Source organism: Solea solea, chromosome 13 (assembly GCF_958295425.1).
Source record: "Solea solea chromosome 13, fSolSol10.1, whole genome shotgun sequence".
Lineage (NCBI taxonomy): Eukaryota > Metazoa > Chordata > Actinopteri > Pleuronectiformes > Soleidae > Solea > Solea solea.
Genome location: NC_081146.1, coordinates 902,768 through 961,913, shown reverse-complemented (window position 1 = coordinate 961,913; position 59,146 = coordinate 902,768). Strand labels below are relative to the sequence as shown.

General features: G+C 38.4%; 3 protein-coding genes across 5 annotated transcripts; 1 reads left to right on the top strand and 2 right to left on the bottom strand.

Moving 5' to 3' along the window:
- Window positions 1–1,913: 1,913 nt before the first annotated feature.
- Window positions 1,914–20,148, bottom strand: nagpa (N-acetylglucosamine-1-phosphodiester alpha-N-acetylglucosaminidase). 3 transcript variants are annotated; one of them, XM_058648018.1, is made up of 13 exons: window positions 19,975–20,148; window positions 18,769–18,816; window positions 16,597–16,793; window positions 15,175–15,442; window positions 11,118–11,257; window positions 10,786–10,894; window positions 10,375–10,503; window positions 8,545–8,750; window positions 8,382–8,429; window positions 8,133–8,261; window positions 7,922–8,050; window positions 7,244–7,310; window positions 1,914–4,387 (listed from the first exon to the last, which is right to left on the bottom strand). In XM_058648018.1, exons 1-13 carry the CDS (start codon window positions 20,085–20,087, stop codon window positions 4,126–4,128), a joined length of 1,845 nt encoding a protein of 614 aa, XP_058504001.1. In that variant the 5' UTR covers window positions 20,088–20,148; the 3' UTR covers window positions 1,914–4,125. The 3 variants fall into 3 exon arrangements, with proteins under 3 accessions (XP_058504001.1, XP_058504002.1, XP_058504003.1); XM_058648019.1 differs by lacking the exon at window positions 18,769–18,816; XM_058648020.1 differs by lacking the exons at window positions 18,769–18,816; window positions 19,975–20,148 and having other exon boundaries at window positions 16,608–16,753.
- Window positions 20,149–24,799: 4,651 nt separating this feature from the next.
- plekhf2 (pleckstrin homology domain containing, family F (with FYVE domain) member 2) lies at window positions 24,800–41,875 on the bottom strand. Its single transcript, XM_058647835.1, has 2 exons — window positions 41,711–41,875; window positions 24,800–30,052 (listed from the first exon to the last, which is right to left on the bottom strand). Exon 2 carries the CDS (start codon window positions 30,039–30,041, stop codon window positions 29,310–29,312), a length of 732 nt encoding a protein of 243 aa, XP_058503818.1. The 5' UTR covers window positions 30,042–30,052; window positions 41,711–41,875; the 3' UTR covers window positions 24,800–29,309.
- LOC131471267 (beta-3 adrenergic receptor) lies at window positions 41,842–45,665 on the top strand. Its single transcript, XM_058647740.1, is given in 4 exon segments — window positions 41,842–41,884; window positions 42,927–43,005; window positions 43,007–43,380; window positions 43,383–45,665. Coding segments are annotated over 4 exon segments (1,002 nt in total). The 3' UTR covers window positions 43,889–45,665.
- Window positions 45,666–59,146: the final 13,481 nt, after the last annotated feature.

The window sequence follows — 59,146 nt, the reverse complement described above, 5'->3', positions numbered from 1 at the left end:
TTCAGCTTCTTAAATGTGAATATTTTCTACTTTCTGTCATTTTCAGCTTCTTAAATGTGAATATTTTCTACTTTCAGTCATTTTTCAGCTTCTTAAATGTGAATTTTCTACTTTCTGACATTTTTCAGCTTCTTAAATGTGAATATTTTCTACTTTGTAATTTTTCAGCTTCTTAAATGTGAGTATTTTCTACTTTGTGTCATTTTTCAGCTTCTTAAATGTGAATATTTTCTACTTTCTGTCATTTTTTAGCTTAAGTGTGAATATTTTATACTTTCTGTGATTTTCAGCTTCTTAAATGTGAATATTTTCTACTTTCTGTCATTTTTCAGCTTCTTAAATGTGAATATTTTCTACTTTCTGACATTTTTTAGCTTCTTAAATGTGAATATTTTCTACTTTCTGACATTTTTTTGCTTCTTAAATGTGAATATTTTCTACTTTCTGACATTTTTTTGCTTCTTAAATGTGAATATTTTCTACTTTGTCATTTTTCAGCTTCTTAAATGTGAGTATTTTCTACTTTGTGTCATTTTACAGCGTCTTAAATGTGAATATTTTCTACTTTCTGTGATTTTCAGCTTCTTAAATGTGAATATTTTCTACTTTGTGTCATTTTTCAGCTTCTTAAATGTGAAAATGTTCTACTTTCTGTCATTTTTCAGCTTCTTAAATGTAAATATTTTCTTCTTTCTGTCATTTTTTAGCTTCTTAAATGTGAATATTTTCTACTTTCTCTAATTTTTCAGCTTCTTTAATGTGAATATTTTCTACTTTCTGACATTTTTTAGCTTCTTAAATGTGAATATTTTCTACTTTCTGACATTTTCTTGCTTCTTAAATGTGAATATTTTCTACTTTCTGACATTTTTTTGCTTCTTAAATGTGAATATTTTCTACTTTGTCATTTTTCAGCTTCTTAAATGTGAGTATTTTCTACTTTGTGTCATTTTACAGTGTCTTAAATGTGAGTATTTTCTACTTTCTGTGATTTTCAGCTTCTTAAATGTGAATATTTTCTACTTTGTGTCATTTTTCAGCTTCTTAAATGTGAAAATGTTCTACTTTCTGTCATTTTTCAGATTCTTAAATGTAAATATTTTCTTCTTTCTGTCATTTTTTAGCTTCTTAAATGTGAATATTTTCTACTTTCTCTAATTTTTCAGCTTCTTTAATGTGAATATTTTCTGCATCGACTTGGACTCATTTAAACACACTAAACTTACCTTAACCATAACCAGTTAATGACTAACCTAGACATAACCTAACCACAACTCAAATCTTATTATTAAACTTAACCAGTTCCAGTAACTGCCTCATTAGGACCAGGTTTTTGATCTCCATGAGGACTACTGGTCCTGATAAGGTCAGTGTTTATGACAAAGAGCACGCACACACACGCACACACAGAGCAGAAGTGGGACAGGAGGACGACACGTTACCCTACATTTTTCCACTGTGGAATAACAAGGTCATACCTGTGCTTGACTCACATCACAACACTGATAAGACGTCCACAGTTACATCACAGCATGGACAACATGGCCGCCAGCAGAGACACAAGGAAAAACACAGACTGAGTTTAGCTGCTTAACAAAAGTCTGTGATATCTTTAAGAAGTTTGTAAAGCACTCACTCTCCCACACCAAAGTCCACAGAGAAAACCAGTGAGAGACACACACACACACACACAGGAGTTGTTGATGTACACTTACGTCAGTGACACAAAGTGACCACACGAGGCAGCAGAGGACCAGCAGCCTCGTTACACACCATCGTACCATGTTTGTTTGTTTGTGAACACAGTGTGACTGTGACATTCATCCAGTCACTCTTACATAACATCACTAATGTTTATGATCTGTGTGTGTCACACACACACACACACACACACACACACGTAAAGGAACAAGTAAAAGAAACCTGATGTTTTTCTTTATTTGTTGAAAGTGACAAAAACCTGCTTGATGATTTTTACAAAAGAAATGATGAGGAAAACATTTTTCCTGAAGTTTTCACCACGCTGCAGTTGTAGTTGTAAATGTATGTCATGGAATGTTTCCCTCACTCAAACATCTCAGCAACACGTCGACGGTTCAGACTTAAACGTACGATGTGTGCACAGAATTTCAATTTACAGTAAAAGTTCCAGAGTTTGTGTGGACGCAGGCGTACAAATGTTCTGACTACAAATGGAACGCGACATCAGTCGTGGTTCACGTGGCGCCACCTGTGGTTCATGGTGGTAACGGTTGTAGAATTGAATATCTTTTTCCAAGATAATGTTCACTTTCCATGTTTGACAGTTATTTAACAGACGCTGACGTCTGTGATTGGACGCTTGTTCCTCTGAAGTCCTGAGGTTCTACCGTAATGACAAGTATACGAGTGCACAGCTCTATTTCTCTGCTCTTAGGTAAACATCCATCTTATACCTCTTTATCCTCCACATGACGGTCACAGGGGGCGCTGTGCCACTCTCAGCTGACACATGGCGAGAGGCGGAGTCACACGACCACAGGACAGTCACACGACGACAGGACGGTCACACGACGACAGGACGGTCACACGACGACAGGACGGTCACACGATGGCGATAACGGTCACACGACGGCGATAACGGTCACACAACGACAGGACGGTCACAGACGGTCAAACGACGGCGGTACGGTCACACGACGATGGTACGGTCACAGACGGTCACACGTCGACAGTACGGTCACACGACGGCGATAACGGTCACACGACGACAGGGCGGTCACAGACGGTCACACGACGGCGGTACGGTCACACGACGATGGTACGGTCACAGACGGTCACACGACGGCGGTACGGTCACAGACGGTCACACGACGATGGTACGGTCACAAACGGTCACACGACGGCGGTACGGTCACACGACGATGGTACGGTCACAGACGGTCACACGACGGCGGTACGGTCACACGACGATGGTACGGTCACAGACGGTCACACGACGATGGTACGGTCACGCGACGGCGATGACAGTCACACGACGACAGGACGGTCACAGACGGTCACACGACGACAGGACGGTCACAGACGGTCACACGACGACAGGACGGTCACACGTCGACAGTACGGTCACACGACGGCGATAACGGTCACACGACGACAGGGCGGTCACAGACGGTCACACGACGACGAGGGCGGTCACACGACGGTCACACTTCAACAGGACGGGAACACGTGACCCTTGGAGTCCGGAACGACGACGTCAGAAAAACTAACCCTGAGACAAATGAAATCATTTGCGAATCTTATTAAGCTTTCTTATGCTTTCAAAAACTTTCCACTCGCAATGTTGTGAAGACGACAGAAGGGGGCGCTCAAAGTGAAGGCACCAAAAAATCCTCACGTACTAACGGTAGTGTTTTAATCCCTGTGATTTCAATCCCGCCAGATTACTAATCTGTTAAAAGAAGAAATTAATTATCAAACATAAACTTTGATTAAATAAAAGAAACATTTGTCGCAGCTGTGAATCTGAAACACCAACGGTTACTTTAAGATTAGCATGAGATGCTAGCTGCTACTAGCTGCCGAGTATGGCTTGTGCCTGTGACAGTGAATGTACTCTGGTTAGCATGGCTAGCATAGCTAGCATAGCTGTGTGATATTGTTAGCAGGCCACAGAACGACTGTAAAAGATAAGGAACAGCCATTGTTAGCAGCTAGTTAGAATTGCTAGCACAGTCACATGCTAGCAGCCCACACATTGACTGTGTAGCTACTGTAGCTTTAATGATTATTATGTTATGTTTTAAATCTGTCTGTAACAAATATCAACAACATTTCTGTTAAACCAAAGTTAGCTTCAGGTTAGCAAGAAATGCTAGCTGACAGTGTGTGTGTTCTTACTCTGCTACTCGCTCAAAGGTCAAAAGTCTCAGTCTCTGGTTAGCGTGGTTAGCCTAGCCGCAGTGTTTTGATCAGGATTATTTTCATATTACGCACGAGCGACGGATAAACATCGCGTTTGAGTTTGACTCTGAACGCGATGCAAGGTCCACACCCGGAGACGTTACCATGGTGATCCACTCTGGTCGAGCTCAGAAGACCCCGGACGACGGCGCCCTCTGCTGGACGTCTGAAAGTCTTCAGTCAGCTGATCACGGTGCCGGACGGAGACCAGACATCATCCTGCGAGTCTGAGTCGTCCAACGCAAAATCTCCTTTCCCAGAATCCCTGGCGTCGGCACGTGCGGCGGCAGCGTCGCCAATGTCGCTCAGTGGGACGTAGGAGTAATCTCGACGCTCGGGGAGGCGAGCGGCCGTCAGACGACGGCAGGCGTGGACGAAGTGAATGAGCAGACTGACGGACAACAGAGATGCCAACGTCACAGTGATGATGACCCACGAGCGCCTGAGAGAGAGGGGCGGAGCATTAGAGAGGTGTGAGTGATGATGTCACACCTGCAGTCAGAGTTTAATAATCCTCAACATGTGTCGTAGTAGTAGTTCACTTGTAGTCCAGCAGAGGGCACTGTGAGCCCTCTGAAGACACTAAATAACTTTTATTTATTTATTTTAATTATCTATCTATTATTTATCTAAAGACACGTTTACAAGGAAACGTCTATCTATTATTTATTATTTATCTAAAGACACGTTTACAAGGAAACTAAATAACTTTTATTTAGTTATTTTATTTATCTATTATTTATTATTTATCTAAAGACACGTTTACAAGCAAAACTAAATAATTTGTATTTATTTATTATTTATCTGAAGACATGTTTACAAGGAAACTAAATAACTTTTATTTATTTATTATTTATCTAAAGACACATTTACAAGGAAACTAAATAACCTTTATTTATTTATTATTTATCTAAAGACACGTTTACAAGGAAACTAAATAACTTTATTTATCTATTATTTATCTAAAGACACGTTTACAAGGAAACTAAATAACTTTTATTTATTTATTTTATTTATTTATTATTTATCTAAAGACCCCTTTACAAGGAAACTTAATAACTTTTATTTATTTATTTTATTTATCTATTATTTATCTAAAGACACATTTACAAGGAAACTAAATAACTTTATTTATTTATTTTATTTATCTAAAGACACGTTTACAAGGAAACTAAATAACTTTTATTTATTTATTATCTATCTAAAGACCCCTTTACAAGGAAACTTAATAACTTTTATTTATTTATTTTATTTATCTATTATTTATCTAAAGACACGTTTACAAGGAAACTAAATAACATTTATTTATTTATCTATTATTTATCTAAAGACACGTTTACAAGGAAACTAAATAATTTGTATTTATTTATTTATTATTTATCTGAAGACATGTTTACAAGGACACTAAATAACTTTTATTTATTTATTTTATTTATCTAAAGACACGTTTACAAGGAAACTAAATAACTTTTATTTATTTATTTTATTTATTTATTATTTATCTAAAGACCCCTTTACAAGGAAACTTAATAACTTTTATTTATTTATTTATTTTATTTATCTAAAGACACGTTTACAAGGACACTAAATAACATTTATTTATTTATTATTTATCTAAAGACACATTTACAAGGAAACTAAATAACTTTTATTTATTTATTATTTATCTAAAGACACATTTACAAGGAAACTTAATAACTTTTATTTATTTATTATTTATCTAAAGACACATTTACAAGGAAACTTAATAACTTAGTTATTTATTTATTATTTATCTAAAGACACGTTTACAAGGAAACTAAATAATTTGTATTTATTTATTTATTATTTATCTGAAGACATGTTTACAAGGAAACTTAATAACTTAGTTATTTATTTATTATTTATCTAAAGACACGTTTACAAGGACACTAAATAACATTTATTTATTTATTATTTATCTAAAGACACATTTACAAGGAAACTTAATAACTTAGTTATTTATTTATTATTTATCTAAAGACACGTTTACAAGGACACTAAATAACATTTATTTATTTATCTATTATTTATCTAAAGACACGTTTACAAGGAAACTAAATAATTTGTATTTATTTATTTATTATTTATCTGAAGACATGTTTACAAGGAAACTAAATAACTTTTATTTATTTATTATTTATCTAAAGACACATTTACAAGGAAACTAAATAACTTTTATTTATTTATTTATTATTTATCTAAAGACACATTTACAAGGAAACTAAATAACTTTTATTTATTTATTTATTTATTATTTATCTAAAGACACATTTACAAGGAAACTAAATAACTTTTATTTATTTATTATTTATCTAAGGACACGTTTACAAGGAAACTAAATAACTTTTATTTATTTATTATTTATCTAAAGACATGCTTACAAGGAAACTTAATTTGTATTTATTTATTTATTATTTATCTGAAGACATGTTTACAAGGAAACTAAATAACTTTTATTTATTTATTATTTATCTAAAGACACATTTACAAGGAAACTAAATAACTTTTATTTATTTATTTTATTTATTTATTATTTATCTAAAGACACGTTTACAAGGAAACTAAATAACTTTTATTTATTTATTTTATTTATTTATTATTTATCTAAAGACACGTTTACAAGGAAACTAAAAACCTTTAATTTATTCATTTATTATTTATCTAAAGACACGATTACAAGGAAACTTAATTTGTATTTATTTATTATTTATCTGAAGACATGTTTACAAGGAAACTAAATAATTTGTATTTATTATTTATCTGAAGACATGTTTACAAGGAAACTAAATAACTTTTATTTATTTATTATTTATCTAAAGACACATTTACAAGGAAACTAAATAACTTTTATTTATTTATTATTTATCTAAAGACACGTTTACAAGGAAACTAAAAACCTTTTATTTATTTTATTTATTTATTATTTATCTAAAGACACGTTTACAAGGAAACTAAATAATTTGTATTTATTATTTATCTGAAGACATGTTTACAAGGAAACTAAATAACTTTTATTTATTTATTATTTATCTAAAGACACATTTACAAGGAAACTAAATAACTTTTATTTATTTATTTTATTTATTTATTATTTATCTAAAGACACGTTTACAAGGAAACTAAATAACTTTTATTTATTTATTTATGATTTATCTAAAGACACGTTTACAAGGAAACTAAAAACCTTTTATTTATTTATTATTTATCTAAAGACACGTTTAACAAAATAACAAAATCTTTTTCAAAACGATAACTCAGTGAAAGTCACATGACTCACTCAGTCAGATAACGCTGCTCCTCTCGTCTCCACGTCCTGATGATGTGTCTGACCACACACTGTTCAGCTGTGAGGAGCAGGAGCAGGAGGAGGAGAAGAAAGAGGAAGAGGAGAAGAAAGGAGGAGGACAAGAAAGAGGAAGAGGAGAAAGGAGAAATACAAAAACACAGTCACTGTTTATCTGACATAAAAATAAAAGTCCTAATTTCACAGTAAAGGTCTAAATAGTGTGCGAGTCATGACCTGTGTTTGAAGACATAGAGCACCCCCCCCCCCACACACACACACACACACACACACACACACACAGAACATGTCAGAACAAGCCTGAGACATAAAGCAAAAATAAAAGTGATGTTTAAGTCTATGATAGCCACTCACTCTCTCACACCAAAGTCCAGAGAGAAAACCAGTGATTTTAGCTGCTGGTCCTCTGCGGCCTCGTGTGGTCACTTTGTGTCACTGAAGTAAGTCTAAATTAAATATTTTAAAAACCAAATTTTACATAATAAGACATTAGAACTTAGTGATGGAGGCAGCAGTGGATCAACAACTCCTGTGTGTGTGTGTGTGTGTGTGTGTGTGTGTGTCACTGACAGAAATTGTAAATAAATCCTCATGAAGGTGATGAGAGGGTTAAAAGAAGTGTGTGTGTGAGTGTTGTGTACATGTGTTTACCTCTGTGTAAGGTGTTGTTGACCTGTGGCAGCGTGGCGTTGCAGCTTCCCGTCTGCGGCTCACACAGACACTGGTCGTCACAGCGACACCGCTGTGCGCAGGACGCTCCGAAGAAACCCAGAGGACACTCTGTTCAACAGTGGAGGACATGTTTGACATAATGGCAGAAATAGGACCACATTTTTGACTCTTCTCCCAAACATGGCCCTACCTTCTTCACAGGCGTCGCCATGGAAACCAGGACGGCAGGAGCAGCGTCCGTGTACGGGCTCGCATGAGCCGCCGTTAGCACAGACGCAGGTCTGGTTACAGCCGTCGCCGTAGAAACCGGGGAGACATTCTTCAAAATAATGACGAGGTTTGATTTTTATATTCATCAACAACAACTACCGACATCCCATAAACACACCAGGAAACAGATCAAAGTCTTCAGGATTCATTATGATTATTGTTGTTTTACCTTGGCTGCAGTTCCTCCCTCGCCATCCTGCGTCACACAAACATCCATCTACACACACACACACACACACACACACACACACGTCATTAGTGGAGTCTGCACACAGGTTGTTTCTCTGGACTCACCGGAACCAGAACCAGGAGCAGGTCTATCACACACGTACCTGCGGTGCAGACACCGCGGTCGCCGCAGTCGGACTTCTGACACAGCAGAGCGTCGCAGGCGTCTCCCTGCCAGCCGTGCCGGCACACGCACCGTCCGTCCTCGCAGTCCCCGTGTCCACCGCAGTCCGGAGGCTGGCAGCGCCGTGGGTGGACACATAGGACGGTGGACACGCGCCTGCCACAGCGCCACCTGCTGTCTGGTATACTGCGAGACAAGGAGAGGGGGCGAGGAGACCTGAGGCTGCGTCCACACACACCTCAACACAGAAATCCTGCTGTGGACGTCATTCACCGTCACATCTAAGGGGAGTGTCCTCAACCCAGACTCCACCCCCATTTACGGGTGAACATTAAGCTTAATGAAAATTTCTGGCCCTAAATGATGCCATGATCGGCTCCACTCTACACGGTTTGGTGTGGTTTTCTATTACTGTAGCTCCTCCTCAAAGTGGGCGGAGTCATTACAGCACATTTTAGTGTCGGCTCAGCTGAACCTCGTCAGAGCAGTAAGTCAAGTAAGGTAAAGTAAAGTAATGTAAAGTAATGTAAAGTAATGTAAAGTAAAGTAAAGTAAAGTCAGGTCAGGTTAAGTCAAGTCAAGTCAGGTAAGATAAGGTAAGGTAAAGTAAAGTAAGGTAAGGTAAAGTAAGGTAAGGTAAGGTAAAGTAAAGTAAAGTAAGGTAAGGTAAGGTAAAGTAAAGTAAGATAAATTATGGTAAAGTAAAATAAGGTAAGGTAAAGTACAGTCAAGTCAAGTAAGGTGAGGTAAGTTAAGTAAGGTAAGGTAAGGTAAGGTAAGGTAAGGTAAAGTAAAGTAAGATAAATTATGGTAAAGTAAAATAAGGTAAGGTAAAGTACAGTCAAGTCAAGTAAGGTGAGGTAAGGTAAAGTAAGGTAAGGTAAGGTAAGGTAAAGTAAAGTAAAGTAAGATAAATTATGGTAAAGTAAAATAAGGTATGGTAAAGTACAGTCAAGTCAAGTAAGGTGAGGTAAGGTAAGGTAAAGTAAAGTAAGATAAATTATGGTAAAGTAAAATAAGGTAAGGTAAAGTACAGTCAAGTCAAGTAAGGTGAGGTAAGGTAAAGTAAGGTAAGGTAAGGTAAAGTAAAGTAAGATAAATTATGGTAAAGTAAAATAAGGTAAGGTAAAGTCCAGTCAAGTCAAGTCAAGTAAGGTGAGGTAAGGTAAAGTAAGGTAAGGTAAGGTAAGGTAAGGTAAGGTAAGGTAAGGTAAAGTAAAGTAAAGTAAAGTAAGATAAATTATGGTAAAGTAAAATAAGGTATGGTAAAGTACAGTCAAGTAAGGTGAGGTAAAGTAAGGTAAAGTAAAGTAAAGTAAGATAAATTATGGTAAAGTAAAATAAGGTAAGGTAAAGTACAGTCAAGTCAAGTAAGGTGAGGTAAGGTAAAGTAAGGTAAGGTAAGGTAAGGTAAAGTAAAGTAAAGTAAGATAAATTATGGTAAAGTAAAATAAGGTAAGGTAAAGTCCAGTCAAGTCAAGTCAAGTAAGGTGAGGTAAGGTAAAGTAAGGTAAGGTAAGGTAAGGTAAGGTAAAGTAAAGTAAGATAAATTATGGTAAAGTAAAATAAGGTATGGTAAAGTAGTCAAGTCAAGTCAAGTAAGGTGAGGTAAGGTAAAGTAAGGTAAGGTAAGGTAAGGTAAGGTAAAGTAAAGTAAAGTAAGATAAATTATGGTAAAGTAAAATAAGGTATGGTAAAGTACAGTCAAGTCAAGTCAAGTCGACAAATCACTGATGGATGCTGAGTGGAGGCGAGGCAGCACAGCATGATGTTTGTGGACAGTCATGGATGATGGGATGGATGAGCTCACCAGTGGTCAGAGGGGTAACCTGCCACAGAGCCGTTCATCACAAAGGTGGAAGAACCGCCTCCATCCAGGTTAACAGCGTTGATGACACCGTTCTTCTTCATGAAGTCGGCCACTTCCCACAGATTCATCCTGCACACGCACACACACACACAGACAGACACACACACACACAGACAGACAGACAGACAGACAGACACACACACACACACACACACACACACACACACACAGACACACACACAGACACATGTTGGTCTTAGTGTAAACATGCAGGTATGTTAGTCTGACTAAGACAAACTGGAGTTTAGTCGGACTAATTATTGTCTTATTTGAACTTAAACGTAAACACATGATGGTATTTATGTTGTGAAGTGATTTCCTCTTATATTAAACGTCTGTCTCTTGTCTTACCCTCTCACTCCAGTTTGTCCCTCACAGAGAAACAGGACCAGTTTGCCGTTGGCGTCGTGACCCACGGCCGACCTCGCCGACGCTACGTCCACAAACGTGCGTAACTGACCTGCGAGAAAACAACAGCGAGGTGTTTTTCACGATTAAAACATGATTTCCGATTGTTTAAGCTAGAAGCAAGAAAAATAAGCTGAAAATAATGCGGTAGTTGCAGCTCCCCCTGCAGGCGACGGAGATATCGCACATAATCAGCTTCTTTGGCAAACATGAAGCTCAGTATGAAGCTGATCCAGTTTTCTGACTGGAGCAGCACGTGGACGTCGGGGACTCACCGGACTCCTGTGTCTTGTCACACTCGCTCTTCAGGCTCTGGTTAATGTAAACCTCGCCGTTCCTCAGTAGCCACACCACGCCACTGACCAGCTGGACGAACGGGTTGGACTGATCCATGACCTCGTCCTCTGACAGATATCTGCAGGGACAGACAGGAGACAAAGAGACCAGACTCATCCTGACATTTTCTGTCTTTATCTCTAGAGTTGCACGATACCCACGGTGCCAAATCGTAACGGTTCCCACAATACTAGAAATTCTACACGACGGTACTACCGTGGATTACTAGATTCCGCTACATAGCCTCCCGTCTGTTAGCTGATTGGCTGTTTGTGTGTTTCTCCATGAAGACAGCTCCGCTTCAAAACAAACAACAAGCTAAAGTTCTGTCTGGCCCAGACGTGAGCACAGCTTACAGTTACAAACACGAGACAACACACTCACCATGGCAGCGGCGGCGGCGGCGGCGGCGTCAGTGGCACCGCTAACTTTGCTCAAAAAACTGAACTCCAAAAGACACATTTGGAACTATTTTGGCTTTAAACGAGGCACAGACGGTAAAGCGATGGCCGTCCACTGTGCAGGCGCTGCCACCAAGCTATAGGAGCCAAAGGAGGGAACACATCCACCCTCACAACACACCTGCAGTGTCGTCACACACATTTATATGTCGAACACCAGGTTAGTATTGGCTAATATTAGGCTATATGCTCCGTGTACAGGCTGAGGAATGAAGAGTTAAAGGATGTTTAAATGCATCAAAATACACTATGGAGGCTGAATATAGGAATTTTGAATAATAAATCCACAGTGGAAGAAATTAAAAATGAAATTGGTGAATGTATAAATGATAATAAGGACGACCAAGTCGACCCAACTATTCTTTGGGACACAAACAAAGCAGTTATGAGAGGGAAGCTAATATCACGGACAGCTCACCTAAGGAAAATATGGAGATCAAAATATGATCAATTAGAGGAGGAATCGGAAACCTAGAGAAACAACAACCCACCATCTGACAGGCACTTTTAAACTGTACAGAGGGACACGACAAGGTTGTTGTGCTAGTCCTGCCCTCTTCACAATTTTCATAGAGCCACTTGCTCAACTAATCAGACAAGAAGATAAGTTGACAGGAATCACGATGGCAGGAGATGAACACAAAATAGGATTATTTGCTGACGATATAATTACCTTTCTTCAAGATCCAAACACTACGTTTTGTTTTTTTTTTGGATACTTTATTAATCACCTTAGGGAAATTATTCTCAGTCTCAGAGCGACTGATATTCTCTGCATTTGACCCATCCTAGAATTAGGAGCAGTGGGCTGCCACACTGAGTAGCGCCCGGGGAGCATTGGGAGTTGGGTACCTTGCTCAGGGTACCTTCCGGTTACAAGTCAAGTTCCCTTTCCACTTGGCCACGGGCTGTTTACCATATTATTAAAGATAATGGAAGAATATGGATTGATGTCGGGTTACAAATTGAATATGTCAAAAACTCAGGTTTTATCCTTTAATTACAAGCCAAATAAAGACATCAGGAAGAGATATCATTTAAATTGGAATTCTAAGTCAATAATATACCGAGGAGTGATAATAACTCAGGATTATGACAGAATTTACGAGACAAATTACAGGCTAATCAACGATAAAATTCAAAAAGATGTAGCAAAGTGGTCATTGTTAGTGATGGATTTCAGCTCAAGAATTGAGGTGATCAAGATGAATCTCTTACCCAGGTTGTTGTACCTTTTTTTTAAGTACCAGATTCACAATTCTCAGCATGGGACAAGCTAATATCCAGGTTTATCTGGGCGGGTGCCAGGCCTAGGATACGATTCAAGACCCTTCAACTTGATGTATCTGTTCAAGATTCTATACCTTGCGGCTAAGAAAGCCATTACAAGAAGTTGGCTGAAAACTGAACCACCTGGACTGAGCTACTGGCTAGATATTGTTGAAGAAACAGCCTACGGATAAAATCAGAGTTATGTACTGCGAGATGGACAAAATGGCATCTTTATGCAAGATAGTAGTGTCTTCCCCCTGTATTTGTGTTTTGTTCTTGTTTTATTTTAAAATCAGGGATTTTAGCTGCGGGGACACAGGAGCTGCTGGTCCTCTGCTTCCTCGTGTGGTCACTTTGTGTCACTGACATCAATCTGAACAAAGAACTCCAAATGCCAAATTTGACAAAATATAACATTAGAACTTAGTGATGGAGGCAGCAGTGGATCAAATACTCCTGTGTGTGTGACGTTAAAATCACTGATTTTCTCTATGGACTTTGGTGTGGGAGAGTGAGTGGTTTACAGACTTCAGTTTCCTCTTTTATCTGAAGAGTGAGATAGATATCGTAGACTTAAACTGATGTAGATTTTACTACATAAATGTAAATATTTTCTACTTTCTGACATTTTTAGATTCTTAAATGTGAATATTTTCTACTTTTTGACGTTTTTAGATTCTTAAATGTGAATATTTTCTACTTTCTGTCATTTTTCAGCTTCTTAAATGTGAATATTTTCTACTTTCTGTCATTTTTCAGCTTTTTAAATGTGAATATTTTCTACTTTCTGTCATTTTTCAGCTTTTTAAATGTGAATATTTTCTACTTTCTGACGTTTTTCAGCTTCTTAAATGTGAATATTTTCTACTTTCTGACGTTTTTCAGCTTCTTAAATGTGAATATTTTCTACTTTCTGTCATTTTTCAGCTTCTTAAATGTGAATATTTTCTACTTTGTCATTTTTCAGCTTTTTAAATGTGAATGTTTTCTACTTTCTGTCCATTTCAGCTTCTTAAATGTGAATATTTTCTACTTTCTGTCATTTTTCAGCTTCTTAAATGTGAATATTTTCTACTTTCTGTCATTTTTCAGCTTCTTAAATGTGAATATTTTCTACGTTCTGTCATTTTTAAGCTTCTTAAATGTGAATATTTTCTACTTTCTGTCATTTTTCAGCTTCTTAAATGTGAATATTTTCTACTTTCTGACGTTTTTCAGCTTCTTAAATGTGAATATTTTCTACTTTCTGACGTTTTTCAGCTTCTTAAATGTGAATATTTTCTACTTTCTGTCATTTTTCAGCTTCTTAAATGTGAATATTTTCTACTTTGTCATTTTTCAGCTTTTTAAATGTGAATGTTTTCTACTTTCTGTCCATTTCAGCTTCTTAAATGTGAATATTTTCTACTTTCTGTCATTTTTCAGCTTTTTAAATGTGAATGTTTTCTACTTTCTGTCCATTTCAGCTTCTTAAATGTGAATATTTTCTACTTTCTGTCATTTTTCAGCTTCTTAAATGTGAATATTTTCTACTTTCTGTCATTTTTAAGCTTCTTAAATGTGAATATTTTCTACTTTCTGTCATTTTTCAGCTTCTTAAATGTGAATATTTTCTACGTTCTGTCATTTTTAAGCTTCTTAAATGTGAATATTTTCTACTTTCTTTCATTTTTCAGCTTCTTAAATGTGAATATTTTCTACTTTCTGACGTTTTTCAGCTTCTTAAATGTGAATATTTTCTACTTTCTGACGTTTTTCAGCTTCTTAAATGTGAATATTTTCTACTTTCTGACGTTTTTCAGCTTCTTAAATGTGAATATTTTCTACTTTCTGTCATTTTTCAGCTTCTTAAATGTGAATATTTTCTACTTTGTCATTTTTCAGCTTTTTAAATGTGAATGTTTTCTACTTTCTGTCCATTTCAGCTTCTTAAATGTGAATATTTTCTACTTTGTCATTTTTCAGCTTCTTAAATGTGAATATTTTCTACTTTCTGTCATTTTTAAGCTTCTTAAATGTGAATATTTTCTACTTTCTGTCATTTTTCAGCTTCTTAAATGTGAATATTTTGTACTTTCTGTCATTTTTCAGCTTCTTAAATGTGAATATTTTCTACTTTCTGTCATTTTTCAGCTTCTTAAATGTGAATATTTTCTACTTTCTGTCATTTTTCAGCATCTTAAATGTGAATATTTTCTAGTCTCACTTTGTATAAATGAAGTCTTGAACAGAGTTGTGTCGGCTCCAAACTCAAATCTCTTACCCGAACACCAGCGTGCCGTCCCTCCTGATTCCAAACTGGACGTTCTGGACGCCACCGCTCTCCTTCACCATCCTGCCGTCACTCACCACGTTGCCCAGACACTCGCCCGTGTCCGTGTGGAAGAAGCCGGCGTTCTGCGCAAACAGACAGCCCGCCGCCTTGGCCATCTCCTCCACCGTTGCCCTCTGGTTCATCCCACAGCCGCCCGGCCCGCCCGGCTCCAGCACCGACACCGTCCTCAGCGGGTCGAGGACAACCGTCATGTGACCTGTGGACGGAGACACAGAGTCGCTGCTTCAGGGACAGAAGCAATGTCTGATAACGAGACTGACAAATGTTTTAAACAAATGCATTAACCACCTCATTATAACAGTGTTTACTGAAACTTTAACATCATATTTATAGTCATCAGTTAATTAATTTCTTCAGACAGTTTAACATATTAAAATGCAAAACAGACAGACATTTGAGAATTACACGGACTTTTCCTTGTGTAAACTGAAGTCTGTAAACCACTCACTCCGCCACACCAAAGTCCATAGAAAATAATCAGTGATTTTAACCACACCCACACACGCACGCACACACACACACACACACACACTATCACCAGTTACGCATTACAGAAATTCCACTATAATTCACTTCTTTTAGAGGAATTACGCCTGCGGTCCTTCATGTGCACAAACCAGTGCCGCCCTTGCTTCAAATCAGCCAATGAGAAGCGCTCTGGGTCCCTGAACATTCACATACAACTACACCATGAGTCTACAGAGGAAACTGCGTTCATCAAATGAAAACGTTGAATTTATTATTAACTTGTGCTGCAAGACATTTTTGACACAGGACAAAATAAAATCTTATAGTCCTCCCCTGCACAGCAGCGCCCTCTGGTGGGGCAGGGCCTCAAAGACACCGCTGTGTGGGAGAGTGAGTGGTTAACAAACTTCAGTTTCCTGTCTGACAGTGAGATAAAGACATGAACACGTTTTATTCTCTATTAAATCTCTCTTTTATTCGACCGTTTCCAGTTGCAGCCATGTTTTCACCGAGCTTGCCTCTGCCCAAGAAGTGAAATGAACACATGAAACACGATGACTGTGTTAAACCACCTCACATGACCTGACAAAGCAAAACCCCCTGAACTCCTGAACCTTTATTTTTATCTCGTCTTTTCAGTCTAATGCTGATGATAAAGGTTTCAGAGTTCAGTGACTTCAATGTCTGTCAACCAGGTTATAACTTTATATTAATTATTAACATCAACAGGTTCATCAAAGACTGAGGTGCAAACAGGATTATTAACCTCTTGAAGTTCTATATAAAAATAAAAAGTAAATAATTCAGGGATGCACTTTAGGATGAGACCAACAAACGGATCAACGACACAGGTCAAAGGTCATCAGGAGAGGTTTTACTGACCGCCGACGTACTTGGAGCTCGGAACATCGGTCACAAACATCATGGACTCGGCGACAGGAAGTCCACTGTGGCGACTGGACGGCCAGCTCTCGTGGCTGCCGTTGCCGTGAGCGACGGGCTGACAGTCCCTGACATGACGGTGAGAGTGGGAGGAGCTGTGGGCGTACGGCAGCAGAACGTCCTTGTACATGGAATCACTGAAGAGAGGGAAAATTGAAACAAGGTCAACGACCAAAAAAAACCTCTGTGTGTCTGTGTAAATATCTATGTGTATATGTATGTACATATATATATATATGTATATACACACACACATACATATTGTACATATATATGTATATATATATACATATACATATACAGGTATATACACATATAGGACGGGTCATCAAAAAGGCTTTGACATGAGCTAAAGTTAGCCAAACCACTACCTATGAGGTAACCTAGCACAAGCTGATGTTAGCCAAACTATCACCTGTAAGTTAACCTAGTATGAGCTAAAGTTAGCCAAACCATCACCTGTAAGTTCACCTAGTATGAGTTAAAGTTAGCCAAACCATCACCTGTAAGTTCACCTAGTATGAGCTAAAGTTAGCCAAACCATCACCTGGAAGTTCACCAAACTATCAGCAGTAAGGTAACCTAGCACAAGCTAAATTTAGCCAAACCATCACCTGTAAGGTAACCTAGCATGAGTTAAAGTTAGCCAAACTATCACCTGTAAGGTAACCTAGCATGAGTTAAAGTAAGCCAAACTACCACCTGTAAGGTAACCTAGCATGAGTTAAAGTTAGCCAAACTACCACCTGTAAGGTAACCTAGCAAAAGTTAAAGTTAGCCAAACTATCACCTGTAAGGTAACCTAGCATGAGTTAAAGTTAGCCAAACTATCACCTGTAAGGTAACCTAGCATTAGTTAAAGTAAGCCAAACTACCACCTGTAAGGTAACCTAGCATGAGTTAAAGTTAGCCAAACTACCACCTGTAAGGTAACCTAGCAAAAGTTAAAGTTAGCCAAACTATCACCTGTAAGGTAACCTAGCATGAGTTAAAGTTAGCCAAACTATCACCTGTAAGCTAACTAGGGCTGCCACGACTAGTCAACTAGTCACAATTACGTCGACTATCAAATTCGTCGGTGACAAATTCAATAATCAACTTAATTGTTTATTTTTTGAAGCTTTGTGTTTCTCTGTAAACTGCCGCTGCACCTTCCACTGTCTTGTCTGTCTTTCTGTCCTTGACACACTTGCACAGTAGTTGTAATCGGGGTCAGTATCATGGCTAGCCGGCAACGGAGCTCAAAAGTTTGGGAGCATTTTACCAAAATAAAAGAGAATAATGTTTTTAACTGTACAGCCACCTTGGGTTTCGTGAAAGGCGCTTTATAAATCTAAGTTGTTATTATCATCATCATCATCATCATCATTATTATTATATATATACTATATATGTGCAATGCAAAATCTGCAAGGCAGAACTTGCCTTCCATGGCAGTACGACAGCGAGGCACGAGCATCTGACGAAGAGTCTCTGTAAGCTAATTGGCTAGTTAGCTGGTAAAATGAACGTTAACAGTGAGCTACTTACTTATAGCTGTAAACATTAATATTAACAATGACGATTTCATTAGCCTTAGCACACATATGGTATGTGTTTGCTGTAACGTCACGTTTGAATAGGAAATGTGATAACGCTAATGTTTTATAATACTTATATTCGTAATGCATAGTTTTTGGTTCCATTTCACAATGCACTAAACATTTACAGCAAAAAAATGTTAAAGGCCAGAGTTGTGCCTTCTTTTTATTTTATTTATCACATTAAAAATGTCAGAAATGCTGCTACAAATGCAAAGTTCATTAAAAGCTGAATGAAATATCAGCTTAATTGTATTTATTTTAAGTTAGCACATACCTTAAACACTTCAAGCTGGAAGCTAATGATGGTTCAATAAGTGCAGCTGCATGCTGGTGCGATAAGCTGCAATTTAAGTATGATCCCATTAGTCGACTCATCGCAAAAATAATCAGTGACTAGTCGATTATTGAAATAATCGTTTGTGGCAGCCCTAAAGGTAACCTAGCGTGAGCTAAAGTTAGCCAAACTACCACCTGTGAGGTGAGCTCACATGAGCTCAAGTAAGCTAAGCTAACATGACAGTGAACTTACCCCCAACTGTGACTTCCTGTCCTGAACATGAACGTCTGACGTGGTTTTCTTATACAAACAAACAAACACTTTGTAAACAACCACATTTCCTGGTTTTAATGACGTCATAATTCATCTTTTACAAATGTCTTCATTTACATTCAAACTGATAGTTTGTATGTTCGATACAACACCGCCCTCTTGTGGACACACACACTTGTTATGAACCCAAATGTTTTTAATGACCGTTTTTCGGATGAAATCATTGACGTCAATTCAATCACTGCTCTGAAAATGACTGGCAGCCAGTGAGTTAGTGTGTGTGTGTGTGTGTGTGTGTACACACACACACACACACACACACACACACACGGTGCTGTGACACTGAACCGGCGATACAAGCACTGATGCTCACACAACGATGGGACTTACACGTTTTTATTCACCATACACACAGAGCCGTAATACTTTTCATTGGATAATGTGATTCCGATAGGTGCAGTTGATTTTAAAGTTGCCGTTTTATTTATTTACTTAGTTTTTTTTTTTTTTTTTTTTGACCAGAGCACCAGAGCACCCACGGGATCGGTGCCCAGTGGTGTAGTGGTCCCTGGAGAAGTGGGTATACTCTCAGTTTTCACTTCTTTTTTTTAAAGTAGTCCAGAAAAAAGCCCTGTTTTAGAAACAGTGACACGTAAGACTACTCTATAAAACACACAAATCATTCTCTTCCAAACATCAAAACCAATCAGGTAAACTTGTGTACAAGTTCTACAACTTTGAACATAAATACTGATGATTTCCACCTTGGAGGCTGATATTTCCTCTTCATAGATTGTATGCTGAACGCATCAGGAGTTGCTCGCGCTCAGTGACTAACATTCCTCGTGGCCACGCGTTATTAATTCGTGGCCACAGAATTGTTTTTTTCCACCATCTCTAACGTGTGTTTTCGGAGTGGGCGTGGTCAGGTGTCATTAAAACCGAACTATTTTAACTATTTCATTGTGGCTCGACCAGAACAACAGGAATATTAGCATGTTCGATAGAACTCACGTTCACTGTGACACATCTAACACAAAAGCACGTGTTAAAAATGAGCAGAAACAAACTTTGAATCAACTCTGGAAAACTTTGACGACAGTTTAAAAGAAAAAGAGGAAACTAAAGCGTGGACTCGTGTCAGACTCAGAGAGCAGCGGTTAGCGGCGGTTAGCGGGGTCTCACCGGGGGTCCGTGGAGCCGCAGGCCTGGACACAGAAGCACAACAGCGGCAGCAGCAGTGACAGCGGCGGCGGTGGCGGCGACACGCGCGGGCATAGACTCCAGACTGCTGCCATGTGCGGAGGGATACACCGAGCACCGAGCCTGAGCGCCGAGCCTGAGCGCCGAGCCTGAGCGCCGAGCCTGAGCGCCGAGCCTGAGCGCCGAGCCTGAGCGCCGAGCCTGAGCGCCGAGCCTGAGCGCCGAGCCTGAGCGCCGAGCCTGAGCGCCGAGCCTGAGCGCCGAGCCTGAGCGCCGAGCCTGAGCGCCGAGCCTGAGCGCCGAGCCTGAGCGCCGAGCCTGAGCGCCGAGCTGAGCACGTCCGACTTCCTGTCGCAGCTTCCCGCTCCGTCAGCGCGCACACCCGACACAGACAACTTCCGACCATTTTACAAAATAAAACTCGCTGTGTAGGGAAAACTGAGGTCTCTACGGTGGAGTGTTAGGACCAAAGTGACGAGAAAAACATGTAATATTACGAGAAAAAAAGTCATAATATTACGAGAAGAAAATAAATTCTACGAGAATAAAGTTGTAATATTAAAAAAAGTCATAATATTATGAGAATAAAGTAAATTCTACGAGAATAAAGTTGTAATATTAAAAAAAAGTCATAATATTACGAGAAGAAAGTCGTAATATTAAAAAGAAGTCATAATATTATGAGAATAAAGTAAATTCTACGAGAATAAAGTCGTAATATTAAAAAAAGTCATAATATTATGAGAATAAAGTAAATTCTACGAGAATAAAGTCGTAATATTAAAAAAAGTCATAATATTATGAGAATAAAGTCAATTCTACGAGAATAAAGTTGTAATATTAAAAAAAAGTCATAATATTACGAGAAGAAAGTCGTAATATTAAAAAAAGTCATAATATTATGAGAATAAAGTAAATTCTACGAGAATAAAGTCGTAATATTAAAAAAGTCATAATATTACGAGAAGAAAGTCGTAATTCTACAAGAATAAAGTAGTAAAAAAGTCGTAATTCTACAAGAATAAAGTAGTAATATTAAAAAAAGTCATAATTGGCGTTTTAGGACTTGCTGGCGTTTTAGGACTTGCTGGTGATTTAGGAATGTGTCACAGTGTTTGTGAATATGCAGCTCGTTTCTCCTCCTGCATGTGTTTTGGGTCGTTGCAGTGCGTTGGCCCCTGTTGGCCACCGCAGATCCTTCATCTTTTGGCAAATCAGCATCACATTGTCATAAGTATCAGGACTTTAAAAAGTAAATGCAAGAAAATGCATCTTTTCCGTAGAAAGAACCAGGCGAACTTGGAGGAAATGGCTTTTGTGGTTTCTCTTGTTTATCATATGAATCCATATACCATAAGGCATTGGGGTCTCTCCAGGTGTACTGCCGTGCTCACCAGACCTCTACTCCTTCTGGATCCAAAATCTTAATTATCAGTTGGATTGTTTCTTGAGAAACCACAAAATTCTATTCAATTCAATTCAATTTTATTTGTATAGCGCCAAATCATAACATACATGATCTCAGGTCTGTACATAGACAACATGAAGGAGAGCAGAGAAACACAACAGTTCACACAATGAGCAAACACTAGGCATCAGTGGAGAGAAAAAACTCCCTCTTAACAGAAGAAGAAATCTCTGACAGAACCAGACTCACACATGTGCAGCATCTGCCTCGACCGGTCGGGGTGAAAGGAAAATGGGGGACAGAAGAGGGGGGGGGACAGAAAGGGGGGAGAGAAAGGACAAGAGACTGAAGAGAGAGAGAGACCAGGAGCAGATACACAACAACTGTATCATGTTACAAGTTTCTACAGTTAATGATATCGACTTTTAATTATAGCACAATAATAATGGTGATGATATGTATGATATGGATAGCCTCGAAAACTGGATCTGGATCCTGCAACCTGCAAGATGAGGATACAGAGAGAGAGAGAGAGAGGGAAGGAAGGACACAAACTAGGGAGAGAAAGAGACAAGGTTAATGACATATAAAAAGTCATATTCATATCCTGAGTGTGAGAGAGTGAATGTGCGTGCACCACAGGAAAATCCCCCAGCAGTCTAGGTCTATAGCAGCATAACTAAGAGCTGGTCCAGGTTTCCCTGAACCAGCTCTAACTACAAGCTTTATCAAAAAGGAAAGTTTGAAGTCTAACTTTAAATACAGAGAGAGGCTCCGCCTCCCAAACATGTCATTATGTGTGAATCAAATGACATTTCCTGGTCAAAAGTAACTCCAAGGTTCCTCACAGTGGAACTGGAAGCCATGGTGATGTCATCTAAAGTGACAATGTGATCAGAAAGTTTTTCTCTGAGGTGTTTAGGGCCGAGTATAAAAGTTTAAAAGTAGAAAGTTACAGGTCATCCAGGACTTAATGTCTCTGAGACATTCCTGGAGTTGAACAACCTGATTTATTTCATCCGGCCTCATTGATAAATATAGCTGTGTGTCATCTGCATAACAATGAAAGTGTATGTTGTGTTTCCTAATAATGTTCCCTAGAGGAAGCATATATAAGGTAAAAAGTATAGGCCCAAGCACTGAGCCTTGTGGAACTCCACAATTAACTTTAGTTTGTAGTGAGGCTTTATCATTAACATGAACAAACTGGAATCTATCAGATAAGTATGATTTAAACCAGCAGAGGGCAGCACCTGTGATACCAAGAGTCTGCTCCAATCTCTGCAGTAGAATATTATGATCAATGGTGTCAAATGCAGCACTAAGATCTAACAGGACAAGTAAAGAAACTAGACCATTATCTGAAGCCAAGAGAAGATCATTACTAACTTTAACTAGTGCTGTTTCTGTGCTATGGTTTAATCTAAAACCTGACTGAAAATCTTCAAACAGGCCATTAATGCGAAAATATTCACATCATTGATTAGCAACTGCCTTTTCTAAGATTTTAGAAACAAAGGGAAGATTAGATATAGGTCGGTAATTAGCTAAAATATCTGGGTCAAGGGTCGCTTTTTTGAGAAGGGGTTTAATAACTGCTATTTTAAATGTTTGGGGCACATATCCAGTTAATAAAGATAGATTAATTTGAGTTAATATAGAGCTGTTAATTAAAGGAAACACATCTTTAAACAATTTGGTGGGGATAGGATCTAACTGACAGGTTGATGGCTTAGATGATGAAACTAATGATGTTAACTCAGGGAGATCTATAGGGGAGAAACTGTCTAACTGTGCACCTGGTGCTTCTAAAGCTCTTGTGCTAAAAGATGAGTCAGTCCCAATATGAGGGAGGAGATGATCCATTTTTTCTCTAATTGATGTTATTTTATCAGCTTCAGTGGAGATGTGGCTCTGTGTCAGCCTGGCTACAGTGCTGAAAACAAACCTATGATTATTCCCTTATAGGGCTTTTTTGTAAGCTACAAAACCATCTTTCCAGGCAGTATAAAATTCCTCTAGGTTATTGGAACGCCATTTTCTTTCTAATCTACGTAACGTCTGTTTAAGAGCACGAGTATTGGAGTTAAACCATGGTGCTCGTCTCATCTGATTCACCACTTTCTTTTTCAGAGGGGCAACACAATCTAATGTAGTACGCAGTGAGGCTGCTGTACTATCAACAAGGTTATCTATGAGGGCGGGAGTAAAATCACAAAAGGTACCTTCACATGTACTGACATATGGCACCGAGTTAAATAAAGGTTGCACTGTCTCTTTGAATGTATTCATATTATTATCAGACAGTATTTCAGGAGAGGAGAGGGTTTTGAGGAACTATGTTTAAGTTATCAATATCAATACCATAAGTTAAAACAAGGTCGAGGGTGTGATTAAGGCAATGAGTTGGTTTATTAACGTGTTGAATAAAACCTATTGATTCCAACAGCGAGTTAAATGCGCAGCTAAGACTATCACGGTCAACATCTACATGGATGTTGAAATCCCCTACAATTATGATTTGATCTGTCTTAAGCACTAACTCAGATAAGAACTCAGAGAACTCTGATAGGAACTCTGAATAAGGTGCAGGTGGACGATAAACTGTGACTATCATAATTGGTTTCTGTGATTTCCAACTAGGATGAGATAGATTAAGAATACCCCTCTGAATGACCGCTGATGCATCCACCGATAACCGTTCCCGCTATTTCCCGCTCCACAGAAGCAGCCATTTCCTCCATGTCTGCCTGGTTCTTTCTGTGGAAAAGATGCGTTTTCTTGCTCTCTTCCAAAACAGGTTAGAATATTACGACTTTATTCTCGTAAATTAAGACTTTATTCTTTAAGTCTGTGAATTTGTTTTCTCAATGTGGCCTTAATACTCCATCGTATTATTTACTCACATTTAATTGTAAAATAATTTACTACAACCAAATGAGTGAAAAATGCGTCTGTGTGATAATCATCTTCATAGATTGTGTTATATAAATGTTTAAAACGCTATTCTTTCTACTTCTTCTACCAAATCTAATATGCTATTAGTACTACTACAGCAGTTATTACTTGTTCCCATAGTACTAGTATTAGTTAATACTAGTAGTAGTTGTTGAGCTGCTCTCAGTGAAATGTTGGCTGAAAACAGGAGATTTGCGTCATCTTAAGTCTACGATGTTTTTGCAGATATTTATGTTCATCAGATTCAATCAGAATATAAACACTTTAAACATCAAGATAAAAGATTTTACTATGCCGAGCTTTACTTTTAAATGCTACGCTTTTATTTTGAAAGACTAACCTGCACGTGCAGCGCCTTGACTGAAACTGATCACATGACTTCCCCCCCCCCCCCCCCCCCACACACACACACACACACTAAAGAAAACAGAAGACCACTCATGATTTTTCAGAAATACATTATTTTTATCTATAATATAAACAAAGATTTGTGAATTAGTAAAAAATCAGTTTGGTTATTTTTCTGATTCAAGCCCTTTTTCTTTTTTAGAAAAAAATAGATTTAAAAAGATGAAAAAAAAAAAATCCACCAAAAAAGCTCAGATCTGCTGCTTCAGCTGCTGCTTGGCTCCTCCTCCTCACAGATCGATCGATCAAATCGCAGGTTATTTTTTTTCCTCCACTCATTTGCTTTTTTTCCACAGCTTGAATGTAATCAAAAGCAAAACAAAAAAACAACAACCGCAAAATATATGTGACATGTGACCACGGGCGGAGCCTAATGACTTGATGGCGCCACACCAGGTCAACATGGAGTTTAAAAAACAAGCTTGCAAAACTCTCTGAGTTTAGAATTCCTAGAGGTCCTCGTTATGGTGGGTTTTTTTTTTAACGTGTGGAAGCATCAGATGAAGGCTTGGGGAGGGAGGGAGATTTAAAAAATAAGTGCGTAGTGTTTTATTTTGATGGTTTGCCTGGAAAACAAGAAGTTCCTGTAATTTCCAGGTACATTTTCCAATCTATTTACTAACGTACATGTTTGACATTAAGAGCAAAGATTAAAGTCAAAATTTGAGAGTAAAGTCAGAATTCTGAGATTAAAATCGGAATTCTGAGATTAGAGTCAAGAATTCTGAGATTAAAGTCATTAAATGACTTTTTTCAAACTTTTCTGATTTTATTTAAATTGAGTATTTTCCTTGTGAAAAGTACTTTATTTCTTGTGACTATTTTTATTTTGTTGTTCTGTATTCAGAGATCCTTTTTTTTCTAAAAAAGTATCCGTTTAAAACCATAATCATGGCGCCCCCTACTGACAACAGGAAATAACAGCTTTTAATGGTCTCGGCCATAAGTTATTTGAATTTTGTTCCATCGACTTCAAACTTTCGAAAATAGTCTGATCCGATGTTGAGATTTGAGTGACAGGAGGAAGAGGAGGAGCCAAACACGGCGTCATTTCATACAAGGACGATCAAAATAAAATCAAATAAAACAAAAAAACCCACGACAAATCTGTACAAATGTACAAAAAACTAAAATCAACAAGCATTAAAATTAATGTCAAAACAAAAGTGGCTGTGAATTCAATCAAAGAATTCGTAAAGCGTCGAAGACACTTCGGCCACAGTTTAGTATAAAGGTCACATGACTGTAAGTGGTCACATGACCTTTTCTCAGGTTTCTTTATATTGCAGTCGCCTCCATTTTCCCTTTCTTCTTCCTGTTCTGCCGTCGCTCGTCGCCACTGTCTCGCCAAAAAAACCTGTTGACTAATGCTAAACCACGCCCACACCAAAAAATAAGGTAATGTACGATAAAAACATTCTCCTCAATGAGTCAGAATTTAACGTGAAAAAAGCAACATTTGTTAGATTGTGGGACTGATCGCATTTATGACGGCGCCTTTCCTGTTGCATTTTGGGACATTTGGACGGCCACACACACACACACACGTAGTTTCATGTAAACTATGGAGGGAAAAATAAAAAGGGAGGTTAGCAAACATCGCACATAACTGCGATCTGAGAGAGAATTGATCATGTTTTCTGTTTGGAGCTAAAAGTTGATCTATAATTTATTCACAATGTTTTGGGGGCGTGGCATTTTTTTTACTTAAGGCACTTAAGGATTTGCAGGTCCCTGTGTCGTCACGTCACAGCAAAAAAAAAAATGACGTTGAAATATGAGTCATGAAACCACGTTTTTAACATCATATGAAACAAAAAAAAATGAAAAACCTCAAATGAGCAACAGAGAAGGAAACTCAAGTTCTTCCATTTCCTGCTCACATGACCTCTGACACTCAGTCACATGATCAGTTACAGACTGTGCTGAAATACAGAGGGAAAATAAATGTTCCAGAGGTCACCTGACCGGGAGGGTGCAGCATTGACCTTTGACCTCAGCACAGAGATGATGTTTGAAAACAAACAGAAAGCAGGTCTGAAGTACGGCTGCTACGATCAACTTATTGATTATTAATCAATCACCAAATTATCTGCAATTATTGATAATTTTTTAAATAATGATTTTTCATGTGAATATTTTCTGGTTTCTTTGCTCCATAAAACAAAGAGATCATTAGAACAGAGTAATTTTTAGTTTGAGAACGTCATCATTTCCAGAGTTTGACAAACACTGATCAACATTTTTCCACATTTTATGGAGCAAACAAGAAAAATAATGGACAGATTAATCAATAATGTATAATAATAGTTAGTTGCAGCCCGAGACTGAACATTTTACTGCTTCACTGTTTGTTAGCACATGTTACTGATGAGTGAAACAAAGAAACATAATCATCTATTGTTCACTCAGTATGTTTGCAGTCACAGTTTAGTCAGACTAACATGTTTACATGTCATTGTTGTCTTAGTCTGATTAAGACTAGCTCTATTTTATTCAGACTAACACGCTTACGTGACAATTTCTTAGTATGACTAAGACTAACTATTTTAGTCAGACTAACACGTTTACATGACATTATTGTCTTAGTCTGACTAAGACTAGCTCTATTTTAGTCGGACTAACACATTTACGTGACATTATTGTCATAGTCTAAGACTAGCTCGACTTTAGTTGGACTAAGGTGTTTACCTGACATCATTGTCTTAGTCCGACTAAAATCTGACTTTTAACATGAATGTAAACACACCGAGTGATGGTGTTAGCATGTAAGCCACTGGGTTAATAGACAGCAATGTGTGTCAGGAAACAAATAGTATCATGACGACGGAAAACTCAAGGGCTGCAGGAAACGCTGGACTCTGTATTAACGTCTGCTGCATTCAAGAGTTTCCTAAAACGGACAAGGAGAGAGACAACGCATTCCAGTTGTAATGGGAAGTCGGAATTTCTGAGTTAAAGAACTCGTAAAGTCAGAGCGAAGTTAATTGCACTTTGTGTGGCGTTAACTACTGTTTGACAGTAAATCAGTCGTACACGTGGAACCGTTTAATTTTCATACACGAACATGTTGCTACGTTAGTTTGCAAAAGAAAAAAAAAAACTGGTACTGCTAACAACGGCTAGCACATGATATGTTTGAGGCCATGGGTTTTTAAAGCTGGAACACGGTCAAGTTGGACGTGACATAACTCCGAGAAACCGTAACCCGGACGCAACATAACTCGGGCATGACGTTACGTAACTCGGACGTGACGTAACTCCGACATGACGTAACTCCGACGTGACGTAACACCCAATTCTGACTTCTGATGTGGAAGACACTTAAAACACAGTGTAAGATCAGGGTTGTTATCACATTTCTGCAATAAAAAGCTCCCTTATAATTCGGAGCTAGCCCTGCTCCTCCTGGTCTCATAAGTTACTTAATGGTCACAATCAATTTTGTTGTGCACTGTCGACCACTAGTGGGGTTCAAGTGTACTGCAGCCTTTAGCCCCGTGTGTGTGTGTGTGTGAGACATTACTGATGATCTTCTGTGTTTTTCTCATGAAGGTGCGACGTGACCGCGGGTTTTTGAGGTGGTGGCTTAGAAACAGACAAGAATTATTACATTTTATTATTGTAGTTTTGTATTATTATTATTTTTATATCTTCATTTTGTTCAGATTAAAAAAGGGATTAGGGCTGTATTAATCAATTATTAAACTAACCGTCAACGATTCCAATCGTCGATGAGTCAGTTTGAGTGTTTATGTTGGTAATTAATACAGGTTTGTGTGATTTTTCAGCTTCTTAAATGTGAATTTTTCTGGTTTCTTTGCTCCATAAAACACAGAAATCCACATTTATCCACATTTTCTGACATATTTTATGGATCAAACAACTCATCGCCGGATGAATCGGTGATGAAAATAATCAACAGTCGCAGATCTTTACATACAAGCGAGAAAACGCGGCTGTTAAGGTGTTCTCCCGCGTTTTCCAACAAGGTTCGGGGCAGACGCACTTACGTCGACCGTACATCAATGTTGCGTGAGAACATTTGCGTTCTCGTCTTCCGTGTCTGCAACGCCGAACGCCAACAACAGTGTCTGCATTCAATTCTTTGCATCAGGTACGTAGAAAACGCGAGTTTGCGCGAGCAGAGCATAACTCTCTGCAGACACGGAGTGCGGGAAAGTGCGGATAAAGAGGACAGATAGGTCAAAAGTTAGAGGGCAGACGTTTGATTTCCCTGCAGAAACAACACTCTGACATGTTGTGTAGTTCATGGACAGAAAATGAAAAACAAAAGCGAATCTGTGCGGGGGGGGGGGGGAGTTTCTCATGAGCACCATCATGTTGTGTAGTGATGAACTGCAGCCTTCACAGTTCTGCTGGTTTTAATCGATCGCCTGCTGGAATCACAGGAATTAGAGGAAATTAAAAAAGAGTTTGGTTTGCAGACGAGACTCCGCCTCTGATGATGAATAATTAATGCTCGGAGGAGGATCCGCGTCACGGCAGATCCAGCAGAGTCTTTTTTTTTTATTTGCTCTCCTCAGTCACTGCTGTCGTCTTCGTCCTCGTCGTCCGACAGGTTGCTGTTGAACTTTGACCGGCCGATGGAGTCCGAGCGCGCCGCCAGACTCCCCGACGTCAGCTGGAGGTAGCAGTACTCGCAGACTCGCACGGGTTTGGACGACTGGCTGGGCAGCAGGTACTTCTTCTCCGAACACGGCCCACAAACCACATAGCCGCATTTCCTGCAGTGATGGCGGCGGCTGACGGGTGTGAACTTCACCTTCTGGCACCGCATGCACACCGTGGCCTCGGAGTCGGGCACCCACACGGCAGCGTGCTCACCTGTGGGAGCTTTGCCGCTTTTCTGCAGCAAGTCCGACACACACTTCCCGATGTGGTTCATCCACTCCGACTTCTCAGTGGCGGTGGCGGCGTAGACGGCAAAGGACTTGGTGGGCGTCTTGATGAGCCAGCCGTTGCGCAGGTCGCCCTCGTCGGGTACCGTGTCAATGGTGACGCTCTCCAGCGGGATGATGTGCTGCTTGTTGTACTTCTTCTTCTGGATGACGATGTTGCCGTAGACCAGGATGTCGTTGAACAGGAAGAACTGCCGCGCCTTGGGCTTTTTGCGGCAGAGTTTGGTGAGGACGCCCTCGCCGATCAGGACGCGGCCTGGGATGGCCAGCGGTTGGCCGGCAGCACCAAAGCAGCCTTCCACCACCGCGATCCGCTTGGAGTTAGCCTCACTGTTCGCAAGCCGGTCCACCATCTTCACCTCGCCTGGAAGAAGAACAAAGACGCAGAAGTTAAACTCAAACTTTCAAACCAAGGAGGAATAAATCAGTGCGGAGACGACCACTCCCATAACTTCTGGACTTGTGTCCCCTTTACCCTTTTTGAGTTCCCAAGTCTCAATGAGTGGTCGGACCGGGTGACAGAAATGACAGAAAGTAGAAAATATTCACATTTAAGAAGCTGAAATATGACAAAGTAGAAAATATTCACATTTAGTTAGCTGAAAAATGACAGAAAGTAGAAAATATTCACATTTAAGAAGTTGAAAATTGACAGAAAGTAGAAAATATTTACATTTAAGAAGCTGAAAAATATCATAAAGTAGAAAATATTCACATGTAAGAAGCTGAAAATTGACAGAAAGTAGAAAATATTCACATTTAAGAAGCTGGAAATTGACAGAAAGTAGAAAATATTCACATTTAAGAAGCTGAAAAATGACAGAAAGTAGAAAATATTCACATTAAAGAAGTTGAAAATTGACAGAAAGTAGAAAATATTTACATTTAAGAAGCTGAAAAATATCATAAAGTAGAAAATATTCACATGTAAGAAGCTGAAAATTGACAGAAAGTAGAAAATATTCACATTTAAGAAGCTGGAAATTGACAGAAAGTAGAAAATATTCACATTTAAGAAGCTGAAAAATGACAGAAAGTAGAAAATATTCACATTTAAGAAGTTGAAAATTGACAGAAAGTAGAAAATATTCACATTTAAGAAGCTGAAAAATATCAGCTTCAGAAAGTAGAAAATATTCACATTTAAGAAGCTGAAAAATGACAGAAAGTAGAAAATATTCACATTTAAGAAGCTGAAAATTGACAGAAAGTAGAAAATATTCACATTTAAGAAGCTGAAAAATGTCAGAAAGTAGAAAATATTCACATTTAAGAAGCTGAAAAATGACAGAAAGTAGAAAATATTCACATTTAAGAAGTTGAAAATTGACAGAAAGTAGAAAATATTCACATTTAAGAAGCTGAAAAATATCATAAAGTAGAAAATATTCACATGTAAGAAGCTGAAAATTGACAGAAAGTAGAAAATATTCACATTTAAGAAGCTGGAAATTGACAGAAAGTAGAAAATATTCACATTTAAGAAGCTGAAAATGACAGAAAGTAGAAAATATTCACATTTAAGAAGCTGAAAATTGACAAAGTAGAAAATGTTCACATTTAAGAAGCTGAGAAATCACAGAGAGTAGAAAATATTCACATTTAAGAAGCTGAAAAATGACAAAGTAGAAAATATTCACATTTAAGAAGGTGAAAAATGACAGAAAGTAGAAAATATTCACATTTAAGAAGCTGAAAAATAACAGAAACTAAACTTTATTCAAGTTTACTACAGAGATGAAGACACTGAACGAGATTCTGCTTGTACACAGAGGTTCTGTTTGGTCCAGGTGACTTAGGTTACAGGAACAGCAGAGGCTTTATATGGAGTCAATGATTTATTTATTAGGAACCGTGTCTCTCAGTTTACAAGGTTCAGAATGGTACAGAAGGACAGAATCACAGCAAGACTGTAGCTTCCTGCAACTTGAGTTTTCTGATGTTTTCTTTGAGTTTGTGAAGCTTTTAGTTTCAATTCAATTCAATTACAACTGAAAGCTCTGCAAACCTAAAGCTTTTAGTTTAAATCAGTGCTGTGTCAATATCAATAAAACCATAATAACCAACAGGGACACGAGAAAACAAACAGATTTTAACCACTTCGTACAAGACTCACCAACTAAAGAACATGTTCACGTCTTTTATCTCACTGTGAGACAGACCTTTCCAACAGGAAACTGAAGCATAGTTGTTGATCCACTGCTGCCTCATCACTAAATTCAAATGTCTTCTTTTGTAAAATTCTGCTTTTAAAATATTTAATTTAGACTTACGTCAGTGACACAAAGTGACCACACGAGGCAACAGAGGACTACAACAACTACACCACCAACTAGACGTTTATTCACCTGCACCTTGATAAAACCATGACCATATACATTAGAAATGTGTGCGACTGTTGTGTAGCAGCAGTTGTGTGTTGGTTTTTACTGGTTTAATCTGTAACTGGTGCAGGTTTCGACAGATTAAAAGGTGTGAACCAGGACGTGTCACTAACTGATGAATCAACAACATGCTGCAGCACGCAGTCACTGAGACAGAGTCTTCATGTCCTCTCATGCTCCACCATTATTATTATTACTAGAATCATAATCCATAAATCTCACGTTTGTTTCCTCTGAATAATCTGATTGTGCCCACTGAAATAATCTGATTTGTACTAAAATAACTTAATTAGATAAACTCAAATAATCTGATTAAAACTAGGGATACCGGCATTAATATCGGTATCGGCCGGAGTTCGTCCTTTTTTAACATATCGGCATCGGTCCGATGAGTAAAACTGCGCTGATTTTAACAACCGATGTTTATACCCGTCTAGTTGCCGTTTGTGTGTGTGTGTCGGGAGGGGGAGGCAATGCGGCATTTGTTTGTGTCAGTGACGCAAGCGCAGCACAGGACTGTGGTGTGTTCAACTGAAGAGGAGAGAAAATGTCAGCGGTGTGGGTGTTTTTTCATCGTGTCGATAGTAGATAACAGGGACATCCCGATACAACTTTTTCACTTCTGCAGCCTTGAGTATTGGCCGATACGAATATCGATCCGATATGATATCAGCACAAATCATACATACTTTAATGACTTATTTTGTAGTGTGGAATGTTAGAATAGGCTTGATCAAATGATATTTCTTAAAGGCATATATTACATATATTAACTTGTTTTCATGGTCACATATATGTTAGTTATGGAGGTCTACTTACATATATTAACTTGTTTTCATGGTCACGTATATGTTAGTTATGGAGGTCTACTTACATATATTAACTTGTTTTCACGGTCACACATATATGTTAGTTATGGAGGTCTACGTACATATATTAACTTGTTTTCATGGTCACGTATATGTTAGTTATGGAGGTCTACTTACATATATTAACTTGTTTTCATGGTCACATATATGTTAGTTATGGAGGTCTACTTACATATATTAACTTGTTTTCATGGTCACATATATGTTAGTTATGGAGGTCTACTTACATATATTAACTTGTTTTCATGGTCACATATATGTTAGTTATGGAGGTCTACTTACATATATTAACTTGTTTTCATGGTCACGTATATGTTAGTTATGGAGGTCTACTTACATATATTAACTTGTTTTCACGGTCACATATATGTTAGTTATGGAGGTCTACTTACATATATTAACTTGTCTTCACGGTCACGTATATGTTAGTTATGGAGGTCTACTTACATATATTAACTTGTTTTCATGGTCACGTATATGTTAGTTATGGAGGTCTACTTACATATATTAACTTGTTTTCATGGTCACGTATATGTTAGTTATGGAGGTCTACTTACATATATTAACTTGTTTTCATGGTCACATATATGTTAGTTATGGAGGTCTACTTACATATATTAACTTGTCTTCATGGTCACGTATATGTTAGTTATGGAGGTCTACTTACATACATTAACTTGTTTTCATGGTCACGTATATGTTAGTTATGGAGGTCTACTTACATATATTAACTTGTTTTCATGGTCACGTATATGTTAGTTATGGAGGTCTACTTACATATATTAACTTGTTTTCATGGTCACATATATGTTAGTTATGGAGGTCTACTTACATATATTAACTTGTTTTCATGGTCACGTATATGTTAGTTATGGAGGTCTACTTACATATATTAACTTGTTTTCATGGTCACATATATGTTAGTTATGGAGGTCTACTTACATATATTAACTTGTTTTCACGGTCACGTATATGTTAGTTATGGAGGTCTACTTACATATATTAACTTGTTTTCACGGTCACACATATATGTTAGTTATGGAGGTCTACTTACATATATTAACTTGTTTTCATGGTCACGTATATGTTAGTTATGGAGGTCTACTTACATATATTAACTTGTTTTCATGGTCACATATATGTTAGTTATGGAGGTCTACTTACATATATTAACTTGTTTTCATGGTCACATATATGTTAGTTATGGAGGTCTACTTACATATATTAACTTGTTTTCATGGTCACATATATGTTAGTTATGGAGGTCTACTTACATATATTAACTTGTTTTCATGGTCACGTATATGTTAGTTATGGAGGTCTACTTACATATATTAACTTGTTTTCACGGTCACATATATGTTAGTTATGGAGGTCTACTTACATATATTAACTTGTCTTCATGGTCACGTATATGTTAGTTATGGAGGTCTACTTACATATATTAACTTGTTTTCATGGTCACATATATGTTAGTTATGGAGGTCTACTTACATATATTAACTTGTTTTCACGGTCACGTATATGTTAGTTATGGAGGTCTACTTACATATATTAACTTGTTTTCATGGTCACATATATGTTAGTTATGGAGGTCTACTTACATATATTAACTTGTTTTCATGGTCACGTATATGTTAGTTATGGAGGTCTACTTACATATATTAACTTGTTTTCACGGTCACGTATATGTGAGTTATGGAGGTCTACTTACATATATTAACTTGTTTTCATGGTCACATATATGTTAGTTATGGAGGTCTACTTACATATATTAACTTGTTTTCACGGTCACGTATATGTTAGTTATGGAGGTCTACTTACATATATTAACTTGTTTTCACGGTCACGTATATGTTAGTTATGGAGGTCTACTTACATATATTAACTTGTTTTCACGGTCACGTATATGTGAGTTATGGAGGTCTTCTTACATATATTAACTTGTTTTCACGGTCACATATATGTTAGTTATGGAGGTCTACTTACATATATTAACTTGTTTTCACGGTCACATATATGTTAGTTATGGAGGTCTACTTACATATATTAACTTGTTTTCACGGTCACGTATATGTTAGTTATGGAGGTCGACTTACATATATTAACTTGTTTTCATGGTCACGTATATGTTAGTTATGGAGGTCTACTTACATACAGTATATTAACTTGTTTTCACGGTCACGTATATGTTAGTTATGGAGGTCTACTTACATATATTACCTTGTTTTCACGGTCACGTATATGTTAGTTATGGAGGTCTACTTACATATATTAACTTGTTTTCACGGTCACGTATATGTGAGTTATGGAGGTCTACTTAAATATATTAACTTGTTTTCACGGTCACGTATATGTTAGTTATGGAGGTCTACTTACATATATTAACTTGTTTTCACGGTCACGTATATGTGAGTTATGGAGGTCTACTTACATATATTAACTTGTTTTCATGGTCACATATATGTTAGTTATGGAGGTCTACTTACATATATTAACTTGTTTTCATGGTCACGTATATGTTAGTTATGAGGTCTACTTACATATATTAACTTGTTTTCATGGTCACATATATGTTAGTTATGGAGGTCTACTTACATATATTAACTTGTTTTCATGGTCACATATATGTTAGTTATGGAGGTCTACTTACATATATTAACTTGTTTTCATGGTCACATATATGTTAGTTATGGAGGTCTACTTACATATATTAACTTGTTTTCATGGTCACGTATATGTTAGTTATGGAGGTCTACTTACATATATTAACTTGTTTTCATGGTCACGTATATGTGAGTTACGGAGGTCTACTTACATATATTAACTTGTTTTCATGGTCACATATATGTTAGTTATGGAGGTCTACTTACATATATTAACTTGTTTTCATGGTCACGTATATGTTAGTTATGGAGGTCTACTTACATATATTAACTTGTTTTCACGGTCACGTATATGTGAGTTATGGAGGTCTTCTTACATATATTAACTTGTTTTCATGGTCACGTATATGTTAGTTATGGAGGTCTTCTTACATATATTAACTTGTTTTCACGGTCACGTATATGTGAGTTATGGAGGTCTTCTTACATATATTAACTTGTTTTCATGGTCACGTATATGTTAGTTATGGAGGTCTTCTTACATATATTAACTTGTTTTCATGGTCATATATATGTTAGTTATGGAGGTCTACTTACATATATTAACTTGTTTTCATGGTCACATATATGTTAGTTATGGAGGTCTACTTACATATATTAACTTGTTTTCACGGTCACGTATATGTGAGTTATGGAGGTCTTCTTACATATATTAACTTGTTTTCATGGTCACGTATATGTTAGTTATGGAGGTCTTCTTACATATATTAACTTGTTTTCATGGTCATATATATGTGAGTTATGGAGGTCTACTTACATATATTAACTTGTTTTCATGGTCACATATATGTTAGTTATGGAGGTCTACTTACATATATTAACCTCTTTTCATGGTCACATATATGTTAGTTATGGAGGTCTACTTACATATATTAACTTGTTTTCATGGTCACATATATGTTAGTTATGGAGGTCTACTTACATATATTAACTTGTTTTCACGGTCACGTATATGTGAGTTATGGAGGTCTACTTAAATATATTAACTTGTTTTCACGGTCACGTATATGTTAGTTATGGAGGTCTACTTACATATATTAACTTGTTTTCACGGTCACGTATATGTGAGTTATGGAGGTCTACTTACATATATTAACTTGTTTTCATGGTCACATATATGTTAGTTATGGAGGTCTACTTACATATATTAACTTGTTTTCATGGTCACGTATATGTTAGTTATGAGGTCTACTTACATATATTAACTTGTTTTCATGGTCACATATATGTTAGTTATGGAGGTCTACTTACATATATTAACTTGTTTTCATGGTCACATATATGTTAGTTATGGAGGTCTACTTACATATATTAACTTGTTTTCATGGTCACATATATGTTAGTTATGGAGGTCTACTTACATATATTAACTTGTTTTCATGGTCACGTATATGTTAGTTATGGAGGTCTACTTACATATATTAACTTGTTTTCATGGTCACGTATATGTGAGTTACGGAGGTCTACTTACATATATTAACTTGTTTTCATGGTCACATATATGTTAGTTATGGAGGTCTACTTACATATATTAACTTGTTTTCATGGTCACGTATATGTTAGTTATGGAGGTCTACTTACATATATTAACTTGTTTTCACGGTCACGTATATGTGAGTTATGGAGGTCTTCTTACATATATTAACTTGTTTTCATGGTCACGTATATGTTAGTTATGGAGGTCTTCTTACATATATTAACTTGTTTTCACGGTCACGTATATGTGAGTTATGGAGGTCTTCTTACATATATTAACTTGTTTTCATGGTCACGTATATGTTAGTTATGGAGGTCTTCTTACATATATTAACTTGTTTTCATGGTCATATATATGTTAGTTATGGAGGTCTACTTACATATATTAACTTGTTTTCATGGTCACATATATGTTAGTTATGGAGGTCTACTTACATATATTAACTTGTTTTCACGGTCACGTATATGTGAGTTATGGAGGTCTTCTTACATATATTAACTTGTTTTCATGGTCACGTATATGTTAGTTATGGAGGTCTTCTTACATATATTAACTTGTTTTCATGGTCATATATATGTGAGTTATGGAGGTCTACTTACATATATTAACTTGTTTTCATGGTCACATATATGTTAGTTATGGAGGTCTACTTACATATATTAACCTCTTTTCATGGTCACATATATGTTAGTTATGGAGGTCTACTTACATATATTAACTTGTTTTCATGGTCACATATATGTTAGTTATGGAGGTCTACTTACATATATTAACTTGTTTTCATGGTCACATATATGTTAGTTATGGAGGTCTACTTACATATATTAACTTGTTTTCATGGTCACATATATGTTAGTTATGGAGGTCTACTTACATATATTAACTTGTTTTCATGGTCACATATATGTTAGTTATGGAGGTCTACTTACATATATTAACTTGTTTTCATGGTTAAAAACCTCCTAGTCGCTGCAAACGAGCCGATCAAAATATCTCCTCACTGACGCTCTTGTCAGCCGCACTGTTACAGACCAAAACCACACCCCCAGAACGTGGACTGTGTTGTGATTGGCTAGCCAACGAGAGCTTTCCCACTGTCCTGTGATTGGCCAGGTACCTGGAAGTGACGTAATAGATAGGCCAGCTCTCAGATACACAGCTCCCCCTCTGGCACGGTGGATGCTCTGCATCTCAGCAGCTACAACGAGAGTAGTTCTTCTTCTCCTGCGGTTGAATGTACGCAACTGGATGTGCCCGGACTAGTGCCCGCACCAGGAGGCGCTACGGTGGTGAGAGGAGTGGTGAGGATTTCTGATGACGACATCAAATTAAGGAAGTGCCGATCCGCTTCGCAGAGCCCAGGAAAACAATACAACACCTTTTTCTCAGCAGTGGCTGAACTGTTTGTTCTGAAACTTTAGGGTTTCATAAACGAGGTAATGACGCAGATACACACACACAAACGCAGCGTTAATTGGAGCTTCCGGTCTATGTCACCTTTTAACAGAGAACAACAGTATGAGAAAAACTGACCAATTTATTATTAACCAATGGTTACATCAATTTCAACCTTCAACTTAAGAATATTGGATTTTTTGCCATGTTAATTTCATACAGTCTATGGTTAATTTCATCAGGAGGAAAGTACCAAGTGCTAATGGGGGTGTTTTCAGAGCAGCCGTGTTTCACAGGTAACAGCGTGTCTTCAGAGAACACCCCCTTGTTTTCACTATTTTGGATTATCCCAACCCACACAGGGTGAGTGACTCGTCCCGCAGGTAAACGCGGCTGTTGAAAGTCGACAGGTGGCGCTGGTTTGTTATAGCAGTTCGTCTCAGGATGAGCTAGCATGGTGCTAATGGCTAGCTCACTGTGCGGCTTCGTAGCCTCTGATTTCAGAGGTTAAAGAAAAATGTTTAACAGAATTGGCATATTTCATGTTTTAGTCTAATAATCATTGATTCGTTTTATAACTGCAGACGCACTCGCCCGCAACAGCGGCAGCGATCTGTTTGTGTCTCAGCTGTGAAGCTGGGCTCGTGTGTTCAGTGTCTCTGTGTGAGGACATGAGACAAATCATCTAAATATTCCTCAACAGTTGATATTGCGCAGATGCACGAGATGCAAAATGCTTTCAGAGCCGTCAGTACGCCCCCCCCCCCCGGGAATTTTGAGTGGAAATTTCAGGGCTTCAGCCGACAATTAATTTCTTAGGTTGATTACAGCCCTAGTATTTATAGTATATTTTACAGTATATTGTCACTCTCAAACTTAGGAATTTTCTAACTAGATCAAACCTTTAATTTAGAAAATTATTAAGAAAATTATAGGTCGATTCATTTTTATAGAACTACAGCTAAGTACAGCTAAACTACATGACTGAGGAGCATTTAATCTGTTTACCTGCAAACACCTCAACAAGCTGCTCTTCTTTCTCTGTGTGTTAATCTGCTCCCATTTATACACAGAGACAGGCTGGATTATCATGTGCTGGGTGTTGGACGACACAGGAAGTTAACAGCACACATCCTGAGGGCAGAAGGTGGAGGAGGGACTGACCAAAGCGAGCCCCGCCCCCTCATCAGCTCTGGCACAACAAGTTTTGCAAAAGAGGAAGACGACGAGTTAAAAACAGCTGATCAGTTTCTTCATCCTCCTCTGACGCAAACCCACTTCGCTCAGAATTCACCCTCTTTCACATTTTAAATTAGGGTCTGAAACGATCCATTAATCTGTGGGATTATTTACTTGATTCATCGAGGAGTTGAAAATGTTGACTGTCAATAAAACTGAAGTGATAATTCAAGCTTCTTTTTCTTGTATGAGGAACTGACACTTTGTCATGAGCGCCCCCGACTGTCGAGACACGGAGACACTATCTCAATGAAAACAAGGCTGAACTTGTGTTGTAAAAATCTGCATCACATGTTCACGTCTTCATCTCACTGTTAGACTTTTCCAACAGGAAACTGAAGTTTGTAAACCACTCACAGACTTTGGTGTGGGAGAGTGAGTGGTTTACAAACTTTAATTCCTGTTGTTAAAGTCTTTATCACAGTGAGATAAAGACGTGGACATGTTCTTAAGACATCGTAGACTTGTTTCTGGTTTCACATACACTGTGGCAGTACCTCATGTGACCACACTCCCGTGAAAAGCAACAACGTAAACATGGCTGTTGTTCTTCGCACTGAGGGCTTGGCATTCCTTTCCTTTCCTTACCTTACTAAGATGCATGCTACTGGGTCTAAAGGGATAATCCGTTTAAACTCAGCAGCAGGAGCAGACGACACGTGAGGGTTTCGCTTAAACAGAGAAGTCAAGACGAAGCAAAAGAGGATTTAGTGCCGAGTAAATCCCAACAACTACAGAGACGAGACAGGACGAGAGCAACACTTCCTCTTTCCTGTGGTGGACAGTTTCAACAGCAGCTACAGCTGACCACAGCTCACCTGTGTGTACCTCAAAACCTGTTACAGTTAAACATATACAGCCTAGAAGCACATCAGACCAAGAAAAGATCTAAATAATCTGTGCATATATATCTGTGGATATAAAGGTCATTTCTCTGGACTCAAAAAGTTTGAGAATGACAATACACTGTAAATACACTCTAGAATACACTGTGGATACACTCTAGAATACACTGTAAATACACTCTAGAATACACTGCAAATACACTCTAGAATACACTGTAAACACACTGTGGATACACGCTAGAATACACTGTAAATACGCTCTAGAATACACTGTAAATACGCTCTAGAATACACTGCGAATACGCTCTAGAATACACTGTAAATACGCTCTAGAATACACTGTAAATACACTCTAGAGTACACTGTGCATACACTGTAAATACACTCTAGTATACACTGTGCATACACTCTAGTATACACTGTGCATACACTCCAGAATACACTGTGCATACGCTCTAGAATAAACTGTGCTTACACTGTACACACACTCTAGAATACACTGTAAAATAAAATATAAATTAACTGTTAAAATATACACTAGCTACCTTTCATTTCAGATAAAACCTGCATTATTTCTTTACGTGCGTTACAAACAATCACATCGACTATAAATATGGTCAAATTCTGCTAGAACTGCAGGCAACTGTAAAACATGATGAGGTAGCACAGATTTAGTAGTAAATTTAAGTAGCATGTTTTGTCAGAACACCGGCTCTACTCCCAATCTTTGAAAAGAGCCGGATTTCCCGTCACTGCCGCGAACTCAACACGGCTCAATAAAGTTTCCCTTGATGGTGCGTTCAAGTGCTGGCAACACGGACTGGTGGTGACACGGACTGGGCGGCGTTAGCCGACTAGCACCGAAGTTAGCTCAAACACACACACACACGTCGTCAGTCGATACTAACACGGCTCTGCTGATGCTGTCGCTACACAAAGTGAACATTCGCGTGCCTGTTCTCACCGTTACTGATGTAAAAACTACAGCTTTAGCTGTGACGGGACTTTTCGCAGCGCCAACTTGAAACGGGTTCACGAATGTTAGCACGAATTAGGGGAAAAGTAGCAGCAACTCACGGAGCGAGTCCTCACACACACACGGAAAGAGAGGGGGAGTTTTAAATCGTTTAAATAACACACTACATACCGGACAGAGAGTTTCACTGTGACTTGGAGCTGAGTTGTAATCCGGACAGAGTTGTTTAAACGGCGGGTCCCGCTCGGAAAGTGTCCGCAGACAGCAGCTGGAAGTCCGCTGCTGCTCCCGGAATAAACAACATGGCAGCGGAGCTCCGCGCTGCGTTCAAGGCGACGCGGCACAGTTGGAAAACACAGCTCCATCCACAACAGTGTTTTATACTGTATTGTGTATTTTCTTGCCTATAATTGTTTTTATTGCATTTTAATTCATGCAAAATGTATTCTGATTACCAGTGGATTTTTGTTTTTGTGACTGTGTTTGTGAGCTTGAGTCAATTTCATGAAAACATTACACTTCATAACTCATAACAAGGCAATCAGAGATGGCAGGCTACAACAAGCATCTGTCAGCCTCTGTTGGTCATATTAGCAAGTGCGGAAACACAAACAGACAGACAGACACACAGAGCCGCTAAAAACAATACATTTAGTGAAGTGATAAATGGTCTGTATTTATATAGCGCTTTCCTTTTGATGACCACTCAAAGCTGTTTTACATCACAGTTTTGCCATTCACACCTACTTTCATACAGTGCATATGTGCAATGTAAAGAGGTTGAAAGAGGTCACTTTACCACTGACCTACCCTCGCCCCATGTTGTGTTTTCGCCCAATAAAAAAACATAAAGTTAGTGTCACTCATGGGAACCATTCACTCTCCCACACCAAAGTCCATAGAGAAAATCAGTGATTTTAGCTGGCGGGGACACAGGAGCTGCTGGTCCTCTGCTGCCTCGTGTGGTCACTTTGTGTCACTGAGGTCAATCTGAACAAAGGATTTCAAACACTGAAGTGACAAAAAAGGACATTTGAACTTTGTGATGGAGGCAGCAGTGGATGAACAACTCCTGTGTGTGATGTTAAAATCACTGATTTTCTCTCTGGGCTTTGGTGTGGGAGAGTGAGTGTGTGTGAGTGTGTGTGTGTGTGTGTGTGTGTGTGTGGGAGAGTGAGTGGTTTACAAAAGTCTGTCTCACAGTGACATAAAGACGTGATCATGTGACACATGAGAGACATAGATTTTATTACACAAGTTTTTTGTTCAGTGGTTAAAATCTGTTGGTTACTGATCATATGTCACAGCACAGACTAACTGACCTTTGACCTCTATGTTTGTGCCAGGTGATGAAGTGACTGATCATCATCGACGTCATGTTGAACAGAAGTGAGTCTCCGCTCTGCACCGTGTGTCCTCATGGTGTTCTTCATGGTGCTGCTGATCGTCGCCATCTTGTTGGGGAACTGTGACTCAGGCCGTGGTCGTGGTGAACAAACGCTTCCACAAGCCGCAGGGTCTCCTGAAGGCGTCGCTGGCCGTGGGGACGTTGGTGGTGCCGCTGTCCATCTACACCGAGGTCCACCACATGCTGACCGACTCCGCTCCAGACCGGACCTTGTACAACAACTGGCAGCTGCAGAGTTTCCACCCATGTGACATCATCGGCCCCGTCTTCACCGGATTCACCCTGGTCTCCATCACCACCATCTTCCTGCTGACGATGGAGCGCCGCGTCGCCGTGTTGAAGCCACTGCACAAAGACTCTGTGATCACTCGCAGGAGAACCACCGTCCTCCTCGTCCTCTCCTGGGTGGGGAGCTTCGTCTTGGCCATGGTGCCGAGTACAACTCCTGCAGCCGCATGTGTAACTGCGCCCTGGGCCAGTTCTCAGGTCAGACGTGGAACATCATGCTCCTGTTTCCAGCCTTCGACTTCATGCTGCTCAGCAGCATCTGTCCAGCCTCAGGCAGCACTCGAGGCGCAAAGACTTCTCTCCCGTTGCCGTCTTTGTGGTGGGGATCGTTTTGGGGAGCAGAGCCCCCCCAGACAGCCCACCGAGGAGGCACGGCCAGAGACCCACAACAGCCACCCCCACCGCCCCCCAGAAGCCGACCTCACGCCCTTCCAACCCAGGGAGGGACAGGCAGAGGCCCACGTAGGGCCCCCAGCCAAGGGGCCCCCCAGAGACGGAAGACAGGCAGACCCCCGATCCAGTCCATGGCAGATTCCCCAGGCAGAGGTGGGGCCAGAGGTCCAGGGCCTGCCACGCCCGACCCGCGGTGCCCCGGAGAGGGGTCCCTCAACATCCAGAAGCGCCTGCACCCACCAACGACCCCCGCCGGGTAAGCAGACTGCCGCCCACCACAGCACCTTCAGGGAGGTGCATCATGATGGGCCACAGCCGTTCCTCCTGGACACCCCCCAGACCAGATCCCCAATGTCCAGCGACAGGGGGTGAGCAGGAATCGGGCACTCAGGAGCGCACTCACGACCACCACTCCAGCCCACCGGTGAATGATTTGGTGGTGTGTTTGATGTGTGATATGGGGTATGTTGGTATCTACTGTGCATTTAAAATGGTGGGGGAAGATGTGTCACGGGCGCCCCACATCGGTGATGGTTTTGCTCATAAATGGAAGATCGGAGATTTTAATTTCTTTACAGAGTGTTTGTTCAATGTCTAGCCACAGACTGTCCAGTGGGTTGGGTTTAATCAATTTTTGGACATAGTGAAGCTTATTTGCAAGAAAGTAGTTTGGAAGTTCAGGACCACCATAGGCGTTTGCTTTTTGGAGTGTTTTTAAACTGATGCGTGCTGGTTTGGTTTTCCAGAGGAATTTTGTGGTAGCACAGTCTAATGATTTAAACTAGATTGGTGAAGGTTTAGTTGGGATCATTGAGAAGAGGTCATTGATTTTTGGTAAGATCATCATTTTTATGGTGGTAACTCTTCCCATAAGTGATATAGGTAAGGAATTCCATCGTAGGAGGTCATCCTCTATTGATTTAAGTACTGGAGTATAGTTTAATTGTGCTAGATCTGACAGCCTGGAGGAAATATTTACACCCAAATATCTAATGTTTCCAGATTTCAGAGGACAGGATGGTGATGATTTGAAGTCATGGTTGTCGAGTAATCTGATATGGCTGAAAATGTATTAAGAAGTGCAATAGTCTCGGAAAGAGAGCTTTGTGAGTTTTGGAGGAAAAGTAATACATCATCAGCATAGAGGCTTATTTTGTGATGTAGTTTTGTTGTTTGAATACCTGACAGAATATATGTGTGTGAATGAGAGGAACCCAAGTGGAACCATGAGGCTACAGGGAGTGGAGATAAAGAAGGTGGAGGATTTAAAGTATTTAGGGTCAACCGTCCAGAGCAGTGGAGATTGTGGAAAAGAGGTGAAGAAACGTGTTCAAGCTGGTTGGAATGGGTGGAGAAAAGTGTCAGGGGTAATGTGTGATAAAAGAGTATCAGCCAGAATGAAAGGAAAGATATACAAGACAGTGGTGAGACCAGCGATGATGTATGGTCTAGAGACAGTGGCACTGAGGAAAAGACAGGAAGCAGAGCTGGAGATGTTGAGGTTCTCTTTGGGAGTGACGAAGATGGATAGGATCAGGAATGAGTCAATCAGAGGAACAGCACATGTTAGATGTTTTGGAGATAAGGTCAGAGAGGCCAGAATGAGATGGTTTGGTCATGTACAGAGGAGGGATAGTGAGTATATTGGTAGAAGGTTGCTGGGGCTGGAACTGCCAGGCAGGAGGTCTAGAGGAAGACCAAAGAGAAGGTTTATGGATGTAGTGAAAGAGGACATGAAGTTAGTTGGTGTGAGAGAGGGGGATACAGAGAACAGGGTGAGATGGAGGAGGTTGATTCGCTGTGGCGACCCCTGAAGGGAGCAGCCGAAAGGAAAAGAAGAAGAAGAAGAAGAAGAAGATGCACATGATAATATGAAAATGAAAAGGGCTGTTCACGTATGAGAGCAGACTTTTCTGACATGAAAATGATTCAGCTTAAACTGTCTTCTGGACTTAAACAACATGTGAAACTCAGTGTGCTGACAAATATTACAGCAAAATCATTAACAATAATAAAATAACAAAAGCAAAGCAAAAAAATGTCAAAACTGTTTTTTTCAGTTTTAAGTGTAATAAAGCAATGTCATCAGATTATGCATCTGATTTTATCTCCTCTCCTTGTGGAACAATTTTTTCTTAGTTGTAAAGCATAAATGAACAAATAAAGTTTTTTAAATACAAATCTGTAGAAACAGTTTGTTTCAGACAAATGTCAGTAGAAGAGGAACATGTGTAAGATCCCTTACATTCACTACACAATATCCATTGTAAAGCAATCGCCAGACAGGACATTGTCAAACTCTTGACGAAACTCAAGGTATGAGCTGTAGGTGCATGGTAACTCAAGAACTGCTCCATATGAATGTGCTACAGGCCTTAAACCACTAAATCTATTAAAAGTGACTTGGATTGTGTCTGCGTCATTGTGTCAGCGTCCACTGTGCAAAAGTGTAAGAAGATCTCCAGTTTTCTTCGGTTGATGCTTCTCACATACCGTAGCAGGTGGTTAAGAGCTGTCTGCTCTTGTGGATATAGACCTTCAGTTGATGGCTTTATCATCTGGGCCTGTAGAACCTGATAATGTAATAACCCCGATAATGTAATAAAGTGCATTTCCCAATAATGTAATACAATTTTTACCAAGAATGTAATAAAGTATTACATTAACGGGAGGTTATTACATTATCAGGTTAGCCTTCATTTCGCAGGTCCTGATAATGTAAAAATTCCCCAATATTGTAATAATTTAACAGCAGACCACCCGTTACTTGGGTTCAAGTGGTGATACTGTGTAAGCAACGCAAGCTCGAGAGCTCTAGCACCACCAACAGGACAAAGTTGGACATACATGTATGTACATTAACTTTTGACTTGTTCATCCGTTTTTCACAAACGATGTATCACAGGAACCCTTGGGCCAAGCCGAGTTCAACGCACCCTTAATGTTTTTTTCGGCCATATTGGATTTTCTGCCATCTTTGATTTGATCCATAACCTTTCAAAGGCTTCTCTTGTCACCCATGTTGTGTAATCTTCTCAAAACATGGTTCAGATGATCTTCAGACCATGCCACACGAATGCATTCAACATCTTGAAATTCAAAGGCCAATCAAACATGACGTTGAGGTCACCAAACAGGAAGTAAGCCAATTTCTCTGCAACCCTTTAACATATTTAACCAAACTTGGTACATAGATTCATGACATCATCCTGGGGATACCACAAAAAATGGTGACCTTTGACCTCTGGGGGCGCTGTGTTTAAACTGTTTACTTAAAGGAGACATATTATACCCTATTTCCCCCATTAAAATAGTTCCCTGGTGTCCTAAGGAACATGTCTGTGACATGCTTTGGTCAAAATACCATAAGGATGAAGCATCATAGCAGTTCAATAACCCTGCTAAACCCGCCCCTTTCAGAATGCTCGTTTTTTGGGCATGGTCCCTTTATATGCAAATGAGACACAGGCAAACACACACCCACTTCTTCCAGGGGGTTTCTGATTTGTCCTTGTTACTGCACTCACTCACTCAGCTCCTGTTCCCTCTGCTCCATTCCTCTCCCCCTCCCTCCACTAGTTCTCTGACAATATCAACATGGCAGCATGCGCGGAAAACAGCGAGAGTGCCACTGTTCTTGCAAGCCAAACAGTGCTGAACTGTAAATCAGTTAAAAACACTAAGGGACAGCACCGCTGATCGCCACCGCTGATCGCCAGCGGTGAGCGGCGAGCTACATAAACTGCCGCTGTATGTGACTGTATCAGACTGAGTCTGTGCTCCGGTCATGGAGGACGTACTGAACAAATATTTTTAATTAGGACGTGTCAGAATGGTCAGTTATGACCTCTATTTGACCTTTTCTTAACAATGTGTGTGTTTGTACGTCGGTGAAATACGGTCGCTGACTAAATACGGCGACCGCTGGCCGCAGTCTGATGTGAAGTGGTGCGAACACACAAACACACGTTTGCTGACTTTATCCGGCACATTAGCTTCATATATAAAATCCTCTGAGGCTGGAAGTTTGTGTAAAACACTGTGCTCCACTGTGCAGCCACCAACAGCACACTTGTCCCTCCGCGTTGACATAATACCGCTCTTCCTCCCTCGCCTGCCATCTCGCATTTTATAGGGACAAGGTGGAGCTAAGGTGGAGCTAAGGTGGAGCTAAGGTGGAGCTCTCGAGGTAAACTTACTGGTGGGTGGAAACATTTGCGGTGAAATGCACATGCTGCCGTCATAAGTGAGGTGAATTCAACATGGCGTGTTTTATCGCCTATACTTACACTAAGGGGGACCATGAAAACATGACTGAGAATTTTTTTTCCACACTTTGGCGACTGGTAGGGCCTCCAGAGTCCCAAATATAAGTATTGAAATGGTTAAAAAGTTGATTTTGCATAATATTGCCCATTTAATTTCAACATACACAACACACAAGTAACTTATATCCAGAAAAGCAACCTCATTTTAAAGCCATCATTTAAGAACTTAGAACTCTATGGTTGATGTCTTCATCATGACTATTTTTAACATGGATTTGAGCTTTCTTTGGCATCCAGGCTCTCCAAGCACAAGCATTTGAACTGGATTGAACATGCTAACATCAGTTTCATAATTAATAAGTAATAGATCGACTGTGATATGATCACACTCACTGTGACTATAATGCTCTTACAGAGGTCAAAGGTCACCAAGTTATTCGTGCATCATCAGGATGGGGGTCATAAGACTATGTGCCAACTTTGGTTTGGATAAATAAAAACCTTGCAGAGCTATGAGCTAACTTCCTGTTTAACATCCTCCCAGAGGTCAAAGGTCACCAAATGATGATGTCATGAATCTATGTACCAAGTGTGGTTAAAATATGTTAAAGGGTGCAGAAAAAAACGGATGAACAAGTCAAAAGTTAATGTACATACATGCATGTCCAACTTTGTCCTGTTGGTGGCGCTAGAGCTCTCGAGCTTGCGTTGCTTACACAGTATCACCACTTGAACCCAAGTAACGGGTGGTCTGCTGTTAAATTATTACAACAATTATTACATTATTATTATCGGGAAGTTATTACATTATCAGGTTTTATTACATTTTCAATGGACTCAAGTGCAAATTTTTATTACATTATCGGGGTTATTACATTATCAGGGATTTATTACATTATCAGGTTCTACAGGGCCACTTTCTTGTTAGTTAGCCGCTTAGATTCGTAAAGCTCCATAATGCTTTCTTTGGTTATGAGTGTTGGAACAGCCTCGTGAATGCTGGAGTTGAAACTGAACTTTGGCTCTTGAAGAAGAGCTTTGTGTTGTTAAAATGGCAGCCTGTACGTTGTCTTTAGAGGGCAGGCAGTGTGAGGAAGTCCTCTTCAACAGTTTCATCAATGTTGTGCTTTTTCAAGTGATGCACTTTCATTCTCTGAAAGAAATCTGGCAAATGACATCATCAAGATTCTTCATCCACTGAACCAAGTCCTTGACGACAGGCAAGAACAGAAGCTGGTGACAGTCTGATTGGTATGATTCTGTGGTCCAGGTATGATTTTGTGGTCCAGGTATGATTCTGTGGTCTAGGTATGATTTTGTGGTCCAGGTATGATTCCGTGGTCCAGGTATGATTTTGTGGTCCAGGTATGATTCTGTGGTCCAGGTATGATTTTGTGGTCCAGGTATGATTATGTGGTCCAGGTATGATTTTGTGGTCCAGGTATGATTCTGTGGTCCAGGTATGATTTTGTGGTCCAGGTATGATTTTGTGGTCCAGGTATGATTATGTGGTCCAGGTATGATTTTGTGGTCCAGGTATGATTCTGTGGTCTAGGTATGATTCTGTGGTCCAGGTATGATTCCGTGGTCCAGGTATGATTTTGTGGTCCAGGTATGATTCTGTGGTCCAGGTATGATTCTGTGGTCCAGGTATGATTTTGTGGTCCAGGTATGATTATGTGGTCCAGGTATGATTTTGTGGTCCAGGTATGATTCTGTGGTCCAGGTATGATTCTGTAGTCTAGGTATGATTTTGTGGTCCAGGTTTCCTTTCAACCACACTCTTCCAAGAGCTTGCCATGCCGTCGTAGTCAGGTACTCGTTCATTGTCCCCCTCACACTGTGAGTATACCTCTCTTGACACACACACCATCACTGTCCACAGCTTTCTCATTTGTAAATTCCATTTTTAATTCAATTCAATTCAATTCAATGTTATTTGTATAGCGCCAAATCATAACATACATGATCTCAGGTCTGTACATAGACAACATCAAAGAGAGCAGAGAAACACAACAGTTCACACAATGAGCAAACACTAGGCATCAGTGGAGAGAAAAAACTCCCTCTTAACAGAAGAAGGACTCTCTGACAGAACCAGGCTCAGAGATGTGCAGCATCTGCCTCGACCGGTTGGGGTGAAAGGAAAATGGGGGACAGAGGAGAGGTGGGGGACAGAAAGGGGGGAGAGAAAGGACAAGAGGGAGATGAGGTAGAGACAGAAGAGAGAGAGAGAGAGACCAGGAGCAGATACACAACAACTGTATCATGTTACAAGTTTCTACAGTTAATGATATCGACTTTTAATTATAGCACAATAATAATGGTGATGATATGTATGATATGGATAGCCTCGAAAACTGGATCTTGATCCTGCAACCTGCAAGATGAGAATACAGAGAGAGAGAGAGAGGGAAGGAAGGAAGGACACAAACTAGGGAGAGAAAGAGACAAGGTTAATGACATATAAAAAGTCATATTCATACCCTGAGTGTGAGAGAGTGAATGTGCGTGCACCACAGGAAAATCCCCCAGCAGTCTAGGTCTATAGCAGCATAACTAAGAGCTGGTCCAGGTTTCCCTGAACCAGCTCTAACTACAAGCTTTATCAAAAAGGAAAGTTTGAAGTCTAACTTTAAATACAGAGAGAGGCTCCGCCTCCCAAACATGTCATTATGTGTGAATCAAATGACATTTCCTGGTCAAAAGTAACTCCAAGGTTCCTCACAGTGGAACTGGAAGCCATGGTGATGTCATCTAAAGTGACAATGTGATCAGAAAGTTTTTCTCTGAGGTGTTTAGGGCCGAGTATAAAAGTTTAAAAGTAGAAAGTTACAGGTCATCCAGGACTTAATGTCTCTGAGACATTCCTGGAGTTGAACAACCTGATTTATTTCATCCGGCCTCATTGATAAATATAGCTGTGTGTCATCTGCATAACAATGAAAGTGTATGTTGTGCTTCCTAATAATGTTCCCTAGAGGAAGCATATATAAGGTCAAAAGTATAGGCCCAAGCATTGAGCCTTGTGGAACTCCACAATTAACCTTTGTTTGTAGTGAGGCTTTATCATTAACATGAACAAACTGGAATCTATCAGATAAGTATGATTTAAACCAGCAGAGGGCAGCACCTGTGATACCAAGAGTCTGCTCCAATCTCTGCAGTAGAATATTATGATCAATGGTGTCAAATGCAGCACTAAGATCTAACAGGACAAGTAAAGAAACTAGACCATTATCTAAAGCCAAGAGAAGATCGTTACTAACTTTAACTAGTGCTGTTTCTGTGCTATGGTTTAATCTAAAACCTGACTGAAAATCTTCAAACAGGCCATTAATGCGCAAATATTCACATCATAGATTAGCAACTGCCTTTTCTAAGATTTTAGAAACAAAGGGAAGATTAGATATAGGTCGGTAATTAGCTAAAATATCTGGGTCAAGGGTCGCTTTTTTGAGAAGGGGTTTAATAACTGCTATTTTAAACGTTTGGGGCACATATCCAGTTAATAAGGATAGATTAATTTGAGTTAATATAGAGCTGTTAATTAAAGGAAACACATCTTTAAACAATTTGGTGGGGATAGGATCTGACTGACAGGTTGATGACTTAGATGATGAAACTAATGATGTTAACTCAGGGAGATCTATAGGGGAGAAACTGTCTAACTGTGCACCTGGTGCTTCTAAAGCTCTTGTGATAAAGAGATGAGTCAGTCCCAATATGAGGGAGGAGATGATCCATTTTCTCTAATTGATGTTATTTTATTCACAACAAAGTTGATAAAGTCATCACTGCTCAGTGTTAAAGGAATAGATGGTTCAGTGGAGCTGTGGCTCTGTGTCAGCCTGGCTACAGTGCTGAAAACAAACCTATGATTATTCTTATTTTCTTCAATTAGAGAAGAATAATAGGCAGCTCTAGCTTTGTGTAGGGCTTTTTTGTAAGCTACAAAACCATCTTTCCAGGCTATATAAAATACCTCTAGGTTATTGGAACGCCATTTTCTTTCTAATCTACGTAACGTCTGTTTAAGAGCACGAGTATTGGAGTTAAACCATGGTGCTCGTCTCATCTGATTCACCACCTTCTTTTTCAGAGGGGCAACACAATCTAATGTAGTACACAGTGAGGCTGCTGTACTATCAACAAGGTTATCTATGAGGGCGGGAGTAAAATCACAAAAGGTACCTTCACATGTACTGACATATGGCACCGAGTTAAATAAAGGTTGCACTGTCTCTTTGAATGTATTCATATTATTATCAGACAGTATTTCTTATTTATGTTATTGTAGTTCATTATTGTACAATTAAATGTGAGTAAATAATGATCAGTAAGGAGAGGGTTTTGAGGAACTATGTTTAAGTTATCAATATCAAAACCATAAGTTAAAACAAGGTCGAGGGTGTGATTAAGGCAATGAGTTGGTTTATTAACGTGTTGAATAAAACCTATTGATTCCAACAGCGAGTTAAATGCGCAGCTAAGACTATCACGGTCAACATCTACATGGATGTTGAAATCCCCTACAATTATGATTTGATCTGTCTTAAGCACTAACTCAGATAAGAACTCAGAGAACTCTGATAGGAACTCTGAATAAGGTGCAGGTGGACGATAAACTGTGACTATCATAATTGGCCGTCTCTCCTCATGAGACCAGGTTTCCCCCAGAAGGTTTGCCAGTTATCTAAAAACCCAATGTTGTTTTCTGGACACCACCTCGACAGCCAGCGATTGAATGACGACATGCGGCTATACATGTCATCACTGGTCACATTGGGCAAAGGACCACAGAAGATTACGTTGTCCGACATAGATTGTGCGTACCTACACACAGACTCAACATTAACTTTTGTGACCTCCGATTGGCGTAATCGGGTGTCATTACTGCCGACGTGAATAATAACTTTACTGAATATACGATTATCTGTAGCCAGCAGTTTCAGATAAGACTCTATGTCGCCCGCTCTGGCCCTGGGAAAACACCTGACTGTGGTCGCTGGCGTCGCTATTTTTACGTTCCTCAGGAGTCACCAATTACCAGAGTTGGTTTCTCAGTCTGTGTGGTGCTGAAAGGGGAAAACTTGTTTGAGGTGTGAACAGGTTGGTGGTGGACAGGACTCTTAGGCTTAAAGGCCACATAGACCGGAAGCTCCAATTAACGCTGCGTTTGTGTGTGTGTATCTGCGTCATGACCTCGTTTATGAAACCCTAAAGTTTCAGAACAAACAGTTCAGCCACTGCTGAGAAAATAGTGTTGTATTGTTTTCCTGGGCTCTGCCAAGCGGATCGGCACTTCCTTAATTTGATGTGGTCATCAAAAATCCTCACCAAAATGCCTCCTGGTGCGGCCACTAGTCCGGGCACATCCAGTTGCGTACATTCAACCGCAGAAGAAGAAGAACTACTCTCGTTGTAGCTGCTGAGATGCAGAGCATCCACCGTGCCAGAGGGGGAGCTGTGTATCTGAGAGCTGGCCTATCTATTACGTCACTTCCAGGTACCTGGCCAATCACAGGACAGTAGGAAAGCTCTCGTTGGCTGGCCAATCACAACACAGTCCAAGTTCTGGGGGTGTGGTTTTGGTCTGAAACAGCGCGGCTGACGAGAGAGTCAGTGAGGAGATATTTTGATCGGCTCGTTGGCAGCGATTAGGAGGTTTTTAACCATGAAAAGAAGTTAATATATGTAAGTAGACCTCCATAACTCACATATATGTGACCATGAAAACAAGTTAATATATGTAAGTAGACCTCCATAACTAACATATATATGTGAGCATGAAAAGAAGTTAATATATGTAAGTAGACCTCCATAACTAACATATATATGTGACCATGAAAACAAGTTAATATATGTAAGTAGACCTCCATAACTAACATATATGTGACCATGAAAACAAGTTAATATATGTAAGTAGACCTCCATAACTAACATATACGTGACCGTGAAAACAAGTTAATATATGTAAGTAGACCTCCATAACTAACATATACGTGACCATGAAAACAAGTTAATATATGTAAGTAGACCTCCATAACTAACATATATGTGACCATGAAAACAAGTTAATATATGTAAGTAGACCATAACTAACATATATATGTGACCATGAAAACAAGTTAATATATGTAAGTAGACCTCCATAACTAACATATATGTGACCATGAAAACAAGTTAATATATGTAAGTAGACCTCCATAACTAACATATACGTGACCATGAAAACAAGTTAATATATGTAAGTAGACCTCCATAACTAACATATATGTGACCATGAAAACAAGTTAATATATGTAAGTAGACCTCCATAACTAACATATACGTGACCGTGACAACAAGTTAATATATGTAAGTAGACCTCCATAACTAACGTATATGTGACCGTGAAAACAAGTTAATATATGTAAGTAGACCTCCATAACTAACATATATATGTGACCATGAAAACAAGTTAATATATGTAAGTAGACCTCCATAACTAACATGTACGTGACCGTGAAAACAAGTTAATATATGTAAGTAGACCTCCATAACTAACATATACGTGACCGTGAAAACAAGTTAATATATGTAAGTAGACCTCCATAACTAACATATATGTGACCATGAAAACAAGTTAATATATGTAAGTAGACCTCCATAACTCACATATACGTGACCATGAAAACAAGTTAATATATGTAAGTAGACCTCCATAACTAACATGTAAGTGACCATGACAACAAGTTAATATATGTAAGTAGACCTCCATAACTAACATATATGTGACCATGACAACAAGTTAATATATGTAAGTAGACCTCCATAACTAACATGTATGTGACCATGAAAACAAGTTAATATATGTAAGTAGACCTCCATAACTAACATATATGTGACCATGAAAACAAGTTAATATATGTAAGTAGACCTCCATAACTAACATATATGTGACCATGAAAACAAGTTAATATATGTAAGTAGACCTCCATAACTAACATATATGTGACCATGAAAACAAGTTAATATATGTAAGTAGACCTCCATAACTAACAAATATGTGACCATGAAAACAAGTTAATATATGTAAGTAGACCTCTATAACTAACATATATGTGACCATGACAACAAGTTAATATATGTAAGTAGGCCTCCATAACTAACATATACGTGACCATGAAAACAAGTTAATATATGTAAGTAGACCTCCATAACTAACATATATGTGACCATGAAAACAAGTTAATATATGTAAGTAGACCTCCATAACTAACATATATGTGACCATGAAAACAAGTTAATATATGTAAGTAGACCTCCATAACTAACATATATGTGACCATGAAAACAAGTTAATATATGTAAGTAGACCTCCATAACTAACATATACGTGACCATGAAAACAAGTTAATATATGTAAGTAGACCTCCATAACTAACATATATGTGTGACCATGAAAACAAGTTAATAAATGTATGTAGACCTCCATAACTAACATATACGTGACCATGAAAACAAGTTAATATATGTAAGTAGACCTCCATAACTAACATATACGTGACCGTGAAAACAAGTTAATATATGTAAGAAGACCTCTATAACTAACATATACGTGACCATGAAAACAAGTTAATATATGTAAGTAGACCTCCATAACTAACATGTATGTGACCATGACAACAAGTTAATATATGTAAGTAGACCTCCATAACTAACATGTATGTGACCATGAAAACAAGTTAATATATGTAAGTAGACCTCCATAACTAACATATACGTGACCATGAAAACAAGTTAATATATGTAAGTAGACCTCCATAACTAACAGATACGTGACCATGACAACAAGTTAATATATGTAAGTAGACCTCCATAACTAACATATACGTGACCATGACAACAAGTTAATATATGTAAGTAGACCTCCATAACTAACATATACGTGACCGTGAAAACAAGTTAATATATGTAAGTAGACCTCCATAACTAACATATATGTGACCATGAAAACAAGTTAATATATGTAAGTAGACCTCCATAACTAACATATATGTGACCATGAAAACAAGTTAATATATGTAAGTAGACCTCCATAACTAACATATATGTGACCATGAAAACAAGTTAATATATGTAAGTAGACCTCCATAACTAACATATATGTGACCATGAAAACAAGTTAATATATGTAAGTAGACGTCCATAACTAACATATATGTGTGACCATGAAAACAAGTTAATATATGTAAGTAGACCTCCATAACTAACATATATGTGACCATGAAGACAAGTTAATATATGTAAGTAGACCTCCATAACTAACATACATGTGACCATGAAAACAAGTTAATATATGTAAGTAGACCTCCATAACTAACATACATGTGACCATGAAAACAGGTTAATATATGTAAGTAGACCTCCATAACTAACATACATGTGACCATGAAAACAAGTTAATATATGTAAGTAGACCTCCATAACTAACATACATGTGACCATGAAAACAAGTTAATATATGTAAGTAGACCTCCATAACTAACATATATATGTGACCATGAAAACAAGTTAATATATGTAAGTAGACCTCCATAACTAACATATATGTGACCATGAAAACAAGTTAATATATGTAAGTAGACCTCCAAAGCTAACATATATGTGACCATGAAAACAAGTTAATATATGTAAGTAGACCTCATAACTAACATATATGTGACCATGAAAACAAGTTAATATATGTAAGTAGACCTCCATAACTAACATATATGTGACCATGACAACAAGTTAATATATGTAAGTAGACCTCCATAACTCACATATATGTGACCATGACAACAAGTTAATATATGTAAGTAGACCTCCATAACTAGCATATATGTGACCATGACAACAAGTTAATATATGTAAGTAGACCTCCATAACTAACATATATGTGACCATGACAACAAGTTAATATATGTAAGTAGACCTCCATAACTAACATATATGTGACCATGAAAACAAGTTAATATATGTAAGTAGACCTCCATAACTAACATATATGTGACCATGAAAACAAGTTAATATATGTAAGTAGACCTCCATAACTAACATATATGTGACCATGAAAACAAGTTAATATATGTAAGTAGACCTCCATAACTAACATATATGTGACCATGAAAACAAGTTAATATATGTAAGTAGACCTCCATAACTAACATATATGTGACCATGAAAACAAGTTAATATATGTAAGTAGACCTCCATAACTAACATATATGTGTGACCATGAAAACAAGTTAATATATGTATGTAGACCTCCATAACTAACATATACGTGACCATGAAAACAAGTTAATATATGTAAGTAGACCTCCATAACTAACATATACGTGACCATGAAAACAAGTTAATATATGTAAGTAGACCTCTATAACTAACATATACGTGACCATGAAAACAAGTTAATATATGTAAGTAGACCTCCATAACTAACATATACGTGACCATGAAAACAAGTTAATATATGTAAGTAGACCTCCATAACTAACATGTATGTGACCATGAAAACAAGTTAATATATGTAAGTAGACCTCCATAACTAACATATACGTGACCATGAAAACAAGTTAATATATGTAAGTAGACCTCCATAACTAACATATACGTGACCATGAAAACAAGTTAATATATGTAAGTAGACCTCCATAACTAACAGATACGTGACCATGACAACAAGTTAATATATGTAAGTAGACCTCCATAACTAACATATACGTGACCGTGAAAACAAGTTAATATATGTAAGTAGACCTCCATAACTAACATATACGTGACCGTGAAAACAAGTTAATATATGTAAGTAGACCTCCATAACTAACATATACGTGACCATGAAAACAAGTTAATATATGTAAGTAGACCTCCATAACTAACATATACGTGACCATGAAAACAAGTTAATATATGTAAGTAGACCTCCATAACTAACATATACGTGACCATGAAAACAAGTTAATATATGTAAGTAGACCTCCATAACTAACATATATGTGTGACCATGAAAACAAGTTAATATATGTAAGTAGACCTCCATAACTAACATATATGTGACCATGAAGACAAGTTAATATATGTAAGTAGACCTCCATAACTAACATACATGTGACCATGAAAACAAGTTAATATATGTAAGTAGACCTCCATAACTAACATACATGTGACCATGAAAACAAGTTAATATATGTAAGTAGACCTCCATAACTAACATACATGTGACCATGAAAACAAGTTAATATATGTAAGTAGACCTCCATAACTAACATACATGTGACCATGAAAACAAGTTAATATATGTAAGTAGACCTCCATAACTAACATACATGTGACCATGAAAACAAGTTAATATATGTAAGTAGACCTCCATAACTAACATATATATGTGACCATGAAAACAAGTTAATATATGTAAGTAGACCTCCATAACTAACATATATGTGACCATGAAAACAAGTTAATATATGTAAGTAGACCTCCAAAGCTAACATATATGTGACCATGAAAACAAGTTAATATATGTAAGTAGACCTCATAACTAACATATATGTGACCATGAAAACAAGTTAATATATGTAAGTTGACCTCCATAACTAACATATATGTGACCATGACAACAAGTTAATATATGTAAGTAGACCTCCATAACTAACATACATGTGACCATGAAAACAAGTTAATATATGTAAGTAGACCTCCATAACTAACATACATGTGACCATGAAAACAAGTTAATATATGTAAGTAGACCTCCATAACTCACATATATGTGACCATGACAACAAGTTAATATATGTAAGTAGACCTCCATAACTAGCATATATGTGACCATGACAACAAGTTAATATATGTAAGTAGACCTCCATAACTAACATATATGTGACCATGACAACAAGTTAATATATGTAAGTAGACCTCCATAACTAACATATATGTGACCATGAAAACAAGTTAATATATGTAAGTAGACCTCCATAACTAACATATACGTGACCATGAAAACAAGTTAATATATGTAAGTAGACCTCCATAACTAACATATACGTGACCATGAAAACAAGTTAATATATGTAAGTAGACCTCCATAACTAACAGATACGTGACCATGACAACAAGTTAATATATGTAAGTAGACCTCCATAACTAACATATACGTGACCGTGAAAACAAGTTAATATATGTAAGTAGACCTCCATAACTAACATATACGTGACCATG

Excerpts from the sequence above, each read along its gene's own strand:
- nagpa (XM_058648018.1), bottom strand. The coding sequence starts at position 20,087 with ATGGCAGCAGTCTGGAGTCTATGCCCGCGCGTGTCGCCGCCACCGCCG. Across the intron at positions 11,258-15,174 it reads GACGGCACGCTGGTGTTCGG|ATATCTGTCAGAGGACGAGG; the intron begins GTAAGAGATTTG and ends CTGTCCCTGCAG. Across the intron at positions 8,751-10,374 it reads GGTTACCCCTCTGACCACTG|TATACCAGACAGCAGGTGGC; the intron begins GTGAGCTCATCC and ends CTTGTCTCGCAG.
- plekhf2 (XM_058647835.1), bottom strand. The coding sequence starts at position 30,041 with ATGGTGGACCGGCTTGCGAACAGTGAGGCTAACTCCAAGCGGATCGCG.